At 48.0% G+C, this 68,933-nt stretch overlaps 5 protein-coding genes across 9 annotated transcripts in view; 4 read left to right on the top strand and 1 right to left on the bottom strand.

The window, feature by feature from the left end:
- nots (nothepsin) overlaps positions 1-3,184 on the top strand; it is a 6,655-nt gene extending 3,471 nt beyond the window's left edge. Inside the window, exons 5-9 of the mRNA XM_035401824.1 lie at positions 472-671; positions 865-990; positions 1,214-1,358; positions 1,622-1,720; positions 2,748-3,184. Coding sequence (XP_035257715.1) covers positions 472-671; positions 865-990; positions 1,214-1,358; positions 1,622-1,720; positions 2,748-2,951 — 774 coding nt within the window. The 3' untranslated portion in view covers positions 2,952-3,184. The remainder of the gene's footprint in view (positions 1-471; positions 672-864; positions 991-1,213; positions 1,359-1,621; positions 1,721-2,747) is intronic.
- Positions 3,176-11,772, bottom strand: LOC118219027 (bestrophin-3-like). The gene is made up of 10 exons (XM_035401822.1): positions 11,537-11,772; positions 11,129-11,289; positions 10,029-10,123; positions 9,350-9,583; positions 7,958-8,112; positions 7,244-7,321; positions 6,207-6,359; positions 4,934-5,014; positions 4,592-4,743; positions 3,176-4,437 (listed from the first exon to the last, which is right to left on the bottom strand). The coding sequence occupies exons 2-10, from the start codon at positions 11,278-11,280 to the stop codon at positions 3,636-3,638; spliced, it is 1,902 nt and encodes a 633-aa protein (XP_035257713.1). The 5' UTR covers positions 11,281-11,289; positions 11,537-11,772; the 3' UTR covers positions 3,176-3,635.
- Positions 11,773-12,946: 1,174 nt separating this feature from the next.
- On the top strand, positions 12,947-37,924 carry rab3ip (RAB3A interacting protein (rabin3)). 3 transcript variants are annotated; one of them, XM_035402504.1, is made up of 13 exons: positions 12,949-13,239; positions 24,180-24,286; positions 25,026-25,289; positions 25,698-25,911; positions 29,945-30,040; positions 31,039-31,116; positions 31,329-31,532; positions 31,683-31,811; positions 33,128-33,240; positions 33,986-34,009; positions 34,944-35,043; positions 35,958-36,027; positions 37,126-37,924. In XM_035402504.1, the coding sequence occupies exons 3-13, from the start codon at positions 25,051-25,053 to the stop codon at positions 37,206-37,208; spliced, it is 1,350 nt and encodes a 449-aa protein (XP_035258395.1). In that variant the 5' UTR covers positions 12,949-13,239; positions 24,180-24,286; positions 25,026-25,050; the 3' UTR covers positions 37,209-37,924. The 3 variants fall into 3 exon arrangements, with proteins under 3 accessions (XP_035258397.1, XP_035258395.1, XP_035258396.1); XM_035402506.1 differs by lacking the exon at positions 29,945-30,040 and having other exon boundaries at positions 12,947-13,239; XM_035402505.1 differs by lacking the exon at positions 33,986-34,009 and having other exon boundaries at positions 12,955-13,239.
- Positions 37,925-38,505: 581 nt separating this feature from the next.
- Positions 38,506-53,312, top strand: LOC118218762 (myelin regulatory factor-like protein). 2 transcript variants are annotated; one of them, XM_035401417.1, is made up of 26 exons: positions 38,506-38,764; positions 40,212-40,313; positions 41,613-41,703; positions 42,343-42,404; positions 42,499-43,213; positions 43,694-43,797; positions 44,094-44,250; positions 44,703-44,898; positions 45,154-45,230; positions 45,690-45,800; positions 46,147-46,237; positions 46,702-46,902; positions 47,027-47,135; positions 47,225-47,334; positions 47,600-47,751; positions 48,278-48,341; positions 48,448-48,536; positions 48,653-48,721; positions 49,118-49,176; positions 49,480-49,638; positions 49,756-49,803; positions 49,919-50,003; positions 50,719-50,793; positions 50,999-51,107; positions 51,231-51,305; positions 52,189-53,312. In XM_035401417.1, exons 2-26 carry the CDS (start codon positions 40,268-40,270, stop codon positions 52,273-52,275), a joined length of 3,141 nt encoding a protein of 1,046 aa, XP_035257308.1. In that variant the 5' UTR covers positions 38,506-38,764; positions 40,212-40,267; the 3' UTR covers positions 52,276-53,312. The 2 variants fall into 2 exon arrangements, with proteins under 2 accessions (XP_035257308.1, XP_035257309.1); XM_035401418.1 differs by lacking the exon at positions 49,756-49,803.
- Positions 53,313-64,518: 11,206 nt separating this feature from the next.
- Positions 64,519-68,933, top strand: part of LOC118219384 (CCR4-NOT transcription complex subunit 2-like) — a 26,137-nt gene continuing 21,722 nt past the window's right edge. The window contains exon 1 of one of the 2 annotated variants that reach the window (XM_035402525.1): positions 64,519-64,772. The gene's annotated coding sequence lies outside the window, so the exon portion shown is untranslated. The remainder of the gene's footprint in view (positions 64,773-68,933) is intronic. The other variant, XM_035402526.1, reaches the window with a different exon arrangement.

Genomic DNA, 68,933 nt, shown 5'->3' on the forward strand with positions numbered 1-68,933 from the left:
TGTGAACGAGACAGTTTAGAAAAGTATGTATTTATAGTAAAATGTTCCCAAGAGTTAACCTCTTATAACGATCCTTAGTCTTGCAACAAATGAACAGAAACAGAAAGAACCTGAAACAATCATTAATATTAGAACTCTGCTTGTATTAGCATTAATTTTATTTTTGTATTATTTAGTTCATAGCCTTCCAGTGCAACATTGGTTGCACTATACACGTGCTTAATTCACACAGTGTTATAAGTTCACATACAGTACTTTTGTGGAAAATTGCGATGGAAATGGAAACCTTACCCGGTAATCAAAGTGTCTAATACACTGGGTGAAACAGGGCTCCTACACCATTAGTTCTGAGTGTGATAAAAAGTTTTTCACGTGCTAAAGGTCTTAGTAAATCAGGCCCTGGGTGTAGAGGTGACTGAACACTGAACACTGAACACCGATGGGTGTCTGTCGTCTCCCTCCCGTGTTCAGGTCGGGAACGTGTCACTGGCGAATCAGGAGTTTGGGGAGTCGGTGTACGAGCCGGGCTTCGTCTTCGTCATCGTGCGGTTCGACGGGGTCCTGGGCCTGGGGTACCCCTCCCTGTCCGAGGCGGCGGAAACCCCCGTTTTCGACAACCTGATGGCCCAGATGCTGGTGGAGCAGCCCGTGTTCTCCTTCTACCTCAGCAGGTGGGCGGGGCCACTAGGCATTGCCCTTTTATGGTAACGTAACAGGGTCACATAATCATGCTATCTGACATATCATTCAGTCATAGCTTTTTGTTCATTACCCTCAAATGAGCCAATCAGAGTGGCCCAGTTGTTAACCGTATCACAGGGCTATGACTCTGAATCTTGGTGATAATGGGCTGATTCTCCCCAGGAAGAAGAACACCGCCGAGCCGGAAGGGGAGCTCTTGCTGGGGGGGTTGGATGAGGCCCTGTACAGCGGCCCCCTCACCTGGGTGCCTGTCACTCAGAAGGGCTACTGGCAGATCATGATGGACAAGTAAGACTGTAAACGCACAACCTCTCTGTAACGGCAGTGCTAAACTCATGTCCTCTCTATAAGGGCAGTGCTAAACTCATGTCCTCTCTATAAGGGCAGTGCTAAACTCACGTCCTCTCTGTAAGGGCAGTGCTAAACTCACATCCTCTCTGTAACGGCAGTGTTAAACTCACATCCTCTCTGTAAGGGCAGTGTTAAACTCACATCTTTTCTATAACGGCAGCGTTAAGGTCCAGGGCACAGTGGCCTTCTGTCCCCAGGGCTGCCAGGCCATCGTGGACACGGGCACCTCGGTCATCAGTGGCCCGTCCAGCGACATCCTGGTCCTGCAGCAGCTCATCGGAGCCACGCCCACCTCCATTGGAGAAGTGAGAACACCTGCGCAGCTGTGCACAGCCGTCTGCGCAGATACGCTTTTCTGCTCTACCTGTGCTAAACTTAGGGTCTGTGCAGATCTCTCTTCTGTTCTACCTGTGCTGAACTTACCACCTGTGCAGATATATTTTTCTGTTCTACCTGTGCTGAACTTACCACCTGTGCAGATATACTGTCCTGTTCTTCCTGTGCTTAATAGCTCTGTAGTTTTTGATAGGTGTGCCTGTGTGCGTTGACTCTCTCTCTCGCCTGTCAGTACCTGATTGACTGCGCCAGGCTCTCCAGCCTGCCCCAGGTGGCCTTCACGATTGGCGGGGTGGAGTTCGCGCTCTCTGCCGAGTCCTACGTTCGGAAGGTTGGTTCCCTCAGCACCCCTGGTCTTATTTTCTTTTTTTTTTTATTGGAGTTGTAGTGCATTTTTGTGTTTTTAACTGTAGGTGGCAGCATTTACCAATAAATGCCCTAAAACCTACCACCACAAGGCTTCCCTCTTATAGTTTAGGGCAGGGTTGCCAAACCCTGTTCCTGGAGATCTATTGTCCTGTAAGTTTTCACTCTGACCCTAATAAAGCTCCACCTTATTCAACATCTCGTTGAGTTGCTAATGAGCAGAATCAGGTGTGCCAAATAAGAGTTGAAATGAAAACCTACATGACATTTTAGATCTCCAGGAATAGAACTGGGCAGACCTGGCCTTAGACCATAGAAATGCACAGTAAGCATGAGGTAATTACTTATTATTGGTTTTAGAAAAGTGGTAGGTAAACTGTCTGATGTAATGGTTGTAATTTTACATTTGTTTGCTTCTGTTAATTCATTTTTAAATATAACCGTAGGAAAAAAAAGTTTGCCAGAGCTATACTATACCTCCAGATGACTGACAGTCCAATATATCTGAATTAAAAGATACAGCTGATTTAGAATTATGAGTGGCTGGGGCCAAAATCCAAGCAAGATTTAATGAATTGGGTTGAGCAACATTCTTTGGTTTTATCACCGGATAAATAAACCAGAGGGACCATTCATAAAATATCATGGACTACCTTGCAGTAGCATATGCTTATAATCATTATTCGAATGTCAATGAGAATTTGAAAATAACTTTAGTGAAAGACTTTAGTTTTAGGACAGGCCAAGTCAATGGCAATTTGATGGCTGATGAGGACATTTTGTTCGCTACACACAAAATGGAACCAAACACTTCCCATGAGTCTCTCCTTCTGTGTATTCATGGCTGATTCATAGCATGAGTGAGCTTGCGGTCTGATTGGCTGAGCGTGCTATGACTGATATGTGTTATGACCGAGGTGTCACTCAGTTTGATTGATTGATTGATTGACGCGAGAGTGAGCGCCTCCTCCTCTTCCTCTTCCTCGGGGCAGGAGACGGTGGGCAGCCGCGAGGTCTGCTTCAGCGGGTTCCAGGCCGTGGACGTCCCCTCCCCCGTCGGGCCCTTCTGGATCCTGGGAGACGTCTTCCTCGCCGAGTTCTACACAGTCTTCGACCGCGGCCAGGACCGGGTGGGCCTCGCGCAGGCCCGACAGGCACCCCCCCCAAAACGGCCTTTAACCCCAAAAATAATTTAAACCCAAAAATGGTTCAGCGAGCGGAACTGAGGCTCATTGTGAACGTTCATCGAGACACAGCTTAGCCTAACTGTTTTGTACAACCTCTCCTAAATTGTAAAATTAATATGCTGTTTACGGCCTTTGAAGATGTTGTGTGAAACATGTGACATGTTGTCCCGTTGCCCCCACTCCCCCCTGCCCACAATACTCAAGAAAAAAACAATAAAACAGTGTCTCCAAAGTGGTTGTAATTGCTGGACAGTGTCTATCCTTTTCTTGTTCAGCAAGACTTTATTAATGATTGTTTTTTTAAAAAAAAAAACAGTTCGACATTTAACATTTGAGCTAATAAGCAATCATTTGTGGCAGAGTAATTTTGTCACTTGGCTGTTTTAGTGAATTATCTTACAGTATTACTGCAATGAGTTCTTACTAAAAGAGACTGGGATGTTGTGAAACTGTATTTTATTATCGCACATCTTACAAGTGGGACATCCGTAAGATGTGCGCATCCTATAAACATAGCAGTCGGAACAAGGGTAAGATTAGGGCTGAGAGATACAGTAAGGCTGGAATAGAGAGTGAAAAATAGAACAGTGAAAAAATATACAATAAAAAAAAAATGACAGGTCGCTTTTTTCTTAAATAGTTGAAAACGAGTCTACTTCTACATGGTCGGGGCTGGCAGCGTTAGCATTAAGGCTAGGAGGTCTGGGAGGGCTCCTCTTTGGCCAGGTGGTTGCCGAGCGACTCCAGGATGTCGGTCTCCGGGAGCCCCGCCGGCTGGTCCTCTGCGTGGGGCGCCCCGTCAGGAAAGCGGGAGGCTGCGGCGAGGCCTCTCTTCCGCACCAGGCCCTTGGGGCTGTGGAGGCCCTGCAGCGAGCCGCAGGACGGCTGCCAGGAGAAGTGGCGGCGCGGCAGCTTGCCCCGGTCGCCGGGGACGGTCCAGCGGAACTTGCGGGGCCCGGTCTGGGTCGGGCTGAGGCTCGGCGGGGCGGTCTGCCCCCGGACGCCGCGGTCCAGCGGTTCAGGGGACGCCTCTCTGCTCCGGTCCCGGGCGGGCTCTGGGGCGGGCTCAGGGGCTGGGACTGGAGCTGGAGCGGGTTTGGCGGCAGTGCCGGGGTCGAGCTTGTGCCCGTTGGGGGCCTGTTGCGGGGGGGTGACCACGACCTCGGGGACCCCGGCGACGGCGGGCGAGTCGGGCTGGACGTCCGAGGTGGAGGGGGTGACGCTCACCTCCCGCACGGGGGCCAGGGTGTCCAGCGGGGCGTGGGAGGGGTGGAGGAGGTGGGGCCTGGGGTGGATGTGGTCCTCGGGGCAGTAGGGGAAGAAGACGCTGGAGACGTCGCTGCTGTGGCGCTTGAAGTTGGGCCGGGTGGAGCGGGCCAGGTCCGGCACTTCCTGCACGCTCAGGAGCCGCCGCACCCGGCCCAGAACCGACTCCTGCCGCCGGTGCCGGAAGTCATGTGACTCCACATCCTCGTTGTGCAGGACCTCCGAGAGCCTGGAGCAGAACAGGGCAGAACAGGGAGGCTCTGATATAGCACAGCTGGTTCAGTGTGTGTGCGTGCGTGTGTTTATGTGTGTGTGTGTGTGTGTGTATGTTTATGTGTGTGTGTGTGTGTGTAATTTGTGTGCGTGTGTGTGTGTCTCCTCACCCCATGTCGGTGGTAGAGCCCAGGAAAGAGGGGATGCAGTAGTCGGCTGCTGCCAGGGTGTACGGGGGCCGCAGGTCGGAGTCGTTCCAGTAGATGTCCTTGGTCATGCGCGGAATGTTCATGTGCATCTCGTCCACCGCCATCAGGGACACCTGACCCAGAGGGGGCGGGGTTGCAACCATACACCACTCAAATGCGACTCCACATATTGTAACCCATGCGCTCAGAAGAGACCTTTAGCCACCACGCTAACACGCTAACATTTAATGCTCTATCTGGGCAGGGCTAGGATTAGCATTGGCACACAGTGGCTGTAGTCGGCACTCCGTTCTGTTCACAAACCTGCAGATTTCTGTCAATGCACCAGTTGGCCTCAAAGTCATCGTCGTCCTCTCCAAAGGGGTTAATAAGCTGCTCTGCCACCTGACAGGAGCACAGATGCAAGGCATTGTTGGAAATGTATTTCTGTGTGACATACTTTTCCTGATGTATCATTCTATTGCATGTTCCCTGTGCCCTTTTGACCTGCAGGTGAAGGTGATGTGGGGAATGGACCCACCTGGCTGGTTGGTTGCATGGGTATCTATAAATATATGTGCTCATATTGTGAGACGACACCCTGAAGAAGGCCAACTCTTTTTTTTATTGCAAAAATATTAATTTGTGCAGTCCTTTCAGATATAATATAACCACTATTTTAAGGTGGTTGTAAGTGAACTGATTGGAAATGATAAATTTCTGTAACAATCTATACACAATGTAGGATAGCTAATGTATGATGTAATCCAGGGCAACATCCCAGTGCATGTAACTGTAGCTTTGGCGACGCTGGCCGGTTTTGCATGTGAAGTTCATTTGTTTCGACAGCTTCGCGACATGCCCGGTTGTTGATAAGCACACACCTACTTACTGGAGTGAGCCTGGTTATTACAGGCCTGGTGTGTGTATAATTTGTGCGGGTGGTTGTTTCTGCGACTGCTTGTGTCCCTGTGGGTGGGGTTTTTCTGTCTGGTTCTCATCTGCCTCCAGACTCTGGACAGAGGGTCTCATTATCCCGCTCCAGGTCATGTTTATACGCTGCAGTTTGGCACGGCGTTGCAGCTGTTTGCGTCTGATTCAGTACTGGGTGTGTCACGGTCATAATCGCGCGTGTGTGCGTGCGTACGTGTGTGTGTGCGCACGTGTGTGGTAAGTGTGGTTATATTTAAACATATGAGGCTCCTGCTGATGATAGTGGTTGCTAAGGTCACTCAGTAGCAGGACTGTGTTGGGTCTCCAGGGGGCCCTGTGCTAATGCTAAATGTATTACCAAGATGTTGCAACGCCTCACAGCAAATGCTGAGCAGGGCTGCCACCTGTCTTCACACTGCCCATACCGTAATACAGCGCTACCCAGCCCTGCTCCTGGAGCTCTATCCTGCAGGTTTTCACTCCAACCCTGATTAGGCACATCTGATTCAACAGCTGGAGATCTCACTGAGTTGCTAATTGGTAAGAATCAGGTGTGCCGAATTAGGAGAGAACAAAAACCTACCGAGAAGTTGATCCCCAGGAACAGAGCTGGTCGGCCCTGCCATAGTACATTCAAATTAAATAAACATTAAAAAAAAAAAACCTTCAGCCAGCCGGAGTAGAAGAAGAACTGCAGCAGGGTGAAGACGGGCACGTACAGGTCCAGGTCGTGACCCGGGTAGCCCAGCTTGGGGTCCAGGAACTGGCGCCCGATTATGCAGGCGAAGAAGAAGGTGTAGACGGCCAGAGTCACCACCTGGGGAGACGGATGCAGCGCACGCAGATGAGAGGGTTAAAGCATCTGATCTCAAACAGGGGGACCCCTGTGCATGCTGGGGTTCCCTTCCAACCACAGTTGCAATCCCACAATTTTAACAAGCTTTCTTTTTTATTAATTACACTCGTCATGTTTTGAGGGATTATGTACCCTTTTAAGTGACACTGTGTCAGAAATAGTTATGCATGTCATAAAGAATAAGTCCCACATATGCACTGTGCTATATTTCATTACATAAAAAAAGGCAAAAAAATTTTTTTTATCTGGTCAAATTAAAGACCGAGGTGAATTTCTTTGCGAATGATAACGAGCCAAACCCTCATTGTGCTAATTTAACACTATGCAGGCTTGGCTCGTCATTACCCTTTCTCCAGGCCAAGCCCCACCCCCCAAGACCAGGCCCCGCCCCCTCTCCAGTCTGCAGCATACAGTATCTGCGTACATTCTACCCTTGAAGTCAGCCATGTTGTTTTTTTTCACCCTCATGTTTACCCCAGACTGTAGCTGTGTCTCTGTGACCCTTACAGTCATAGTGTTCCTGTGTATGAACGGCCATGGATCTGCTGTACTGGCCTTCCCTGTGGTCAGATAGTTGGCATGTCTGGCGATGTAAATAGCAGGTGAATGCCAGGTATGAGGTGCGTAACGCAGGCTATATGCAGCTGGCTGGCACTGAGCGCGCTCCGTAAAAGGGGGAAAGGCACTGTCTGTTAGAACACCGTGAATCAGACACGGCAGTCCATCTGGCTTTGTGATGCCACTCATTTTTAATGGCTCCTGATTGGTCCTTGTTCTTGGTGTGCTCTTGACCTTTGGCGGTGGGGACTAGAACTGAATGAGACATATGCAGGCTGCATTCTTACCTGCGTGTAGACCAGCGGTATCCCCACCCAGTCATAGCCAAACAGAGTGGAGCACCACGTCCTGAAATGGTTCATTTCCTGAATCATCATAAAACAAAATGTAAGACACAACTAGAGTTGACCTTGCTGTTGTCATAAGTAAAATGAGAACATGCATGATCTTGGTCCCACCATTTCAAAACCAGACTCCACTATCTGTTTGTCAGTTTCTCTTTTCTACCTTACTCTCACTTCCTCTGAACATGATAATTATTGTCAGAGACCGAAACGTGACAAGTTCTGCTTCAAGTGAACATACAGAGTGTCACCCCACTTACTTTAGCTCTCTGGGTCAACTGCAGCATATTTAGCTGGAGTTTAAACCTTGGGCTTAAACCCTAAGACCACAGAACTGCGGAATAACTGGAACAGCTGTCCAAATAGGTTATTACCTGGATTAGCTGTTCCAGTTGTCATGCAGCTCTGTGGTCTAGGGACGCAAACATGAGGCATGCTGCAGTTTAACACTGATCAGGGCCGCACAGTGCTGCTGTCAGTCTAAAATAGTGAAAGACGGACCCCATTGTGACTGGCTGTGCTGCAGCTGAAGGTGATTGGTTAGGCTGCAGCTGAAGGTGATTGGCTGTGCTGCAGGTGAAGGTGATTGGCTAGGCTGCAGCTGAAGGTGATTGGCTGTGCTGCAGGTGAAGGTGATTGGCTGTTTTGCAGACTCACATTGAGGATGGTCTGCAGATCCACACTGTCCTGGATGCGACCCTCCTTCCTGGCTTTGGAGGCCAGGTTAGTGAACCACACCACAGGCACCCAGTACTTGAGGTGAGGGGACTTGAGGTTTTCAAAGGTCTTCCTCTCCTCTGCAGTCATGAAGCCTGTGAGGGCGTGAGAGCGAGACACGTTTCTATGGGGCCTGTCAATCACAGAGCTGTTTCCATGGAGAGCATTCTGTTGTGCTACTCATCAAAGCTCCTGCTTCACAGTACGATGGTTCACATTTTGGACTGTTGCCCAGTCCAGGACAAATTTTTCGCCCTCCAGTACAGTTCCAACATTCAACACCATTTCACTTATCCCCAAAATTCACAGTTTGGAATGCTTGAATGTGTTGATAGGACTGTCCTATCAACCTAGCGCCCCCTGTCAATTTGGAAGAGCCTCCTGCACACAGTAAAATGTTCATTGTCAATTCAACTCTTACAGAGTACATACATCCTCTATTGGACTCATATGTACGCTGTTATAGTTGAAATAACAGAACATTTTCCTATGCAGCGTGCGTCACCAGTCACCTTTGACCAATCATTTCTAATGGACAGAACCTGGTGTCCACTGCATTTAAAATGGGAAAGGGAAGAATCTGCCATGAAGAAAGAAAAAAGAACTGTGTAGCTCAAGCTGGCTATTTAGCAACAAAGCTAAATTCTGGTGCACATAACGTTAACACAAATCAGGTTGTATTGATTCAGTAGGTGCTGGTTACATTGTCCATTGTCCTGTTCCAGCAAACCGAGGAAAACAAATAAATCAAACCGTGGAGGAAGACAGGGACCCAGTCCCCACGGCTATACTTGATACCGGTTGCCACGGACGACTGGATACCCATTAAACACTGGTGAGCTGGAAATAATGATGCCACCTGCATGTCCTGGGCGCTGACGGATTAGCCCGCGTTCGGTCATTTACCCAAGACGATATTTATAGTTAATCCTGCTGTGGGGTAGGCGAGCGTGACACATGACTGGGACGGCGTAACCGAGACGACCCAGAGCCCCCTGCCAGCGAACTAGCCCCCCCCCCCCCCCCACGTGAGGGCTGAAGAGGAACCGGGCAGTGGCCGATTCATAACAGAGTGCTCGCTTGGCCGTAAGGGATTAAGGACCGGCTCCCCAAAGGGGGACAGGAAGTGATCTCGAATTAGCGTCGCATGGTAGAAGAGTTTCCTCTCTGCCACTGATTTCCCTGGCTGTGTCAGATTTGAAAGCAGAAGAAGTTTTCTAACCTGATATATAGTTACACCCTAAGCTTCCCCACCTATGGGCCACCATCCCAAACCCACGCTCCACTGCTGGTTTTCAGCCTTTCCCTGTCCCCCCCCCCCCTCGGCCCTACCTGCCTCCACCACGTGGTCCATGGTGGGGAAGCGCTTGCAGACGGCGGTGCTGACGGAGCGGAAGATGAGCAGGGAGGTGAGGTTGACGTAGCGCATGAGCGTCCGCCGCAGCAGGCGGCCCTGCTCGTCGCGCCCGTGCACGCAGCTGGAGATGAGGTACATCAGCCGGTCCGGCCACGGCAGGTTCACAAACTGGTTCCACCAGCGGTTCACCACCAGCGTCACATAGAAGCCTGCGGAAGGAAGGAGACCATGGAGGGGAGGGGGGGCAAGGGGAGGGCGGGGGGGGCTCAGCTTTTTTTGGTTGCGGCCAGAGGCGGGAAGTCCACGGGTCACAAATTATTGGCTGTAGCAAAACCCAGCATGCACAAGCGCCCCCAGGACCAAGATTGAGAACCAGTGCCTTATCGAATGAGCCACCCAGCAGCCCTGCTGAAAACACTTGGGCTTGCTGAACCCCAACCACTGTCCTCACAAGCACAGGCCACGCAAAAGGAGGATTCAGACTGGAAAGCAAAAACCAGAGAACAGCTGTAGGAAATCCTGCTTGGACAGACACTAAAGCAGCCTCGTGCGCCCACCAGCACAGTTACAGGCGCACAGCGTCATCGAGCTTGGTCGGCTCAGCCCTCAGGCGGAAGTTTCGGCGAGCCTCGGCCTGCGAGACGGTCAACTTACCCAGAACGAACGTCACCGGGATTTGCTCCGCATATCTATCACAATATAGCGACAACTTTTCAAAGTATCGTTTTTGCGCGTCTGAAAGAACGAGCCTTTGGGGAAGAGAGATAGAGGGATGCGGTTAACTTATTTTCTCGTGTGTGTGATGTATGCTGCTTATTATCAAAACAGCATACAAACACAGTGGAGTAAACAAATAAACAAACAAAAAATTAAGTTTGTCCTAATTTCAGTAAATTTTACCCCAACTTAAACATGCATATTATAGAACATGAATATGAAGGTTTCCATTATTAACACAACAATGTATAGTTTATAAATTTCAAACCCAGATTGACAAGTAGGCTGTAACATAAATTGGTATATGCTGAGGCCCTTGAAGTACAGTATATGATTTTACTGCGAAGTTACAAATCCCCTATAATTACAATTGCCAGTAAGTCCACCAGGAAATGTACCGTTACATAGCCTACATCTGACCCTGCACAGGTTATGACAATATTTAAACCATGAACCGCAAGGGAATGCATGTAAGCAAAATAATGTTATATTTTGAATTCAATAACAAAACCGATGATGGAAATACTGTAAATGAATTATTTCCATCTGAACTCAAGTTTGTTAAACTCAAGTAGCCTAGTATTTGTATATTGAAGAGCCAACAAATACTACATTCAAATTATTCATTGGCAATTGATTTTCACATCCCATATTAATAATTCATTTCATATCTCTGAAGACATAAACATAATTGGGTTTTTTTTGTTGTTGTTGTTGATGATGCAGTTTTTAATGACACTGAAATTAACTATGGAATACTTTTCAGCGGCAAAATAAAGTAGGCCTGCATGCAAAACTGGTTATCACAGAGACCTCAAATAGATACAAATTTAAACACGTTATCACAAATAAAATGTTTTGTACATTACAGCATTAGAAAGTCTTGAGCTTGTACGGGCCATTGTAATGAACATGCGTCTTTTGTAAAATAGGTATGATCATTCCCCGACAAACATCAGCCTCTTGTTATTACACCCGAAACAGTCAGAGCCCAAATGCAAAACACAGACATACAGGTAAGATAAATTGTCCGCTACCTGTAGACGATGCTTAGCAGACTGTACAAAACAGCGAAAACGATAAACTCTCGGTAGAGAAGTTTGTAGATACTGCCTTTCCAACGGAGCAATAATCTATGGAAACCGAAGAAGGTAGCATTGGCAACCTTACTGGAGTAAGTCACCGTCATCTTCAGTTACTGTAAAAAATAAAGCCATTAGGTTTGAATTATTTGAACGCAGTCATAAATAATCAAATAGTGATAATAGAGTAGGCTGTCGGATCTCAACTCAATCCGTTTTTATAGTGCCGTTGTTCTGGCTGAGGATCAATAGTTGATATTGCAACACAGGATAGCCTATTTGATTTATTTTTATCATACAAATTTTATCATTAAAATGTGTTATGTATATTATATGTATTTTAAAAAATATATTCCCCCTTACCTGAACACCCTACATCACAAAGCGCGCGCTGTTGTATTTCCAAGGTGATGAGTCAAGTGTGAACCCTCAGGAGTGACGGCTTAGGCTGCTGGATTTAGCGTTCTGTTATTGCCAACATTACGAGCACGAAGAGATGTGTGCCCGTGCCATGGAACGAACGCACAAAACATTTGCTGAGATTGCTCTTGCTAAATTTACTTGCAACTACTTGTTGACCTTGGGCACACGACTGTAAACTGCAAGGTCCTCCAGTGGACTCGCCAGACCATACCGTGCATGTACAGAATTACTTCTAGTCGCAGAAAATCCCCAAAACTAAGAGAACCCCAGCTTTTGAACAATGATCACCGAGACAAAGTGTGTGTGTGTGTGTGTGTGTGAGAGAGAGAGAGAGAGAAAGAGAGAGAGAGAGAGAGAGAGAGAGAGAGAATAAATAGGTCTCAGTTCAAATGTAATCATTAGATCTATCAACTGAAGACATCTTGAACATTAATGTCAAAGAAATCCAATAGCAAAAAGTACTTTACTAAATGTACTGTTTAATGTCTTATTCGTTGTTTCAGTAATATGACCAATCACTTCTACATTGGAAATCACATGAAAATGTTGGTCCAAAGGAACAAGTTGGTTCTGAAAAAAATGTATTATCATTCAGTTGTGATTTTTTTAAAGCCTTACTTGCATGACACCAATTATATAATTTAAATACACAGAAATTAATTTATCCGAGATGGCATTTGCCCTGGTATGGCTGAGGGGAACATTATTTTCTTGCCACAGCACCGCATGTATTACATAGAACAACATTTCAGAATTCATGAACTGAAAAAGAATATGCCTCGTCCTTTACATAGCTTCTGCTGCACACTGCACACTGAAAGTATTTTAAAAATCGCATTTGTTACATATGTGGGATGCATTTCGATTTATTTTAATCATTTTCACGCACCAGACGCACTCTCCCGGAAAAAGTGCGCTCATATCGTACACGTATTGTCCTGTAGTCGGCGCTATAATGCAAACAATGTGTATCAATGTAACATCATTGAATAATGCATGTATTGAAAAAAGCCTCTTAGTATACAAAAATTCATGCTATCCCTGTCGGGAACTAGTAACATTATATAATGCCTACTTATCCTCTGTAGCCTATACCTTAACACTTTGATTAGACATGTTTTGACAGTAGACAAATGAGTAATGTTCGTCTTATAAGTCTGACCTACTACTAATTCTGAGAACTGGTACAAATACAATTGCAAGAGCAAAATTCTCAGTGCTGTGTAGCTGCGGGGTGCTGACTGCCCGTTAATTTGTAAAATTGGGGTAACACTACACACCCGCTAGTCCGATTTAGCATGAAATAAACGGTTGGCGTTGACGTGAGGTTAAAGGACGTATGTGCGCATGCGTGAGTAAACCGGTGTCCCTCTGGATCTATCTTATTACACAGCTAGCAGCGGATACAGGGGAAACGCAGGTGTAGCGTAGTGGACAGGCGCTTCTTTCATTCTGAAGTGGTGGAGTTAGCTGAGCTCATAGAGCTCACTAGAAGCCGTAGGTACAAACCCTTCCATTCACGGCTAGCCAGGAAGGAGAGCCGGTGGTTACACTGAATATCATTTGGAAGATTTTTTTTGCATGTGATTTCTCGTACTTCCAAGAGGCTGTGGTGTAATTTAATACATCCTGGCCCATAATCGGTGAGTTAACACGCTTCATTTTTAGCTACAGCTAAATAACAAGCAAGCTTGTTTGCAATATAATCCAGAAATGTGATTAAGGACATGGAGAGAAAATTAATGCTTAGGTTTTTTGAAAATACAAGTTAACTAGCTGCATATAGCAGTTTGTCAGTTGGTGATCATTTCAATACATACCCGTATATTAGCCGAATGTGGTATTGCGTTAACTGGAGTACTAAAGACCCCAAACAGGTAGTCAAATAACATTTATATAGGCTATAGTGAAGTGTAACGAGCTACCTATCTTTACGTAGCGCAAGTCAGAGGTAGCTATCAGGCTCGCTAACGTTAGGAAGCTACTTTTATAATGCTACTGATTTACCAGTAAAAACCAAAGTGATTGCTTTTGAGATGGCTACAAATGTTATCTCTGTAAATTGAGATTCCAACAATACATCCGATGACGTCTCCTCGTGTTCATGAATTAAACTGGGCTAGTAAAGGATTAGCTAGCTAGCTGCCTAATTCTTTAATGTGACATTGAATAGCCTCTAGCTGACCGGTTATCTTTATGTCAGAGTTGTGTTACCAGACTACGTTCTACAAGATCATCACTATAGTACGAATATAAGTCCAAATGTGGGCACTGCCACTGACCTAGAGCATGTCCGTGGTACATACAAATACAAGGTAAATAAACCTAGGTATGACATGCGAAGGCGTGGCAGCTCTTTAAATACCCAATGAGTCGTGCTATTGTACAGGAAAGCTGAGAACGCAGGGGATTGAGTGGGGCCAGCGAAAGGGTCGTGTCGACCTGCTGCAAACGCATGCAGCATATATTTATCGCCATTTATATTATTAAATTCAATGCGTGTATCATCTGTTTTAATTTGAGATGCATTTTAAAATTTGAACCGAATTAGCTGAACGTTTGACACGCTTGACCCATTATTGAGAGTAATGGCAGCAGTAGCTACTGTGGACATTTCATTGGTTACCAGTGCCAATTCATGCACAGCTTTTGTATTGTCACTGTAACCCTCTTCATGCACAGCATTTCACGTTTTGGTACATATATTTTTGCATGCATTAAAGTGCACAAATGTACTTCTGTTGAAATTGTCGTGTCATATTGCATGCTTAATTTGCTAGTTCTTTTTGAATTAGACCCTAGCTAATGTATGGATGGCGTGCACTTAATCTTGTGCATGAACAATGCAGTGGTCTGTGTGGTCTAAAAAAGAAAAAAAACCTCTAATACCTCACCATCATCAGGCAAAGCCTGGCCAATATTTAACCAAATTGGGTTCAGCTTTTGTGCGTTTCATTGAACTGCAAAATTTAATGAATGACTTGTTCCATTTAAGCCTCCACTGTCACTGCATGAGTGCATCAGAATCATGGGGCTGACCATTAGAAATTGATAATAGCCCCTGCGTCCCAAGACGTTGTGTTAAAGTTCATGCTCGGGGGCGTTTTCGGAGCCCGGGACGCAATGGGGCCTGCGGTTTTCGGGATCTTGGGTGTTCCGTGGCTTGTACCCCCTTCCTCCCCCCTCGGTGTTAAATGAAGAGCCGGTGATGGGACGGATAATCGTACCGGGGGACAGCAGTGAAATGCGAGAGCGGCCCTATTACGACTGGGACCGGAGCGACAGGGCTGAGTGAGGGAGCCTCTGTGTGTGTGCTCCTCGCAAAGGGTGCCTGTTACATCATCAGCTTCATGATGGGGGGGGGGGGGGGGTTCGGAGTTGGAGATGGAGGGGGGTTAGAAGGGGGACATGTTGGTGGAGAAGGGAGAGTAGAGGAGGAGGAGGAGGAGGGGGTGGAGGTGGAGGAAGGGTTGTTGGAAATGGAGGGGGGTACAGGGGGGAGGTGTTGAAGGGGGAGTAGAGTATAGAGTAGGAGAGGGGGCTGTAGGGGGGTGGAGGTGGAGGAAGTGTGGTTGGAGGTAGAGTTGGTGGATGTGTGAGGGTGGAGGAGAAGGGGTAGTAGAGGAGGAGAGGGGTGTGTGTGTGTGTGTGTGTGTGTGTGTGTGCTCATGTGTAATTGCATGTAAACCCCAGGCTCCAAAATTGTGTGAATTCCATAGCAGATCCATTGTTTTAACAGCGTTTTCCCTCTCTGTCTCTGTGTCCGCGTCTCTGCCCCGGAGTGGAGTGCAGTCAGTCAGACGTGTGATAATTCTGTATGCTCTGTCTGACTGGCGTTTTCATGCGGGGCGGACGCGCTCGCTGAGAGCCGACTAACCGGATCAGCCTTCATCGCATCGTTCTCGCGATTTCCGCCCGGTCGCGTTATCGAATTTGCTCCCGGGGAGAATGTTTGGCATCCGGTCCGACCAACCGACCGAGTGCAAACCGTCCAGACTCCTGGGCCTGTTGTGAGCAGCGATTTTTTTTAAATGCGAGCTGACTCTGCCATCGGTGACAGTGCCTAATAACAGGCTGCTCAATTTAGACGGTGTTACGCAATCTCTGTGCGAGGCTTGGGCGTGCTCCTAGCCGGTGTGCGGAGTGAACTCCTCATTGTTTGTAACTGGCATTTTTAACATTCTTTCTCTCTGACGTTTTGTGAGATTGCAAGTCAACGTAGGTCCACTGCATTTTATAAGAACGCTGCGACCTGTTCTCTTAGCAGAAATCCACAGTTTATCTTGCAAGTGTAACATCCCATGTAAAAAAAATAGCATGCTGAATTATACTTTTCTGTACTTAAAGTATAATTCAGGTTTATGTAATTATACTATAAGAATGCTGACGTATACTGTTTTTTTTCCACATAGGATGTGACCTTGGCTGGAGCTTGAAATGAATTTATATTTATTAGAAAATATAAAGAAACAAATGTTGAGAGGGGAAGGTGTTTGTCTGAGAGCACCATCAGTCCAGTATGCCGTGGAAACAGCAGCATTTCTAATGCAAACTCAGCACATAATTGATCAGCAGTCGCCCTCTCTGTTAACTGGCCTCACCTGGCTTACTCGTTAACTCACCTCTCCAGTTGAACTGGTTGCTAAGAGACGCAGAAAAAAAAAAACTGCAGACCCTGCAGCCCACCAGAACTGGGAGCCAAAAGGCCACCAGAACTTAAGGCCAAAATGCACCTTCCCCCCTCAGTGCACAGAGGTGCTTTTAGCAGTACCCGGAGTGGCTCAGACTGCTAAGGAATGGGAGTTAGTTTCATTCCTGCAGTAGTACATAATTTTTGCTCCAGGATTTCATTTTTTGCGAAGGGGAAATCCCAACAAAAATGTTTTCCCCAAAAAATAAAAAATAAAAAAGCAGAGTTACTCGCATACTGTACTGGGCTAGCACAGGTCTAGCACAGGGCTAATGCAGGTCTAGTGCAGAGCTAATGCAGGGCTAGCACAGGGCTAGTGCAGGGCTAATGCAGGATATTGCAGAGCTAGCACAAGGCTAACATTATTTTTCGTTGAATGGTATGGCCTGTTGCAGCCTGTGTTAGTGGCCCCCACTGAATGTGTCCCTGCCCTGTGATGTGTGTCAGTGGAGGGGGCTCCGGCTCTGCAGCGTTATTTTCGGGCTTCTCTTGAAGGCCCGGGGCCGAGCGCTCTCCTGGGCTTTCTGGCCTGAGCTGCGCCGCCTGATTTGAATGCGTTGTTGTTTCCACCTCACGCGGTCACGCGCGCTGGGGCCGGCTCCGGCTCACACACACACATTTATAAATGAATTATAAACGGGCAGCGTGTTTCTGTTCGACCGCCTCGACGCCACTGCAAGTTAAGGCCGTACGGACAGGGCGCCCTTACCCCAGCTGCCCCCAGTAGGGTAGCTGTGCACTGCATAAACAGGGTTTAGTGAGGGGCTGTGTAGCAGCATTCAGTAAGGAGCTCTGTCTCCTTACCGTGAGTCATGTGACCCTCCCAGAACAGTCCACCACTGTCTGGGTCCTAATCTTCTTACCCTGACCTTGCCAAACACGCCAAGTGCTTTTTCAAACGTTACCTTCCGGCCTGGTATACTTGAACGGTTCTCTCATTGCGCACCGTATCGTCCTGAGTTTACAGTATACAGCTGTTTACCCTGACAACACAAAAAAACGGAAACTGGTTCGGTCGCTCCAGCTCTGATAACTGATGCAGACGGGGTCAAAACCGACGGTTGAACCTGAACTTGGTGTAGAAAGCGGAGGTCCTCCCCGAACGGACAGCTTGTTTTTTTTTTAAGTAGTCTCAGGCAGCCAAGGGTGGGCGGTATATTCTCTGCACCTGATTGGCCGGTGTAATATGGTTTCAAGGATCCTGTGCTTGTTTTTTTTTTTGTATGGTCTGGTCTGGTCTGGTCAGACATGAAATGCAGGCTGCATTAGAGTTCATGCGCAGGAGCCATTCTTGCTGCACTAAACGCGTGTGCTGTTGCCTGCTGTTGCTGCCTGATCAGTTTTGCTTGGTGCTGTTTTTGCACCAACTTGTGCATTGGAGCACACACATGCGCACACAGTTCAAATGAACTGTAATGTGTCTTCAAAAAAATAGCTTTGTTCGCTGCGATCATCTGAAGAGATTAGACGCGCTGTATCGTGAAAATATTTCGTAGCGTGCGTCACTCGCTCCTGCTCCGAATTGTTTGGAGATTACGCGGAACCGACTTGCCGTGGGCGTTACCGTTACCGATTTTGGTGCGAAGCTTTTAAAAAAAAAAAAAACGACGATCTTTCCTTCTCGGAAGAATCACGGCGGCGTTTCGGGAATGCAGCACTGCGGGTGTGGCCGTTGGGCCGCCCTTCGTAAGACCTCTTCGGTCAAGCGGACTTTAATTTATCGCCGTCTCTCAGCTCGGCGCTGGGTTAAATCACGTTCGCTGACACTTCAGATGGAGGGCAATGGGCTGGGTTGGGCGTGTGCGTAAGGGACAGACTGATAAAATATGGCTAATCGATAGCGTATAATTTCCTATTGATTCTCCATGGATTTTTTGGCAGATCCATTATCAGCACCATCCCCCCCCATCCCGTAGAGCCTTTAATCTGGAGGGGAGGCCTTTCTGCTCTTGGGTTTCTGGGATAGTGGAGGTCAGGTAGCCATTATCATCCATCATCAGAAAGTGTGTTCCTTAATCTTGTGGTCAAGGAAATGGGAATTGAATAAACAGTCGCATGCATTCGTACTTTGATTTGTGGTGGTGGTGGTGATGAGGATGAAGATGGTGAAATGGTAGGGATTTTGGGCGCAGTGCTGCTGGGAGACTGTGATTGGCCGCAGTGCTGCTGGGAGGCTGTGATTGGCCGCAGTAGCTGCTGGGAGACTGTTGGTTCGAGGAGCAGCGGCTGCGCATGGGGAGCAGTGACTGCGTCGCTGGGCCGGTGGGCTGCAGGGTGTAATGGACCAGCGCTTAGCTGAGCGTGCTTCAGAGCATTGGCGGTGCTCCCCCCTCCTGCAGCAAAAGAGAGAGAGAGAGAGAGAGCTTCCCCTCCGGCAGGGAGAGAGAGAGAGAGAGAGAGAGAGTGCTGCAGCCCTGGCACCGCTCTCCAAATCAGAGAACAAACATAAAATGAGAATAGAGCTGCTTAAACGAAACAAAAACAAGATCAGCCGTGCGTCCGAGAGAGCGTGTTCGTGCGTAGCGCTATCGCGCCGTTCTGCGCTTTTTGTTTTTTAAGGATAGGGATCTACAGTGGGCCGGTGATGCAGAGATAAGACCGATTGCCGGTGTCATATGACGCATTTGGACAGCTGGTGCCGTAGCGTTGCCAAAGAGGGCTGGAGTCACGTGCACTGAAGAAGATGTAGTACTGTTATTCTCACTATATGCGGTGGAGGGAGCGTAGAGGGTACTGTTAACCTGTTAGCCTAGCTCTGTGGCATGCAGTGAATGAAGAGGGTACTGTTAGCCTGGCCCTGTGGAGTGAGTGTAAAAGGTAGTGTTAGCCTATTAGCTTGGCTCTGTGCTGTGGAGTGAGTGTAGAAGGTAGTGTTAGCCTGTTAGCTTGGCTCTGTGCTGTGGAGTGAGTGTAAAAGGTGGTGTTAGCCTGTTAGCCGTGCTCTGTGCTGTGGAGTGAGTGTAGAAGGTAGTGTTAGCCTGTTAGCTTGGCTCTGTGCTGTGGAGTGAGTGTAAAAGGTGGTGTTAGCCTGTTAGCCGTGTTCTGTGGCGTGGAGTGAGCGTATCGCTGGGGTTTCTGATTTGGCATGTATGCTCAATGGATAGCGCCTGACCATGCTTGAAAAATTTGCATTGCCCAGCCACACGGTGTTTGTTCCCAAGGGTGAGGAGATGGAAAGAGTGCTTGAGCCGGAGGTCAAACTGGTGTTCAGAGGAGGATTAGAATTACATATAAACGGACACAGAAAAACAGTAAATTAGCTTTGTTACAGCACTGCTTGAACAGCCACCATTTATCATTGTGTTTCGCCCCAAATGACTTTCTGTTACCGCTAGGAAATTACAAATAGATGGATGTTGGTGCGCCGGGTAGGCCCTGCTGTGCATGACTTGGAAAATGGATTCCCTGCTTTAGGGAGATGCACGAGCCCCATTCCGCGGCACTACAAGTATCCAATTTTCGAGATTAGCTTCTGAAGGCCATTTACAAGGTAATAACAAGCGGCTAATGTTAGCGCAACAGCATCCTTGGCCAAATTCGCCTCTTCGAATGGCCGTTCAGCGGCAGAGTTTCCCCGGGGGGGGAGTGGGGGGGGCCGGTTGGAGAGTGCAGCAGCGGGGGTCGGGGACGGCGGGCGGAAGCTCGGCAGCGGCGCACCGCGGTGCCCTTTGCGGTCGGTGAGCGCAATTCGCCGCGGCGTGCCGTGAGATGGCGGGCGACGTGGCGGGGGGTGGGGCTGGCCGCCAGCTGGGCGACAGAGCCCGTTTCCGTCAGGCTCAGATTGATGCCCCCCCCCCTCCCCCGGCGGCCTTGGCGTCCAGCTGGAAAGCGCCGTTGACACCGCGTCCCGCAGGGAAACGTCGGAACGGTGAGCACATGGAGGAGCACATGAGGCAAAGTCAGCAGGCCCCCGACCGGAGAGTAGACCCCTCCCGCTGTTCCATCCGTTGGCCTTTTTTCCAGTCTGACTGAACACGTCCAGCGAGCCGTACGAGCGCACCTGCCTATTTCAGCACACGAGAGCGAGCGCTGTGGAGAAGGAGGGATGAAAAAGAGCGAGAGAGAGAGAGAGGGTGAAGTGAGGGGGGACTGGTGAAAGGTGTTGTGGGCCCATCGCATCTGCCACTGGCCCGTGTCACTGTAAACAGTGGAAAAGACCTGCGTCAATGAACGTACACACTTCCTGGAATTTCTCGAGTAATTCTTAAAAATAACTGCCAAATTCAAAATCAGGGTGACGCTGCTACACTGGCAGAATTACAGCAGGGCTTGTGTCCTCAAAGCTAGAGGCAGCCAAGTGTGTTTGAGCACCGTGGATATGAATTCTTTAGGAATCTCTGGAAATGGCTTTCGGGGGGCTGAGAGAAGTGTGTGTTTGGCGGTTGTGCGTCATGTGACTGGGGATAATCCTCGGATTATTGAAGCCGCCGGCGCTTGTGACTGCCAGCTCTGTTTCCCCGAGCATGTGACGGATCAATAGCGATCGCGACCCGGAGCGCGGCTCGCGTTTCCAATCTCCCGGAATTTCTCCCCTCTCCTTTCACGTTCACTTCTCTCTTTCGAGCTTCTGCGATTTAAAAACCGCTAGCTGTTTGCCCTGCATGAAGGGGTACTTTGCTGGTACCCCAAGATGCGTTTCTATTGCCAGAAAGAAGTGCCGTTAATGTCAATTGCCTGGGATCTGTGGGCGCTGAAATGAAAGGGTCGTCTGCTTTTCGCTACGCCAGCACTTTGATGGTCTGTGAAATTGTATAGGAGGTATGGAGAATTGTGGAGCTGCAACCATTTGCATGGGAGAGCGAAAGAGAGAGAGGGAGGGAGAAAGGCACAGAGAGAGAGAGAGAGAGAGGCTCAGAGAGGGAGAGAGAGAGTGAGAGACAGGGGGTGGGGCTTGTGTGCGAAGCTGAATGAAGTCACTGTGTTACTGAAGTGCAGGACCAGCTGTCGATCGCGGAGGACTCAATATTTAATGAGATACGAGACTCCCCTGTATCGAGTGTCCAGTGAACTCGCAGAAGCCAAAGCACAGTGTGTAGCCGCGTGGAGCGGCAGGGGACAGACCGTTATCACTGTCCTGACCATGTGACCGCATAGCACACAAGCGTAACAGACGCGTGTAACGTGTCCGAACGTCGCCACAGAACAGCGACCGGCCGCTGTAAGAAGTTGAAAGGTCGGCCAGGCTTGGCGGGTCGTCGCTCTGAGAATTTAGAGAATTAGGACACGCGGGCCGTCCGCGGGGGCGCCGCGCCGTAACTGACCCCCACTGCCCGCGCGGAGAAGGTATCCGGTCGCTCCGTGTGTGGGGAAGGGACCGGCGTTGCCATGGACACCGGGGCTCGTTCCCAAGGGAACCGAGGAGCCCGGTTTCATCAGAGGCTCCGCAGGTGCTGTGCACAGGTGTACCTTTCAGCCTGTCCGCTCTCGTCAGGCGACAGACTGCAGTCTGGAACTGACATACGCCAGAAGCACTTATGCAATAGAATCCCCTCTTGCCCATAGCAAGCCTTAGCTGTGTTTTACTGTCCATAATAAGCTTCAGCTGTGTTTTACTGCCCATAGTGACCCTTAGCTGTGATTTACTATCGTTCACATTGTTTTACAGGTTAATAAAAACTGGTAAAATGGCTTCCCTCTTGGGGCAGGTGTTGCCTGGGTGGTGAATAAGCCATCACTGTCCACCGCCCTGATTTAGTTAGCATCAGCTACTGGGCTCAAGTGCTGCTGTTTTACATCTTGTGGTTTTCCCGCTTTTTCCGCAATGGCTTTCCGGAAAAACACCTGGAACCATGGCTTCACGGGCCTTCCCGTTTGTTACTGTGGAAAGTGGACGAGGTTTTTACGGCGAGTGAGCAGTGTGAGTACAGTCTGTATAAAATACGGTTTATAATGTTTACTTTGGCTCAAGCGTCGTCCACTGCACACCCTTACAGCCTTTTACAACAGGGTGCTTTGGGGGGGCGGGGAGCGGGTGGGGGGGGGGGAGTTCTTTTAGCACTTTAACTCTAACACCCTCCCGGTGGCTGCAGCTTGGCGCGGGGGGGGCTCTAATCTGTCTTCCCCTGGCAGATCGATGTGCGTTGTTCCCCCCCCCTTCCCGCCGGCCAGCCACCTAGCTCAGCATTCTGGGACTGATGGGGCTAGCTGCCCTAAAACATACACACACACCCCCCCACCCCCCCTCCCCCCCTCCAGCTTGTGGAATGTCTGCGCAGATTTAAAAAGTAACTGTAGCCACGTCCTCCCACCCCCCCCCCCCCCCCCCCGTACCCGCGGTCCCGCCATCCCGCTGCGCTCAGCCGCCGTTTCCACGGCGTTCGGCGGCGTGGCACGGTGGTGTGAGGAGGGCGCGGACGTCCTCGTGCTCCCCCGCGACATTGGGAAGGGCGTGAGGAATCTGTCGCCCCCCTGTGCACTGGAGGACTGGCTGTTTAATGCTGACGCGGCAGGGGGCTGGAGTTTGTGTTGAGTCACGCTGGACTGAGACTCTGACACTCTTTTATTAAAATATAAGAGTCCGCTGTATCATGATGGTTTCACTCGGTGCATTATGCTGGCTTGGCAGTTGTACAGCTGTGTGAAATGCTGCTTTATTCAGTCGTGCTCAGTTGTGCTGTGTTACAGGTTGGGTTTAGCTGTGTTTAATTAGGCTAGTTTTCTGTGCAGGGAAGTCTTGTGTAGAATAAGGAAAGGAAACTCAGACTCCTCCTCCTCCTGGACTGTAAATCCTGATAAGCCCGGTTGCCAGGTTGGCACCTGCGAGAGGGGTTCTGAAAATGAAGTGGTGCGTTTCAGGCTGCTGCAGGGCCTCCTGCTGTAAATCCTGATAAGCCCGGTTGCCAGGTTGGCTGCAGTGAAAGTCAAGGAAGCGGTGCGTTTCGGTTGATGGCTGCCTGCGGCGCCTCCTCCTGGGCTTTCGAAATCCGTGCCGCCACCTGGCCGTCGCCGTGGCATCCGTCCTGATGGACGCACCTGGCGGTGTGCAGTCAGTCTCGGCTGCGCCTCTGCTCAACCTTTGGAATGCGAGAGAGGGCGTGTTCTCTTACGAGTGGCAGCGCTGGAACACCGGTGTGTCTCCATGGCCACCAGGGCCTCTCGGTCGTCATACGTTGCATGCCAATCCTGTGAGGAGGTCATAGTAGAACGCGGTCGAACCGTGCTTTGGTGAGTTTTTTTTGCCAGTTCTCAGAGTGGTGGTGAGTTCTGAACATCAAACAGGCCCTGTGGGTCTGAGCCTTCCCTTCCCTGCCTGATGTGCCTCAGTGTTTTGCATTACTTTTTGCATGACTTTGCGCAGTCTCTGTCTCCGTCTATCTCTCAGTCTCTTTGTCTCTCTCTCTGTGTATCTCCTGGTTTTGTCGTTGGCAGTCCCAGAATCCCTCTCTCTCTGCGTGCTTTTGAAGCAGGTCTGGCTCGTTCCTTCGTGAGCCGATAGAAACGCAGTGTGCGGATCTTACCCTGCTGTCAGAGACTCGCCTTAAAAGTGTCTCTTATCTTATCATTCTGCAGTGGTGGGGGTGGGTGGGGGGGGGGGGGGGGGGGGGGGGGGGCGGGGGGGCAGGCCTGTAGGATTTTCACACTCTCTGAATACAGGCAGCAGGCTGTTGCCTTGTCCTTTCCAGTAGAGGCAAAGTGCATTACGTGTCGTTGGTGTTCCCCCAGCACAGGGACAGTGCAGCTCAACTGGTAGGTGGGCTGAGCTGATAAGTGGGGCATAGATTGTGGGCGGGGCTAAGCTGGCGCATGCAACTCCATGAAGAGAGCGGCACCATGTGTTGGAGGATGATGCAGAGATGCGTCCAGTTCATCAACACGACTGGATGTTCAAGACTGGGCGGGGAGGGAGAAATTCAAATTCTAAGGAACGCTTCCTAATCTTTGTCTTTCCCACAGGAGGAACAGGAAGGCCACACGAACCGTCTTCTGAGCGGAAGAGGCTCCAGGTGCTTTTTCGCTGGCGTTGAAAGTTTGGACTTCACACAAACACGTCGATCAGAATGGTACGTTTTCCGCAGTTTGCTGTTATGCAGAATAATCCCCAGATAAGCAGTGTCATGGCTGCTCAGAGAGGGACGCATGTTGTGTACAAAGCGTTTTACTGAGCTATTTGTAGACTAGCTTAGGGGGGAAAGAGCTCTTTTCTTTTCAGCAACACAAACACGGCTCTGTCTTTTGAGCTTTCAAAGGTCCGGCTAACCCCATCTGTCATCCGCCTCTTCTGCTTCACGCTTGAGTTATTGGGTCATGTGACATGGGGGGGGGGGGGGGGCAGGGGGGGAAGCCGAATTACACAATTTGTGGTGAAGCCTAAATTTGTTGTATCCCAGTTTTAAAACTGAACTGGCCAATGCATGGGTTAAACCAACTACACTACATGGCCAAAAGTGCACCTGATGTCCAACATCTCAACCAGAATTATGTGCATTAATATGGACATGGTCAACCCTTTGCAGCTAAAACAACCTTCTGGGAAGGCTTTATGCTAGACGTTGGAGCACTGCTGCAGGGATTTGCTTCCATTCAGCCAGATGAGCATTGGCAAAAGTGTTGGATGAGGTCGAGCTCAGGGCTCTGTGCAGGCCAGTCGAGTTCTTCCACACCGTTCTCGACAAAACCATTCCTGGCACACCTTGCCGGTTTAATTTCGTTGAAGTTTGTCGATGTGGCACCGGCCCCTGGATCTGACCCCGCCTATTTGTGACTCCCGCCCCTCTGTGTGACTCCGCCCCCTCTGCGCAGAGATGTGTATGATGACTCCGGGGCTATGGCCAGCGAACCCCTCGAAGGCTTCCATGAAGTGAACCTGGCGTCGCCCACCACCCCTGACCTCCACGGCCTCGCGGACCAACGCGCGCCCAAACACGCCGCCCTGCTCGGCGCCCGGTACCGCGCCCACAGTGGCGGCGCCTGCCCCCCCAACACCCTCCGGGCCGACCAGCTCCCCACACAGCCCGTCTACTCCACTCCCGGTCACCTGGGAAACAAGGAACCTCACAATGGCAGGTAGGACCCCAATGTAGCACTAGGTCCTACATGAGGGCCCCCTAAAATTCCCACTCTCTGACCCAGTCATTATAAAAATTGGTTCCCTTTTAACACCTTTATCCAACACTGTCTGAATTGCAGTAGCTAGAGATTTGTAGAGCTGGCCAGTAAGCTGCAGTTTTTTCAGTCGTCATGACGATCAACCTTCTGCTTTCTGAACAGTACTTTACATAATCAATGCTAGTTGTTGCGGTGGTTTCCTGGGGCAAGGCAGTGGAAGGCAATGAGTCATGTTTTGTTTTCTTCCACGAGCACGAGTACATCCTTACCTCTGCTGACCAATGCACTTTTCAAACTCTTAGCCTTGTCGTGCGCTCATGATGAAGACTGTAATGTTGGCTTGCTTGTCTATTGCCTCCTTCACAGTGTCCCGGGGCTGGACGTCCAGGCTTCATCCTCCGGCTCCGCCCCCTCGGCAGCCTCCGCCCAGCCGGAGGCGGAGTCGGGGGAGGGCGGGGCAATGAGCACCGGGGAGGGGGAGGAGCCTGTGGGCCTGTCCCGCCTCCGGAGCCCCTCTGTGATGGAAGTAAGAGAAAAAGGTTATGAGAGGTTGAAGGAAGAGCTTGCCAAAGCGCAGAGGGTAAGGGCTTCATAAGGGCGTCATAAGGGCTTTATAAGGGCTTCATAATGGCTTTATGTCATCTGACGGTCACCTGCTTTGGTCCACAGCTGTTTAAAGCAGATGTTTCCAACAGAACAGATTCAATTGCTGTGAATGCTTGATTTGAAGTTCAAGATTTCATTTTGTTTTGTTCTTAATGTGCAATTTCTTTTCAGGACCATGTTTTTTTTTATTTTTTTTTATTTTGAAGAATATTTCCCGACTTATTTGTAAAATAAAACTCTGGGAAGGTGTTTGCTTGGATGGTGCAGCATTTAAGTTGATTGAAATATTAGCTGGATAGATATGTTGAATGACAGTCAAGCTGTTCATCATTTTTCGATTGTTCTGCGATGGTTGGTATACATTCGGTGGGCTTGTTTAGCATTTTAAATGCAGGAGCCAAATGCTTGTTTTTCACTGCTGGTAGTTGCTCATCTCCCACGGGTTTATTTTTAACCTGATTTTGCAACTTCCTGCATGGATGAGTGAGAATTCTCTAAGTGCCTTTTTTGAGCCAGAATGGCTCTGTTTCAGTCCAGATTCCTTTCTTAACATTGATTGCTATAGCATGGTTTTCCATTTCAGCTGCTCCAGTCAAGGTCTGCACACCTTGGGCAGAATGTGTTTAGGGAATTGATCCAGCGGACATGGAAAAGAGCTGTCCTTCATTTAGGTCACTAGGTTAATTGTGTAGCCGTCCTCACGGATTGCCTGAACGGAATTCCCTGTGGCAGAAGGGTAGGAAATTACGGACAGGCATCAATCAGGGACCTACTGCGGGGGTCCTTATTTCTCTCAGGCACTGCATACGCTGTGGTACCAGCCTCTCTGTCTGAAAGAGGCTCTGTTTCTCCCAAGGGGACCGTCACAAACCCACCCACTGGAAAAGCTGTGAGCTTTTACAAGGCTCTGGATAATCCCTCATAAATCTAGACTGATCCTATCTGTAGAGGAACCCCCCACCCCCGAATGTCCTCACGTCAGACAGGCAATCTCAGACAGGTTTCGAAACCAAAGGCTTCCTACTGTTTTTGCCCACTGGTTCTACTCAGAGGACGTATGTACCTCACTGTGTGTGTATTCATGTGGTGTGTGATCCCATTTCTTGTCAGTGGCGGTGTGTGTGTGTGTGTGTGTGTGTGTGTGTGTGTGTGTGTTGTGTGTGTGTGTGTGTGTGTGTGTGTGTGTGTGTGTGTGTGTGTGTGTGTTTGTGTGAGTGGTGGGCTTTTCTGTGTGTTTGTGGATGGCCAAGTGCACAGAAGGAATGTAGGTTAATCCTCAGTTCAGAGCGGCAGTCCTGTGTGTGTGTGTGTGTGTGTGTGCGCGCGTGTGTGTCTGTGTGTGCGTGTATGGGTGGGTGGGGTTTGCCGACAAGATTGACGGGCGTACATTCCTCTTCAAGCCTGGAATGTGACAGTACAGCCGCCACCCACTTAACACGCAGATTTCGAGTAACAATGAAATACCAGCGACGTCATCAAGCTGAAACAACGTATAGAAAACAGGACGACATAATGTCTGACCCAGGCTCCTCCCTGGAATGTACTCTGACACCATTATGAGCATCGGAGTCGCCTGCCCTGATCGCATCTTTCCCCAGGCAGTTTCGGCTCTTTAGTTCAGACGGGCGCACTTAACCGCATTCGATCCTGTACGTCTTCACTGAAGCAACCCGACGTGCCCTAATCGATTTGAAACAAAATGGCCGCCGTGGCGCTGCCTTATCGACTCGCGCCCTGCCTTTCCCGGGCGTCTGGCGTGAGAAGGAGGAAAAGAGAGAGAGCGTTCCGCTGATGTTTATTCCTGTGCTCACAAGCAGCTCGAGCTGCAGAACCAGAACGCTCCAATTAGAGGGTGGAAGAGGGTCATGTGACCAGCGCTGTGTGAAACGCTCACTCAGAGAGGGAGAGAGCGATGGAAACAGAGAGGAGGGAGGAATGCGAGATATAAACATGAATAGATGGTAGCATGGTCAGAGAGAAGGAAGGAAGGAGTAGGTGGAGGCCGTGGCACGGGAAGGAAGGAAGGCACAGACTTGAGAGAGAGGACACGAGTGCAATGTCTGTTAATCCCTACTGTACACAGTCAGGGTGTCAGTGAAGCAACAAACACAGATTTTCAGGTCAGACAATACAGCTGACCCCCCCCCACCCCCCACCCCCTACCCCCTGACACGGACACAGACTGCGTGTGCCACATGACCCCCTCCCCCCGCCCCCCTCCCCTACCCTCCCCGTGACTTATCACTGAGGCGTTTCACCCCCGCCTAACCTCGGCAGGAAGTGAGCATCCGTTGCCACGCCGATGACCCTGAGCGAGCGGGGACGTGCGAGTGCGCTAATGAGCCCCTGCTTGTCCGCACGCTGCTCGCCCCAGAGGTTTGCCCCCCCCCCCCCCCCCCCCCCCCCGTGGCCTGTGAAATTAATAACTGTGTACCGACAAATATCCAAAATGGCCTTTCAGTGTGACTCATTCAAGGGCCTGGAGATGATCTGTGACAGGCCGAAGGGAGATGGGTGGACCTGTGTGTGTGTGTGGGTGCATGTGTGTGCTTTGTGTGTCTGCGTGTGTGTGCGTGTGTGTGTGTACGTGCATGCGTTCGTGTGTGTGTGTGTGTGTGTGTGTGTGTACGTGCATGCGTTCGTGTGTGTGTGCGTGTGCGTGAATGCGTGTGTGTGTGTGTGTGTGTGTGTGTGTGTGTGCGTGCGTGCGTTCGTGTGTGTGTGCGTACACCGGGCTGCAGAAGAACAGTGCTCCGCTCCTTCTGAAATGCAGGTCGGCAGCACAGGCTTCCTGATGATTATGTGTTGTGTCAGGAGGGCGTGGCTAACAATCAGAAAAGTACACAGACAAGGGCTGCCATGGAAACGGCTATTGTATTGTGTCACTATGGACTCTGGCAGGAACACACTCAGCAGAACAAAACCGAGAAAGAAGTGTAAAAAAAAAAAAAGAGAAATGCAATGAAGAAACAAACTCTAAAAAACCCATTGAGGGTGAAAACAACAGTCGCCTGAATTCATGTTCTACCCACAAAAAAAAGTCTGTTTTCTCCTTTATTTGCGTTGGTTAGCTTCTGTTACCGATAGCAGCACTTACCTTAATTGAGATTCACCCCCCAAGACCCTTGTGTTCCGTGTCTCCTGATTGGCCAGGTTAGGCGCGACCTTTGTGCATGATGTCACTGCTGTACACGTCCACATTCACAGGGAAACGGTCTAAACCCTCATTTGGAAAAAGGGGGCAGCCAATGAGCACAGCCCAGCTCCCCCCCCCCCCAGTCCATAACGAGATGCAGTGGTGTGTAACCTTATTATGGATGCATATGGTACTGCTGCCGCACGGCGCTTTGTCATGCCGGGAAATTGAATTTCGAGCTCAAATTGGATTTTGGCGGTTGGAAGCGGAGCGCAGCCGGGCTGTTTAACGTGTAAACGTTCGCTCAGCGGCTCTCCCCCCGGATCACGCCGGGGCGACGGCGACGTCAAAAAGTCCGGCCGGCAATTATTATCGTGGAATAACGCGGCCGCAAATGCATTTGTGTTTGCGAGGCGGATGTCTTTTATCGACGCGTTATGTTAGCCGTTATGTAACGAGCGTTTTGTTCGCAACCTGTTATCGTGCGCGGCGTTCGTTCGTCACGGAAAATGCGAACGTGGCATTGTTCGTTCGGTCGGGCGAAGCTGCTGAACAGAGCGCCTCGACAGCCTGGGGGGGGGGGGGGGGGGGGGGGGCTACAGACCTCTGCATAGAGGGTGTTTGCAGCTGAACGTTAGTGTGAAGATCCACAACAACCTCTGAGATACCTGTGTGTTTCTGAGAAGAGTGACCCCGTTTCAGCCTTCCCCCCCCCCCTCAAAAAAACATTCCCTTTTAACACTCAGTGGCCATGTTTACACACCTCCTTTAAGTTTTGTTTCACCTTTTACCTCTTTTTTTATTTTTCATCAAGAGAAATAAGGCGGCCTTTTTTTTCATTTTTTGTTTCACTTTATTTCACTTTTCGAAGGAACTTAAGTTAAAAGACGAAGAATGTGAAAGGCTCTCTAAAGTCAGAGACCAGCTCGGGCAAGAACTGGAGGAGCTCACTGCTAGCCTGTTTGAGGTTTGTTTGGATTCTTCATCAACCCGAGCCCCAAAGAGTTGTCTGTACTTGAGCACTTTAGAACCTGGACTTCTTTCAGAAGGCATAGAGCTACCCGGCCCGTTTAGCATGCCGCGCTGCCATTGGACGGTGACGACTCCGAATCCAAAGTGTTTGGACATGACGAGCTCCATCCAGCTCGTTCAGTCAAAAGGTCATAAAATGGCCACGACATAAAGCTGGAAAAAACAACAGGTCTACGCACCGCATTATTGTTATGTCAGACAAATTTCTTTAAATAGAAATTCTGCCAATAGACAATAAATGTGGTGGGATGCACAGAAAATGTAAATTACTGTGCAGCCCCACTCGTGTTAAGCGGCTGAGGCACAATTTTGTTCTTTCTTCCTGGAGTTTTATTTGTCCGGAAATCGACGATTGTTTGTCCAGGAATAGTTTTTTCAGTCGCTCTACTTTGTGGAATGTCTGGCTTTGAAATCAGCACAGGATTCTGATTGACTGACACAGATAAACGTTTAAAAATAGATGTGGACAAAAATCCCCGCACGCGACCAAGTTTTGCTGAATCGGTCAGCTAGCTCTATGCCTTTCACTTCCTCAGTTTTGTTTCTCCCCCCGTGATTGAAAATGTTTGGCTTTTTTCCCCTCCTCCTCCTAGCTTAACATTTATCCTTTCTCCTATTCTCTCTCCCTCTCCCTGCTCTTTCTCTCCCTCCCTCCCTCTCTCTCCTTCTCCCTCCCTCAACCTGTCCTCTCTCTCTTTCTCCATCTCCATCTCCCTATCCCTCTCCCTGTCCTCTCTCCCTCTCCCTCCATCTGTCCTGTTGTTCTTAAAGCCCCTGACTAACCGGCTTCTCTTAGGGGTGTGCTGTGTACGCAGGCTTGCCTTTGTGCTGGGGTATTGATGTTGAGCTTGGTGGTGCATTCTGGGTAACGTGGTTTTTTGGGGGCGTGAGAGAGAGTGAACGTCGGTGGGTCTGAACCATGCCGCCCCGCAGGAGGCCCACAAGATGGTGCGCGAGGCCAACGTCAAGCAGGCCACGGCGGAGAAGCAGCTGAAGGAAGCCCTGGGGAAGGTAAGCACCACCATAGATACAGAAATACTAGATCTGTTCGTTAAACTCGGTCCATGTGAATGTGGATGTAGGTCAGGCTCGTGCCTGTCTAGTCCCAAAGTTGTTTCTATCCGACTAACGTTAGAATTTCACCCGGCTAATGGCTGTCTTTACGGGCCAGATTGGTAGATATGCAGTCATGAGTGTAACGGTGAGAGACGTTGTGTCTCCAGATCGACGTGCTTCAGGCAGAGGTGGCGGCCCTGAAGACGCTGGTGCTGTCCACGTCCCCCACCTCCCCGTCCAAGGAGCTGTCCCTGGGGCCCAAGGCCCCCTTCAAGAAGGGCCACGCCCGAAACAAGAGCACCAGCAGCGCCATCCTGGGCAGCCAGCAGGAGCTGAGCATCACCCAGCCCATCGTCCGCGACTGCAAGGAGGTACGAGCCCGACCCTAACCCTTAGACTGATGGGCCATGTCTTTAGTCAGGGATTTCTACAGGGATGTGGATCATGTAGATCTGTGTACATACAGTGTGTGTGTGTGTGTGTGTGTGTGTGTGTGTCAGTAACGGTGTGTGCTCCTGCAGGTGGACACGCTGCTCTTTGGAGAGTTTAAGACCTGGAAGGAGGAGCCCACGCTGGAGAGGAGCTGTTCCTTCCTGGACAGGGTCTACAAGGAGGACATCTACCCCTGCCTCACCTTCTCCAAGTGCGAGGTGTGATGTCACACAGGCGTGACCCCCCACTGTCTCACCACCCAGCCCAGCCGCGTGATCACGGGCCTGGCTCCGCCCCCAGTACTGAAGCCCACTGTCCCATTCGCTCACACCAGTGCTGTAGAAGCAGGTCGTTGGCCGTTATTAGACAAACAAATACATATGAGTAATGAGACACCTAGAGTGTACGCTGTAGGAGGGGCTTTACATGGGTAGTTATTCTCATAGTTATACTCAAGTCAGTTCTTTTTTTTTTGCTCATCCATTTTAAGTTATTTTTTTGTGTCAGGAAGTAGAACATTGTAGCCCCAAGTAATCCCCAGTATGTCCTTAAGTCGCTATTCAAAATATTATAAGCTGTCCTTTGATTCAGTGCCCTGTGTGCTTGAAGGTTTGTTTGATCTCTGTGCTGCTTGTATGGTCTGTGCCAGTGGAGGCCCAGGCTTGTAAGGGGAATTCAGAGTTATTTTCATGCCCTGTAAATAACTGACTTGGTCCATGTCTTAATATTTGATGACGTGAAAACATGTATAATTCAGAGTAAAATCGTTGCTGACTAGCGAGCTGACTCATAATTATTTTAAGGCCCTAAAATACATAACCGAGGAGTAAAGGGTTTGACCCTGCATTTTCCAAGCACCAGATTATTCGATAAACAGGACGACAACAGAATGCTAATCGATTACAGCTAAAAACCGCTAGTGTAGGTCCGTGTACATCGTCTAGGCCAGTGGCTTGTGTTACGCAGTTTGAAACCTCCCTTAGCTTTATTATTAAATAGAGGCATCTTCCATCTGCCTGGTCCTCGACGTTCTTCCAACACGACGGCGACCTTGAAACTGAGCGCAAAAGGTGCACCTGGAAGTTTGACGCTTATTTATTGTCTTGTATACTTTCCACGTTAATGTTGTATTTTTAGTTTATGAGACGTTTTCTTCGTCCCAGGGAATCGGGTGATGTTTCACCGACGTTAGCAAAAGGTGCACCTGCCGGTGCCGCTGACCTCATTCCTGTTCTACTTGCCGCACGTTGTCTCAGAATCCGTCCGTCTGGGTGCTTTGAAGCGACTCCCCCTCTGCTGGCTGGCTGTGTGTACTGCAACCGCCATTCAACAGTGAATGGGCAGTAAACCCTGTGATAGATCTGTGCTGCTTCTGTCATTTCCTCTGATTCAAACTCTTATTTCTCTCTCTCTCTCTCTCTCTCTCTCTCTCTCTCTCTCTCTCTCTCTCTGTCTCTCTGTGTCTCTCTCTCTCTCTCCTCTCCTCTCCTCTCTTTCTGTCCTCTCTCCCCCCTTCTCGCTGTGTCTCTCTCAGCTGGCGTCGGCCATCTTGGAGGCGGTGGAGAGGAACACCCTGAGCGTGGAGCCGGTGGGGTTCCAGCCGCTGCCCGTGGTCAAAGCCTCGGCCGTCGAGTGCGGGGGACCAAAGTGAGTAGCGCCGCGGAACGTTACAAGTGCATTGTGGGAACTCTGCGACTGCGAAAACCACACCGTGGCCAGGCCGGTCGCGAGCGGAGAGAGATACAGTTACGTCCGTCCCTCTCTCTCTCTCGCCTGCAGGGATGGACAACCCGCCATAAACGAGAACCCTTTTCTTTTGCTGTTATTTACTGTTATGGTTTTCGACTTGATAGCGGTTTCATTTTTGAATGTCAAATATACTGTCTCGTCTATTTTGGTCTGCGTGTGTCGTCTGTTGAGCTCATTTCATTAGGTTCTTCTTGAAAATGAAGTGTGTTTACACTCGGTTTAAATTAAAGTCAAACTTGTCTCATCTTGGTTTAATGCTAATTGGAACTAAATTGTCTTGATGACATTAACATTCCATGCAGTCATGTGCCTTCGCTCACAGAGCCTGGGTTCGAATATTTAACCTTATTTAGAGGATGTTAATTGATTCAAACCTGTGCTACAAACAGGAAATTCTGCTTCACTTCTGGGTTCCCCTGGGGGGGGGGGGCGGGGGGGAATAGTACGCAAAATAAAATCCATGTTCTTACTCGAACGGCCCCTCGCTTTTGCACACAGTGCTCTCCATCTTCTCACCACCTCACCCTTTTTTTTGTTTGTTTTTTTTTGTTCCAGCTCTCATCAGTGTATGCTTGGCTGCCTCCTTTTCATCATTTCTCCATTTCTCTTTTCTTTCTTTTGTCTTCCTGTCTGGGTCCCTTAGTGGCCGAAGGTCTGAGATAGTCACGTAAGTGAGCCTGAGCGCTCTCTCCCTCTCTCACTCTCTCTCTCCCCCCACCCCTCTATCTCTCTCTCTCTCTGCGCCTTTGGTCTCTCCGCAGCCTCGCCTCTCCCATCCGCTATGCCCAGGTCCCGCTCTGTTTATTCCTCTATGTCCCTTTCAGGCTTATTGCTAATGAGGATGGTTCATAATGTCTCATAGGGGTTCATAAGGATTCATAAGGGCTCATAAGGGTTCATAGGCCCTTCATAAGCATTCATAAGGGCTCCTATGTGTCCATAAGGGCTTATATGGGTTCATAAGGGCTTGAACTGCAGTTCTGCACAGCTGCTGCGTTAAGGCTGAAGTGTAGTCCGCTTGCTTCTTTCCAGCAATTCTGCTTGAAATAGTGCTTTTCAGTCATGTGAACGTCTTCAGATCTTTGCAGCTTATCTGAAGATGCCATGGCAAGCAAGTAACCGTTTCCAAAGTCCTGATCAAAGGACAGATTGGCCACCTGAACCAGTCAGGTTGTGTGGATATGGGATTCTGTCCCCCCGCTTTGTCAGGTTTAACCAGCTCCTGTAAAATATGGCAGTGCGTAAGAGGACCGCGTCCTGTGCACATCTTAGAGGACGTGACTGGGATGGGTTAAACCTGAGCGATGTCTGTCCGAGGGGTGGACAGGCGATTTCCTTCACGCTTGACCTGACCACTTTTCTCTGTCTCAATGTCTTCCCTCTCGCTAACCCTTAACCGATGTCCATCTCTCCCCCTCTCTTTCTCTCACTCTACTTATTGCACTCTGTTGCATATGCAATCTGACTTCATCTCTGTCTTTCTCTCTTTCTCCCTCCCTCCTTCCCTCTCTCTCCCTCCTTCTCTCCCTACCTCTCCGCCTCTTTCTCTCTCTCTCTCTCCCTCCCTCCTTCCCTCTCTCTCTCTCTCTCTCTCTCCACAGAAAGTGCGCTCTCAGCGGTCAGACCAAAACCTGCAAGCACAGAATCAAGTTTGGCGACTCCAGCAACTACTACTACGTCTCCCCGTTCTGCCGTTACCGGGTGAGCGTCCGGCCCGGATTCCCCGCCTCTCCAGGATCCCTCCAATCGGAGCGCACGTCGTCCCTGATCAGCCCAGATGCAGACGTCTTGTTATTAGCAGTCGGTGACGGCTGATTGCCGAACCCCTTGTCCTCTTTGTTAGTGTTAGCCGCCAACGCGCGCCAGAAAACACCCTTACTCCACAGAGCGGGCTTGACTAGCTATCGAACATTATTAAAATACAACTCCAGTGAAACACACCGCCATATTCATCTCCGTTCCACGATATATAAAAACCAGGCTGCTGTGTTAAAAGTCTTGGTACAGTTTGACCTTTGACTATTGACCTTGAACCAAAAGCTCTGAAATTAGCCTAGCTGACATTGTAGTTCTATTGTTTGTCATTGGCCAAAAATGAATGAGAAAAGCTGAAGTAAATACACGAGGAAGGACAGGGTGTTCTATGACAGCAGGCTCTACTGCGTGGGCAGCTGCATGCTGATTACCAGACACAAAATGAAGGCTTGTTAGCGTAGCCCTGCGTGTTCTGTCACACAGCCCCCGTGGTTTGATGCTGCGTTTCCGTGGCGAACGACAGCACTGTGAACTGTAAATCTGAATTTGGAAATGATTACTGGTATCAGATGAGCTGGGATCCACGGTTTGACAGGGTTTCATTTAGCTGCTGGTTCTATGCTCGGTGCACTGTTTGTTTTCTCTGTATTTTGTGCCAGCTACACCGTTAGCATCGCTACACCGCTAGCATTACTACATTGTTGGCATTACTACATTGTTGGCATTGCTACACCGTTAGCATTGCTACATGCTGCTTGCTGCTTACTGTGTACAGAGGCTGCGCTGTTGCTAACGTGCTGTGAGCGCTGCCGTTTGCCGTTGTGTGACCCGGGCCCCTCCCCTCTCTGCCTGCTCCCCAGATCACCTCCGTCTGCAACTTCTTCACGTACATCCGCTACATCCACCAAGGCCTGGTCAAGCAGCAGGACGGTGAGCTGGCGCCGCACCCGCGTTCCCCGCAACCTCCCCGCAACATTCCCGCAACGTTCACCCCCTAACGCTGCTAGAGCATCAGCAAAACAGCCTCCACGTGGAAAGATTATCTGTTAGATGGACTCGGAGGTGCTCGAGCCTTTAGCTTTTTCGTCTGTACGTGTTTTTTAGGAGCTAGCGAGAGAGGGCGACTTCAACTGAACAGTTTGTATTACACTAAGATCACTCCCCGGGGCAGTATTCAGTTAATCTGGAGGTAGTTACAGGCAGTGCGCTTGACTAACAGCCAGTAGGGTTGCAGGTTCCAACCTCAGGTCAGCTGTGGCACAGCGCTTGTCTTTCATACGTAATCCAGTTGAGCAGGCGGGCCATTTCCTCCAGCATAGTTTGTGTAGCTGTGACCGCAGCTGACACAGCCCAGTGGCGGAATATTTCTGAATAGAAATGTGAAGAAATGTTACACTGCTAGCGCTAAGCCATTAGCGCTGAGCCAGCACTTTCCTGCCCAGCGGATGAAGGGTAGCCGTTCATTTGCTCACAGTGCACCCACTTTGACTGGCAGCGGCAGGTGATGCTCCGCCCACATTTGGAGATGTTCCACCCCGATCAATGATTTATACTCGCTTGGCAAAGTCAGTGTTACTAAAGACCAGGACGAGTATGTGAAAAACACTGCATCGCTCTTACGTAAACGCTGTGTTGACGGCTTCAGCCTTTTTTTAATTTTAAGACTGCCGTCATGCACTTGGTTGAGCTTGAAGGTTCTATTGTAACCTTGGTTCCGCTAGCCAATTGGTTCTCTGGCTTCTGCTTTGTCCCGGCCAACCGCCAATAATCTCTCTGAAACACCAATCTATCTCCAGAGACCAGCTGTATCTGTGTGCCCTGCCACAAAAAAATGTTTGAGAAAATTGTCTCGTGTTTTAAAAGCACGCAAAATGAGGAAGCAGAAGTTTCAGAAATGCTCTCCCACGTGTTTTCGGTCGTCCTTGAGTGGGGTGAGGGCTGGCTCGCCGGCCCAGATGCATGCTGGTCCGACGCAGAGCCCTGAGGTTGTGACGCGGCTGTTCCTCTTCTCTTCCCGGGCTCTTCCAGCTGAGCAGATGTTCTGGGAGGTGATGCAGCTCAGGAAGGAGATGTCATTCGCCAAGCTGGGGTTCTACAGGGAGGAGGTGTGACCATGGAAACAGGCCGGAGGCGTGTCTTCAATCCTGTTTTGGAACGAGGAGCCCAGAGAGACGGGGCAGCCTTGATGCACAGACAGGCTAAGCCCCGCCCCCCCACCCCACCCCACAAGATGAAGGCTGTGCCCTCCAAGCTCCTCCTCCATTGTGCAGAACACGCCCACCCTTGGTCTGGATGTGTTGTGACTTGCTGTCAATCTGGACTGCACACTGGGCTGTTTCCAGGGTTACACGATATACATTTCCAGTGATATTTAAAAAAAGAAGACGAAGAAATTATGAACTTGCTGCTGAAGTTGTTTTTTTGATTTAATTTTGTTTAAAAGCGGGCGAATGAATTCTTAAAAAAAAAAAAAAAAAAAAACAGCAATGAATGAAATAAAATGTTTGATCCTGTTCGCATTTGTATTGTCTTTGAGGAGATCTGTCATGAAATTTGAAGACAAGTATCATTTGAAGGAAAAGTAAAAGATCTTTGTGATTACACATCATATCAACGTGTCCCCAGCTTTTTAGTTCTTAACTTTAACAGTAGTTAGCAGTACGTGGCAGTGAAGTTGTGTGCGTACGTATGATATGTCCTGTATGTACGTTTGATTTCTATGGTTTTTTTTTTCCTGCACTACAATCTGATAAAAAAAACTTCCCTCACTTTATTTTAGTGCCTTTCTGGAAGAATGCTGAATAAAACTGTATACCTCTGGAAAGTGTGTGAGAGTTCTGCCCCGGTGCCTATTTCACAAAGTGTGTGTGCGTGTGTGTGTGTGTGTGTGTGTGTGTGTGTGTCTATATGTGTCTGCGTATATCTGTGTGTGTCTTTGTCTTTGTGTGTGTGTATGTCTGTGTGTCTTTGTCTTTGTGTCTGTGTGTGTGTGTGTCTGTGTTTGTGTGTGTGTGTGTGTGTCTTTGTCTCTGTGTGTGTGTGTGTGTGTGTGTGTGTGTGTGTGTGTGTCTGCTCTGGCTTCCGTGCTCTGTGGGAGAGTTCTTGCTTGTAAACGGTGGGGCGGAGATAAGAGCAGAGGCCCTTTTTCTCGGTGCTCCAGTTTAGCTCGCTGCGCTTCCTCCCTATCTGTGTGTGCACCGTGTGAAGAAAGCTTCCTTTATGGCCCAGTCCAAGGACACAGACACACGCACACACACACAGACACACGCACACACACACACACACACACACATGCACACACACACACACATGCACACGCACACACACACACACACACACGCACGAGGGGCGTATACCTACGTGAGGAGTCTGAAGGCTTGTTACTCCTGAAGCCAAAGTGCACAAAAGGCTCGGAGACACATCTGCCGATACGCTCGTGGGAGAAAAGGGAAAAAAAAATCTATATTTGAGATTTTTGTCTTTAGAATAAGAGGCTGGGGAACTAGACACTCCATGGAGAAGTAAGCACGCTGGGACTAATCACCTTCTCAGGGATTTGTCCGCTCTTATTTTTCCGCAAATGGATTGCACCTGACCCCGTTACCCGCTGCTGTTGAGGGAACGTTCGAAGGACCCCCCCCCCACCTGACTGCTCCCTGGTGAAAAGGTATAGTGTGCCTCCTGTAGACCCCCCCCCCCCCCTCCTTAATTACAGAAACAACAGACGGGGGAGCACTGTGGGACCACCCCCACCCCCACCACCACCACCTCAATCCTCACTGCAGTTTCTTAATTAATTCTGTACCTAGCTTGCAAATGCTTCTGTTGCTGAGGTTCGTTTTTTTGGCACCATGTTTACTGAACGGAGTTAAAATGGAGGTTTGGCCAGGAGCAGCGATTTATTTAACGGGGAATGAATTTGGAGATTTACATTCAGAGTTCATATGTTCATCGGGTCAATTGCAATTTCATCGGGACCTAGACCACTAGGCAATTCAATTCTCTTAAGAGTTAAATCTTTACAAATTAAATGATAGATTATTCATTCTTCAGAAGTTGGAGCTGTTATTCCACTGGTATGGCACAGATCAGACTGATTTTATAGTGCTTGGCATTTAGCCAGTCATAAATAATTTTCATTTATTAAAAACTGTTATTTACAGCCAAAATTTGCCGCATTTCATTTTGTGTAATAAAAGTTAAGAACAAAGTCTGGGTTTTGTTGGTAATGACAAAAAGCAATGTCACATTGTTACACATTGTTTTTTTCATTACTATCTACAAAATGGTTATTTTCATTTATGCTTTAACTCACATTGCAGTAAATTGATTTGATCATTCACTTAGAGTATACGCTACAGCCATGAGATTTTTCTAGCATAATGAAAGTGGCTGCCATCTTGTTTTTCTTTTCTCTGAAACATTTTCTGTTTCTGTTTTGTGGTTTCTGGACATAAATTGTTAGAATGCTGATTAAGTTATCCCAATTTGTCAATGATCTCATCAGTCACACGTGTATTTTATTAGATTTCTTTAACCTTGGAATAGACTCGTTTGAAAGTATTGAAGATAGTTTTCCATTCATTCACAGTGAACTAGAACTTGTACTCATTGCTCATGGCAATCGATTGTAAATTCTGGAATGTTTGCCTGGGTGTGAAGTGTGACTTTGCCCATGGAGGTACAGGATGTTTTTTTTTTTTTCTTTGAACAGACTAAAACCATTTAGCTTGTGAAGGTTAATTAAATGTTCAGTCTGGACACTTATGAATGTTGAGTCAGTCTGCAGATGATAAATTAGAAATAAGAGTCATTAGGCATGTGCCCTGTGCCATGGTGGCACATCAGGTCTGGGAGCCATGGCATGAATTAGTCAGAGCAATGCTCAGGAATCAAAGTGTGACACACAAAGCGGTTTGCTTTTGGGATACTTCCCCTTCATTAGTGACACTGACTCTCCTGTTCTCAGAGCTGTGAGTCAGCTTCCATTTAAGATTAGCAGACCCAGTGTAGAATCCCACTAAAGTAGTCGAAGGAGGCACACTCATTTCAATACTGCCTGAAGTGGGCCTACAGGTTACTGGCTTTGCCTAATGCTTCGTGCCCGTTAACAGGTGTGTGTTGTAGGCTATAAGACAGCGTGGAGCCCTTCGGCCCTGGAACTGGGACAATGGATGTGCTGGGGGAGAACGAAGCTCTGCGGCAATTTTTCGAGGGTAAGAGACTGAGCACCAAATATACTTTTCTCTTTGGAAGACCCTAACATGCTAACCTGCTGAACATCTCCTCTGTAGTCCACGGGATACTTTCTGGTATTTTAGCTCAGACTAGTGCAGTGCGTTTAGCATGATGCGAAAAATGACCTGTTCATGCCTCTATGGAATATTCCATTAACAGCCATTATGGCCAAGCGATAGAGCAAGGGAAATGTGTTCTCCCCCCCAGGAGGAGAGACATTATTCTGCCACATTAAACACAAGGACGCTGTCGGTTGAACCGCACGGGGAAAACCGGCGGAAAGTTCTGGAGCCGATAGTGCAGAGGTGCTCGATAAACACCGAGCGGCGAAGGCTCGCCCACCTCTGACCCTCCCCCCCTGGTCGAGTGCGCTTGTCGAAAATTTTACGACTGTTGTTGCCGTGCGAAGGTGTTACGCGTGTGTTACCGCCGGTGTGCTGTCAAAGTGAGCCATACGCTCTTCGGCCATGTTGTAGTTTTATGAGCCTCAACAAAAAAAATAAACCATCAAGATTTATTGTGATCGGTCCAGACGTCTGTTGCCCCAAATTTAAACAAATGGTACAGACAGTGACGGATGTGGGGGTTGAAATATTAATGGCTGTTTTAATTTGGCTTTGTGCGTGAAAGTTTTCGCCGATCCTCCACTGAAACAATGATTGCTAATGTCTTTCATTGGAACATGAGCATAAACTATTTTGATTAATGTTGTGTTGCCGTGCGATTAGGTCCGTCTGAATTTAAATTCCATTTCGCAGTAAATTGCTTAATTGCTTTGAGAACTGATGGAGTTCGTGCATATCATTTTAATGAGGTTAATTAAGTCATTAAAAGTAAGCCAGGTGGACAGTGTACATCTTTTTAGTACTGTAGACATCTTCTTAAATCAGGCTCCTTAAGCATATCTCATGTTCAAGTAAGCTCATGTAGCCTACTGTCTGTAGTTATATGGCTCTGAACACATCGAACCCTCTAGATCTTTCTGTCCGTGTGTCATAAATGCATCCCCTGCACTGTCAAGAGGAAGCATCAACATTCATCTAAAATAGGGCCGTCAACAGGAGAATATTTCTCCATTAAAAGCCAGCTCAGGAGGATGTATGGGGCCATAAACTCCATCTTAGTGGCTAAGCTAACAGACAGTTTCCATGAAAACAAACCAGCCCGCAGCCACGCGGGAGCCAGGTCATTTAATATTATGTCCCTGGAAACAGGCCCCTGTCACATGACCAGAAATTTATAGCCCTAAGTGATGGCTGCTTTCTTCTCGGTTTCAGGCCAGGATGTCAGGGGCGTGCTGGAGAGTGAGGTGGTGGACACAAGCATACTGGAACAGTACCTCAGCAACGACATGGACCCCAGTACCTTGTGAGTGAGGACCACTGTTCCAGTACAGCCCCCCCGTCCACTGCACAGGAAAAACCCACTGATGTGACTCTGGCCCCTCCCCAAGGCTGACAACATATACGAAAATAAAACTGTTATAATGAAGCAAAACCAAGAGAGATAATTTGAAACGAACTCATTACTGCTCTCCTCCTGTTTTCAGAAAATATAATTTTCATGCCATGAAGTATTTTTTCCCTGTCCCCATTTTAATTGAATTATTTGCTCCAGTAGTTTAATGAATGATCATTTGCAGTCAACAGGCTGGTGGTTTATAGTAAATCTAAACTCTTAACATGCTGGTAGAGTCCACATCCGTTTACATCTGTCCGGATCAATAAAGCAGGTCAGAGATTGGAGCTCATAGTACATATAGCTTAATATTTAATAACTATTGTGAAAGACCACAGTAACCTAAGATTATATATGCATGTATGTGTGTGTGTGTGTGTGTGTGTGTGTCTGTGGGTGTGTGTGTGTGCCTGTGTGTGTGCCTGCGTGTGTGTGGATCTGTGTGTGTTTGCGTGTGCGTGTGTATTTGTACATGTACATATGTGTGTGTGTGTGTGTGTGTGGTTTGCAGTGGTTCACAATGATGTAGTATCTCTTATCTTTTCCCAGCATGTTACCTGAGTCACCCCCAGATTCTGGATCAGAACCCTGTTCCCCCCCACGAATACGAGGTGAGACCCAGTCTGTCCCAGCACCAGAGGGGTGTATGTTTTCTGTACTTATGTTGCCTTGTCTTTTAAATGTTGTCCTGCTGTTTTCACCCAGATGTGCCGCATGACCGCTCATGTTCAGCCGCACAGGCAGGCACAGGCCCCTCTTGTTGCCTTGGAGACAGGGGGCCGGGACCGTCTCCTTGCCTGACTCCGCACCAACGCTTCTTGGGTCTGGAGAGCGCCTGCCCCGCCCCCCTGACCCCACCAGGTCTCAATTCTCCCTGTCACCCCCAGTATCTGAGCACAGCATGCCAAAACATCCAGGCCCACACTGCCCCTACACACCCAGGTCTACACCACTCTCAGAACCTGCAGCGTGTGGGAACTGCTAACAGCTACATCCAGGCTAACACTCCCCCAACACCCCCTAATCTACACCACTCCCAGAACCTGCAGCGTGTGGGCACTGCTAACGGCTACATCCAGGCTAACACTCCCCCCACAGCCCCTGATCTCCACCACTCCCAGAACCTGCAGTGTGTCGGTCCTGCTAACAGCTACACCCAGGCTAACACTCCCCCTACACCCCCTAATCTACACCACTCTCAGAACCTGCAGCGTGTGGCTCCTGCTAACGGCTACATCCAGGCTAACACACATCCCACACCCCCGGTCAATGGTCCCCCTGGGGCTCCACACTGTATGAACCCTGCCAGCAGCTACGTGAATGCCAGCCCACCCCCGGCTCCGCCCGGCCTTCAGCGAGTCTCACCTGGACACCTGGAGCCAGGGTACCTGCGTCCTCCACTCAGCCAGCAGCAGACAGGGTGAGAGTCAACTGAGAGCATCTGCACCAGGGGTGCCCTGTTCCTGGAGATCTACCATCCAGCAGCTAGGGATGAGCTGCTAATGAATAGAATCCAGTGTGGCTTTGTTAGGGTTGGAGTGAAAACCTAGAGGGTGGTAGATCTGACGCGGGAATCGAACCTGCGACCTTTCAGTTACAAGCCCAGTTCCTTACCCACTGTGCTACACTCCGTCCTTACCCTGGCTAAAATGAGCTAACTGGCTGTATACACCAATATTGGGTCACTCATAGATTAGATCACAGTCGAAGTTTAATATCAGGGCGCATGAAATCTTTTTGGCTGTCATTCATACACTTATCAAGAAATGTAGCTAAAACAACATGAGGTGTAAATGTTGATGATTACGTCGTTGCAGCCAGAAGTTGGCGTGAAAATGAGAAACCGATATGGGTGCCATTAACCACCTCTGCCTGAGAATGCTCCCGTTTTGCTCTCCAGACCCGCGCTGCCCGACACCAAGAAGAGGCGCCGGTCCGAATCTTTCGAGGGGCCGGGGGACCCCCGTCTGTGGCCTGACCCCTCCCAAGCGAGGGGCCCGTTCAGTAAGGGCGTGCTTCTTTGAACCTCTTTCCCTTCGACTCGGCAGAACAATCAACTCTTGCTTTCACAGTCGGACAAACACCCGCTTCCAAATGACCGTAATTGAAAGTCTAAATTGGTCGCTTATTCAATGGCAGCTGTAAAAAAAAGCAGAGTGATTCAGACCCCTTGCTCTCAGGCTGTCTGTTCTCTCTATTGTGTGTGGAAGTCTGCCTTGCGAACGGAGGAATGCGATTGGCTGGGAGAGAAACGTCCTGCAGCGTGTGACTCTGTTAATTGGGGCCTGCCTGTGTCACAGTGCCCCCGGAGTGCGCCAGCGTCGCCGGTGACATCACCAACTGTGACAGCGACAGCCAGGGCGGGACCGCCGGACAGGGGACCTATCAGGTCCTGGCGTGGGAGGGGTACCAGCCCAACCAGTGGAGCCCACTGTACGACAGCGGCTACCAGAACCTGTGAGTTCCTGCCCGAAAAAAAAAGACCCTCTTCACTTTCCACTGTGTGTCATTCTCTCAGTGGTCTCTTATCGCCAATGCATCATTTCCTCTGCTTGTCCAGAGCTCTTATGCTTTGTGCATTGCACTATTGTGCTTATGTACACATTGGATTTACTAGAACAATTCAGGTTAAGCACCTGGCTCAAAGTTTCAAAGCTTTATCAGTTCTCTGTCTGGGGAATGTGACTTTGGCCACCTTACCAAATTGGCAGGCACTGACATTTATAGCAGATTTATACCTCAGTAAATTCCCTTCACCGATTTGCGGAACAAATATATTACCAGGAAGCGCTGTCTTTCGTAGTTGTGTTATGCTGTAAATATTCCCCGTGCTTTTGTTTTTATGGTTTTCATTTAATAGCAGTGTGATCTAATGGCGTGATAAGAAGCCTTTTTTTCCTCTCTCTTAGCCCATCCCCTGGGTATCACGTTGACACGGACAAGGGCTTCAGCTACTCCTCCACAGACGAGGCCTTCGTGTGCCAAAAAAAGAACCACTTCCAGGTCACAGTTCACATAGGGATGGCCGGGACGCCCAAATATGTCAAGACGCCATCGGGGCCCAAACCCATAGAGAGCTTTTATGTGAAGGTTTTTGGTGTTAAGGTAAGTTATTTTCTATCCAGTCCCTGTGCTTACATCTGTATAATAGCCTCCAGCTTTGTGAATATAATTTATATGTGGACCAGGTTCATGTTATCTTAGAAGTCTAAAATATATTATTTATGACAAATGGAAGACAAACAATTCTTAAAGGGGAGCGCCTGTTACTCCTATGCGGACCCTGCTTTGGGACCTCCCAGCATGCACCACGCTATATGATGCTCTGTCTCGGTCTGAGTCTTGGTGCTTTGTTTGTAGTTTGAGGCGCAGTCCCACCAGATCACCATTGAGCAGTCACAGTCCGACCGCACCAAGAAGCCTTTTCCACCCGTCCAGTGAGTGTCCTCCCAATGCCTGTCATTTACAGCAGTGCTTCCGCCTTCTATGTATCACACTGTCGAGCTGGTAAAGGCACTGTACTGTTGTGTTTTGGGTTAATATTTAAAATAAATTTTCACATTACTCCCCGTTCTCCAAATTTGGAATGCCCGATTACATTCATAAGGCGGTGTCGTTGTTTCATGAACCTTTGAGGAATCGAAGCCAAGCAAATGCTAAAACAGGAGTAATGCTCCTCACATGCAGCTTGTTCATGCAGACTGCAGGCGTCCAATCACAATGGATTATACGGCCAATCACACACTGTCTTGTTAGGCTGCAGGCTTCAGTTACTACTGGTACAATCTGGGTTTGATAGCAGCTTGCAGGTCCCATCCGCACACACCAGAACAGCTTCCTAACAAGATGAACATAAGGTCCGCGCTGTGGTGCTTGACTGCCATTGTGCTCCTCAGGGTCAGTCTGCCCGGAGACAAGGTTACCAAGGTAACGCTGGGCCGTCTGCACTTCAGCGAGACCACGGCCAACAACATGAGGAAGAAAGGCAAGCCCAACCCAGACCAGAGGTGAGTGTCCCAGGACTCACCCCCAGGTCCTGACTCAAACACAGCCACCAACATGGCTACTCAAATCACATGATCTCAACTGAAAAAAATCATGCCATTCTACAGCAAAAGCAACAATAATGTATAATAATGTGTCTCAATGTCATTGTAATGTAGTTAGATATGAAGGAACATGCTCATTACATATTATAAGTTATAAATTACTTTAGATAAATTACTTTATATCAATGTTGAAAATAGGAATAACATAGAGAGTTTAGGATTGAAGGGTTTGACCAGCGAAATATCTTGATTTATTTTTCATATGAAATATAATGATGGTGAATGATGGTGTCGATGTCGGCAGGTACTTCATGCTGGTGGTGGGACTCTACGCGTCCGGGGAGGAGCAGAACTTCCTGCTTGCGGCACATGTATCAGAGAAGATAATCGTCAGGGTCAGTGGTGCTGTAGGGTTTATCCCCATCATGCATTGCAGTGTTGCATAATGTTGGAACTTTCCAGAGGCATTGTTCCAAGAGTGATATGGGCTTGGCGAGGTGTGTCTTTACATCATAAAACACAGGATGTGTTAGTAATTGCCAGCATTTGCCATTACTAATCCATGCATAGTGAATAAACAAGTAATGAGTTGACTTTGCAAGTTATCTGAGGTAAATAAGTTAATTTTGAATAATGTGAGCAGCTTGCTTGTCTGTCTGTGAAGTTGAAAGTTACAGCTCAATTCCATTGCTGAAAATTGGTTATAAAATTATAAAATTGAAATATTAATTATACTTCATTGTATCTGTCTGAACTGTAATTCCTCAAAAAGTGATGCAGCTTGGTGTTATATTACTGCATGTGTGAGTAGGTGGTGATCATGACAGAGACTGTACCCTATGTGTTTGTGCGTCCCCAGGCCTCGAACCCGGGGCAGTTTGAGAATGACAGCGAGCCGCTGTGGCAGCGGGGGCAGGCCCTTGACGCGGTGGTGTGCCAAGGGAGGGTGGGCATCAACACGGACGCGCCCGACGAGGCCTTGGTGGTCTGCGGCAACGCCAAGATCATGGGCACGGTCATGCACCCGTCCGACATGAGGGCCAAGCAGAACATTCAGGAGGTGAGCCGTCTCAATGCCCTCTCATCGTTACAGGCCTGGTCCTGTCCCTATCATAGAGCGTCTGCTGAAACACGCAGCTGGAAATGAGGGAGGAACGTAAGCTGATGTTGGTTTGACTCGACAGGTGGACTCGACGGAGCAGCTGAAGAGAATAGCGCAGATGAGGATCGTGGAGTACGACTACAGGCCCGAGTTCGCCGAGAAAATGGGGATCGATCAGGTCCATGAAACAGGTACCGGAGACAGCTGTGTTGTCCTGCAGAAGCTGTGCAAAAACCTGTGCGATGCGATTACATCATCTGCACCTGTCGTGCCTTCCCAGGTGTCATTGCACAGGAAGTGAAGGAGCTGTTACCTTCTGCCGTGAAGGAAGTGGGGGAGATCACCTGCGCGGATGGAGAAACGATAGACAACTTCCTCATGGTGGACAAAGTGAGGATCGCTGTGGATTACTGGATTATATTATAGTATCTTTCACAAACAGAAGGCTATATGTAGATTATTGACATTCTCCATTGTAAATACTTTAAAAATAGTAATTTTGCAAAGTACAAAGACATGCAGTAAGCATTAAGAATCAGCAAACACATGCAGGAAATGGAAGCAATAGCACTTAGAGCAGTGCAGGAAGTAAAGAGGAAGTAGAACAGCTCCCCAGCCCCCCCTCACCGTGTGTGTGTGTGCCTTTTTTTACCAGGAGCAGATCTTCATGGAGAACGTGGGTGCTGTGAAGCAGCTCTGCAAGCTGACGGACAGCCTGCAGGAGCGCATCCAGGAGCTGGAGGTGTGGAACACGCGGCTGGCCAAGCTGAAGAGCGTGACGGGCAGCCTGCGCTCCGGAGTGCACAGGTGCGCCGCGTTTCGCCACCAGGGGCCACAGCCCACAGCACGTTATATCAGGGCTGCCCAACCCTGTTCCTGGAGATCTACCGTCCTGTAGGTTTTGAACCCAAATTTGGCACACCTTATTCTACTAATTAACAGGTCAATGAGACCTCTAGCTGTTGAGTGAGGTGGGCTTTGTTAGGGTTGGAGTGGAAACCTACAGGACGGTAGAGCTCCAGGAACTAGGTTGTGTGTAACCCTGTGTTATAGCCATGGACCATCCTTTGGAGGAAGCTGATGGGTATTTCTAAATTATGGACACAATAAAAATAACGGGGAAAGAATAATGCACGTAACAATTTCCTCTGTCATCTGTGGGGGTGTAATGAGTAATTGTCGTTCATCTCTTTAAAATAATGTTTACTTTAATAGTACTGATATATAGCATCATTGCAATGGTAAAGTCTGAGAGTTGTGATGTCAGTAACTGGATTAAAGTTGCCTGGCTGCTGAACCTCTTTCTCCCGTCCGTTTATTTTTCATTCTCCAGGAAAGCTAGCAGAAATGACGGTGTCCCTCTCCCAAAGAAGCCAGCCCCCCTCCCGGCCTCTAAAGTAAGTGAAGTCGGGGGGGGGGGGGGGAGCCCATGCGTTTGAGCCAAGCCATGCCTTTGAACTTCACTTTGAAACATTGCCCCCCCCCGCTCCCCCTCCCTTGCAGGAGTACCAATCAAAGAAGCACAGCCACTGCTTGCAGCACAGAGTGTTCCAGGCCAGCGTCATCATGCTCGTGGTCACCATGGGGATCTGGTGAGTGTTCCGCCTCTCTCGCCTCTGAACGCCCCCGGAGGAAATGCCTTCCCATGATGCAGTTCTTCCTAAAGATTTGCTCCCCTCCTGACCTCGTCTCTGCTTCTCGCCGTCAGCGTCATCTCCATCACCGCCCTCTACATGCTCAATCTGAACGATGGCCCGGAGACCCCGCACTCCAACAGGTACGGAGCCGCCACCCTGCCGGTCGGGGAGCTGGGTCCGGAATGTTATAGGGTTGAGACCCAGAACGGGCAAGATTACAGATTTCTGCTTTAGGGTTTGGGAAAGCTCCCTTGCCGAAAAATGGGGTTTAGACAGGGAACAGAAATCGTTCTGCTTTTTAAATTAAGTCTGAAAAGTGATCTTTTTAGCGTCTGCTTTGAACACCTGTCACCTGTAAGCCAAACCTACACCCTATTAATTGTGTCATTAAACTATGGAAAGGTATACTTGTATAACTATCAATGTCTGTTGGAGTGTGCCAATTATGAATTGACATTATGAACAATTTAAAGCCAATAAATTCAGACTTTTCTTTGGTCCTAATTAACCAAAAAGGTGCCCGCATCTTGTTACAGCAACAACTCGATCCTGGATGACACTACGACAACCTGGCCCACAATCGGCAGCCCCTCAGGTGGGTCTTACCTGACAGGTATCCCCCCCCCTCCAAGATTAGTCTGTGGAAGGGGTGGGGTGAGGTAGGCCAGGGTTATCTGTTGATTGATTGTCTGTTCCTGTATTTTGGGAGTTGGATACAAGTGTAATGGTCATTAATGGGGCAATGAAAAGTCCCGTTTATCAATATTTCAGAGTGAAAGAGGAGGATTTGTTTATAGCAGTTTGCACAATGTGTGAAGCCAGGCACGGGAGGGCATCACCACAGGGCATCCCGGAGCTCATGGATAGACTGCCCCTGTGTCTGTGTCCTTTTCGGCAGTGACCCCCACCCTGTCCCCCGACCCCTGGCCCCCTGATGTGGATTTCTGTAACCTGCTGTACTGTGAGGAGGTGTACTGTTGCCCCCCCGACTCCGGCAACCACAGTATCCCGGCAACCACACCTGCACCAAGGCCTCCTACCAATGACTCACAAACAGGTAAGTAGCAAAACTGGCTGTTTCATGGTACTTTCATAACCTGTTCCTTCTCCAGAGGGTTGTGGAAATGGGACACCTGCCCTAGAAGTGTTATGTTTCTTGTTTTTGTCTCCATAGACTACACCAAGGAACAGCTGTTTGAAATATTTCTAAGTGCCAAAGACTGTAAGTCTTAACCTGCAGAGACTAGAAAGTAGAAACTGCAGAACTGACATTTTCTGTATTTATTGCGCTTCATTTAAATCTTTTTTCCCATTCACGCTTTGTTTTTTTTAAACAGGGACAAACACAACTGTCCAGTCCATTGTAATTAAGGAAAATCAACATGTCATCGACCAGAGATACTGTGTGCCAGGGAATTGTGGGTAAGCTGCCATTCAGACTGATGACACAACATTGATCCAGACCATCCCTGGACCAGTGCCTGGACCTGTAATTTCAATCAAATTACCTGGCACAAATTACCCACAATTAGCTGGTGTGGACATGGTCTCTTTAAAAACCAAATAATGTGAATTGTGAATATAGTTGTTAACCTGTGTAAACATATAAGAAGATAAATACATGTAAGAAGATAAATATAGTATTTGTTAACAGGATGATGCATTAAAAGCTAACGAGATGCCCAATATCCACGTTGAACCCTTTAGTACCCTATTTTAATGTAATTATCAAGAATGACCAGGAGGTGGCAGCAAAATGCAACTTTTGCAGTGTTTGGTCTCCTGACCACTGTGTTGCTTCACATTTTTTTAAAAAAAGTGGAGTGAACTTATGCGAAAATAAGTGCTATATTACCCTTCAGTCATGCACGGGAAATAATTTTCACTTTTATGGAATCACATCCTCTGGAAGTCGGCATCAGTGAATTTCATTCCGACTGGTGATTTGATGTGAGCTTCCTGCCCAGACTCTCTGAGGGGATTAGGAAACGTGGGGGTGCTGGTGCCCGCTGGAGCAGTTTGGGAAACGCGCTCATGTGCCGTGATGGACCGGGCCATAACCGGATCTTTCCGGGGGCCACCCCCCCCCCCCTTCATTTGTAATTGACCCCCTCCCCTCGCTCTGCGTTCCCTACAGGTCCGGAAACTACAGCTACGCCGTGCCTGTCAGCAAGTTTGTCCCCGTCAACATGCGGCTGACCATCCAGATGAAGTGAGCGAGCTGCGCTGGGTGACAAATAATTCAGCTGAATAATAATTCAGAAAACATAATATTTGAACTAAACTGTGATTCAAAGTTAAGGATGGATACAAACTGAATCGCAGGTGTTTGGTTGTACAGCCCCTTCTGTGAGTGACTGACTGCTCGCAGCTCACGGTTGTTCTCTTGTCTCACCGCCGGGTGTCGCTCTCCACAGTACCACCGAGCTGCTGGTGGTTCTGAGGTGCCAGGCGGAGGAATCCTCCGACTGCTCTGCCTTTATGGACTACACTGACGACAATGACTACACCATGAGCAACACGCAGGTACGGTGTCCACAGAGGGACAAAAGGAGAAAAAACGGGAGCTTCCAAATTGTGGGTGGGCCTGGCTCGCGTGGGGCGTGTTCCCTGTGGGCGTGGCCTGCTGATGACGGTGTGTGTTTCCAGGGTTACGTCCATGAGTGGCCCCTCCCGGTCACCCGGCTGTACCAGAGCTCCTACCACTTCCGCACCACTGTGGCGGTGAGAGACTCCTCCCCCCTCCCCCACCTCTGTGATGTCAGCACCCGGTCTCTGACATCACAGGGTCCTGTCCCCTACAGCTTACAGGTGTCAGTATGGGAGGCATTGTGACATGACACAGAACACACCTGTTACAGTGTATGACATATTATAAGCTGAATTTGTGTAGAATCCCTTTTAAAATGGAATATACTCTAATATAAACTGCTTTATATTTGTCTATATATTTTGAAGCACTGATAACATCTTGGCGATTTATGTAACTATAATGCAGCATATCAATAAGCGACATTGTAATATCTCTTGCATTTTGGATCCAAACACTTTGTTTCAAATATTATCAACAACCGTCTATATCAGTATCACATTTCAGTCTCTCCAGACTGCTGAAATGAATGATCTCTTCTGAAATAGAGTTATACAACTTACCTTTTAACCTAATGCATTATGGGCTTAGTGTCTGCGTGGGGTTGACAGAGAAGCTCATCAAAAGGCCTGGCGCAGGTGCCAAGCCTGCCAGCTGTATCAGGTTAGCCATTAGCCATTAGCAGGTGGGTCAAAGCCATCATTTAATCCTGTGCTTGGCTGGCGCACCGTCCCAAAACTGCCATCTGAGAGCGAGCCAATCGCTTTTGTGACCCCGCGGCACGTCAGGATTCGCCTTCTTTTTTTAAAAATTAAAAAAAACACATATGCACCAAGTGCCCTACTGTGTCCAGCAGCCTATGCACATGAGGGCTGTACACCAACCTTTCGACTGGCTGCAACAGTTTAAATACACCCCAATAAGGCCTTTCCTATTGTGGATGCAGGGCAGGAAGCTTGGCTCTTTGAAGACGTCTGTGGTGTGGTAATCAGATTTTCCCTGCTTTTCTCCCTACAGGGCAAGGCTGACTGCAGCACCGATCCCAATTTCTCAGGAGTCCTGTTCACAGACTACCACTTCCACTTCTACCGCCGGTGTGACTAAGCGCACGCTAGAGCTCCCCCTACAGGCTAGCCGGGGTCCAGCAACGTGTCTTTGTTTGTTGCACTCAAATGCAGGAAAAGATTTGAAATGAATGCACAGAGCACATTTATATTCACTTCACTGATTTACCACTAGAAGATTGCTGTATATACATCACTTGGGTCTTGCTAATACACTGTGGTAAAAAAAAAAGGTGTGTTTATAGCTTGGGCTTACTGGAGCTCAGGATGGTCTTTTGGAATTCATTCTGTGTGTGTGTGTGTATGTGAGATCATTTTTATTGATTTTCACACTGTACAAAAATTATCAGCACCAACCCCTACCTATAGAACCTTCCTCAAACCTTACCCTTCCCCTGCCCCCCTACCACCATCCCAACACAACAACAACCCCCTACATTGACCCAGACAATCCCCATCCACAGACCCCTCCAAAAACACCCCATGCCGCCTTTGTAACTTTTATACTATTTCAGTAGAACTTATTGTAATTGGATGGTACAGAGAGATATGGCTATAATAGTTAAGTAATATAACATCACATCTCTTGAACAGGAGAAGCCAGAATATGGCCAAATGTAATCAGGGGATTAATTTAAGGTGATCACGTTTCCTGCAGCAAAATGATACTCTTTACCCTTTAAAGGCGTGAGATCACAAATATGTGATTAGAATGTTCTGAACTGAACATGCTAATGCTGACGTAACAATCACTTCTGTTAATTGAAAGCAATGGAGTTCGAGGACCATGACTTGTACCATAGATTAAGCACCAACATATAACCTTTATGACACCTGTTTTTTTTTAGATATCTGTGATCATTTTTTAATGAAGTAATAATTTTTCTTCTTTGTACTACATTTCCTTGAATCTGAAAAACAATGCCCGTGGGATGTTACTGTTTTAATTTAACAAGGTGTTCTTTGAAATGGGACTTGATGTACAGTAGTAAATGTCACATTTCTTATTGTCTCCTGTCTGACAGTGGTATTTGGTATTAGTGTGATTAAATGTGTACTCACAGTGTTTAACTTCCAGAATGTGTTTCCTGTTTACTCATGATGGATACAGTGTGGAAATTGATATCATCAGTATGACAGTTGTTCCTGTTGTGTTGTATCTGAGTAACGCTTCTGAACTATCAACATTCCTTGCTCATCTTACTGTGGGGTGATAGAAACCTTGAAACTGTGTGCGTGCAAGAGTGTGAGTGTGTGCGTGTGTGCGTGTGTGTGTGTGTGTGTGTGTGTGCATATGTACGTGTATGTTTGTGTATGTGTGTGCATGTGTGTGCGTGCATGCGTGTGTGTGTACAGGGGAGTTGGGGTATGGCACGAGATCCAGACTCCACACAGGCAGATGCTATCAGTCAACAGGCCACCAAGAGAGGGGGGGCGGGGCTAAAGGAAACCATGCTCTGTCACTCAGGGGTCTCGTGTCCCTGGCTCCCCGGGGACTTCCTGTTTGCACCCTGTTCCCAATAACAAAGGGAAGGGGAATGAAAGACAAGGTGGCTGTAGCCTGCGCTCCTGTCTGCTGTCCTGTCCTGCTTTATATTTCCAGTCAGCTGTGTCTTGTCTTGGTGAAAATTTAATGTCCTGATACGTACCCGAGACTGTATAAAGTGTCGTCTGTGCTTCTGCGCGGGTAACACGATACACTGTTGGTACCCTCTTGGTTTTTCTCTGCTTACAAACAGTGTTAACGTGAGCTGTAATGTGAGTGTGTGGAGCTGTGGTTACTGCATTAAGACTAGAAGCGGGTAGGGTATTATTTGGACTATAATCATACAGTGTGTAATATGCACAAGCTATATAAGCCTGTTTAAAGATGCCTGCTCTTAAAGTACTGTGCATTAATGTGATGTAATGTTGTCAGATGAGAGTAAGAGGTTTTTGCAATGGCTATCTAAAAGACTTCCTGTTGACAAATGTCCGGTCTCCATGGGGACTGGAAAACTAATGTTAGGAAAGTCCTCTGTGTAAAAAATGTATGTCAATATTACTACTTATTCACACACACACACACACACACACACATTACTGAGCTGGATAACTGCACTGAATAAAACCCAGAACCCACCAAAATCTGGAACGTGGACTGAAGTAAAAAGAGCACAGTTATCCAGCTAACTCAGTAATCCTGCTTTGTGAAGTTCTACAAGGGTCACATCTAAGTCAAATGAAAACAAACAGGGTGCCATGTTGGCTCATGCCTCCCCCACCTCGTTTGTAGGGAGAGAGAGAGACGCAGCCATGGTGATGATTGGAAACACCTGGCTCCAGGGATGTCTGTGCCTACAGGCAAACAAGGCCCCCATTATGGTCCCTCAGCCCCCAAAATCACCATTTAATAGAGGGGTTTCCTGGATTTGGCCCACACACACGAGTGAGGGGCTTCTGTCTGCGGCCATGTTTAACGGCCCTGATTACGTCTGTCACAGAAACCACACACCGGCCGCAGGAAACGTGTTTTTGGCTGTGTGTGTGTATGTAATACTAACCCCCTCTGTGATCAAGCACAGTACTGAGACCCTGACTAAATCTGGGGCTGTCTCTGGCATATCCTTTCCAGGGGCACAGCTGTGTCTGTATGAGCTCTTGTACCTTGATATTGGATCATTCTGGATTTAAAGAAAAAACCGAAACGTGTTTCAGTTCCGCTCGAACTACTGCCAATGAACACATTGATCGATTCACTGAAAAGATAAAGCCTGATGTTTATAATGACCCACAGCCTTTCAAGCACACAAATGTATTTAATATCAAATCGCCGCGCGGTTATGTGACCTATCTGGGCTTTAAATATGGAATATCACGCTCAGACGGCCCAAAAGAAGATGTCATTCGACAGACGGGCGTCGCCCACACAAGGCAAACTCTGTGGAACGTGACACACTTAACCGCCATTCTTATAACTTATTCAGCCCGAGCCGGTCGTGCCTCGAAAAGAGGCTAATTAGGCGGAGGGCGGCGACAGGCACGACTGACAGGAAACAGGAAGGAGGGACGCGAGGAAGCTCCCGTCTGTCGTCTCCGACCGGGGCGGCGGGCGGGGAAACCGTAGAACGCTGCCGTGCTGCATTATTGAAGGAGGCGGCGGTGTGGCGTACGACCGGAGGGGACGGCGGCCGGCGACAGTGCACGCGAAGGCTGGCGTCCCGGCAACAGCGGCACACCCGCGCACAAGGCTCACGGCTGGGGAAGGGACCCCAGGAACGCACGCACACACTCACACACACTCACACAGACACACACACGCACACACTCACACACACACACACACACACGCCGGAGATGGACCCCAAAGACAGGGTGAGTTGCCCAGAGACTGCTGCTTGTACTGTGTCTAAGTGATGGTCATTTCTTAATGAGAGAATGTGATGAGAAAAAAGACATTAAAAAATAGAATAAAAAAGAAATGTACTGTGATGACGATGCCACTTTGTTTATAATTTGTCCCATTATTGATCTTTTGCATTCGGGACATGACATGAATTTCCAGGCCGTTTACATACTTACTGTTTAACCAGTTAATGTACTGCAGTAAGACCAGTTTGTATGACCGACTGGCCTGTCATAGACGTTGTAATAAACTAAAATGTGTTATTTTCAGTACCTGTCCTGTATCATACTTTCTGTGGTGTTTTGTATCATAAGTTCAGCAGCCTCCAGTCCTATGCCACTGTTCCCAGAAACATTGCACCTGAGCAGACCTAAAAGTAACAAATTTGGGGTTTTGAATCTGCAGAGTAATTATATTTTAGTTCCGAAACCGAATATAAGAAAAAATGGCTTTATGTTTCCTCTTGTGTACAACGGTTGCCTGACTTGCTGTATAATTTTTCCTAGACTTGAGCAGGCGCAAAGCTCTCTCTCGTAGAAGTCGTTCCGCATGTACGTCGGTGCTTGCCGACGGCGTCGCCGCACACCGATGCCGTCGCTAGTGTAAATAACCTCAAACCAGCTGCGGTCGGCCCGGTGTCCGGTGTCCTGGCGACAGCGCTCCTGTTCCCCGGGCATATTTGATTACCGCTGACAATGGCCGACGGGGACGTTCGCCCGCCGCCGCTGGGGGCGTGTGCTGCCTCCCCTTTTCGAGAGGTCCGCGGGGACGTTCGAGACGCCCCGGGGACATCGCCTCTATATATACTGCGTGTAATCCCACACTTATGATGTGTCAGATTAATATAGTCCCGGAGTGGAAACTGACACTTGGTGCTGCGGATGGGCCTCCCGGTCCTGTTCTGTGACACGGTAACTGTGGCATGCCTATCTGTGGCGTACGTGGTGCAGGCGGCAGTGTAGTATAATGGGTAAGGAGCTGGTCTTGTAAAGTTCACAGGTTTTATTCCCAGGTAGGATACTGCCGTTGTACCCTTGAGCAAGGTACTTAACCTGCATTGCTTCTGTATATATCCAGCTGTATAAATGCAATGTAAAAAGATGTGTAAGTTGCTCTGGATAAAAGCCATTCACGAGCATTGCTTTATCATTGGCAGACTGTCCGTCATTCAGCGACAACACTCCAGTCTGCAGGTCTAAACTCTGTTCTGTGGCACATGACATTGGTAGTTGTAGATGCGTAGAATTAAACAGCGTTTCCGGGGACGGTGCAAACTCTTTGTGCCCGCGATGCCATTGGCCAGGCCTCAGCGCACGCGTGTTTGACCTTTGACCTTCCCGGGTTTCCTCAGGAGCCGCTGGACAGGAGCTCGCCTTCGACCTCGCCTCCGGTCCAGGACCGGGTGAGGGAGGAGCCGGGGCAGAAGCAGGCCAGGTAAGGCTCAGGTGTCTCAGTTACGCCTCTCCTTTTGCTGGAACCTTCCGGAGTCTCCTCCCTCTCGCCGTATCTGCGCACACAGCGACCGCCCCCCACGCCCAGGATTAGGGTGGCGGGACAATGAGCCGCCCTGAAACCCTGCTCTTTTCGGGATTAAGGAGACGGCTCACCGTCCCGGAGGAGGGCTCGTATGACCGCGGGCTTTGTTTCGGGAAGCCAAATAAGCCGATTTAGTCACACGCCCTACCAGGGCGGGAGGAGCCCAGCGTCAGCGGTGTAGAGAGCAGAGGAGACCAGAGTGACCAGCAGCTCACTGGTCTGGTCACCGGCCTGCTCCCTTAGTGCGCTGCCATTTATTTAAATCACGTAGCGGAGAGGTAAAATGGCGCTTCAGGCCCCAGCGCTGGGAGCTGAGGGCGTTCATAGGGCCCCTTGCCCGTCATTCAACCTCCTGGAACCAACCGTGTTTTCCCACTGGAGAATTTAGCCCCGCCTCCTCACCCACCAGCACCACCACCTGTCCAGTAAGAGGAGCAGTTTCGGGCCGTGAGCGGACACTAATTAGGCACGTCTCACCGCAGACCCTCCGCCTCTTCTCCACGGGGCCATTTAGCCGTGCCGGTTGTTTGGCGCTAATCGGCCTCTGCTCCGAGAGCTAATTGCTTTCCGCGGGCCTCGTTCCGCCCCGACGAGGCCGAATCACCTCGTTCCCTGCCGCGGATGAAAGAGCAGGAAGGGGCGGCGCTCGGCGTGGGGTTCGCTCGCGGACTCAAAGCCGCTTTCTCGCTGCGGTTAAGGGCTGGAACTCGGCTGGCGGAGCTGAGGAGACTTTGTCTTTGTTGTGCAGCTCCCCAGAGAAAGGAGGTTTAGAAAGTTTAGATTTATCAAATTTATCAGTCAGGTTTTTTTTTTCACTCAAGGCTAATTATCGGCGGACGTTTGTGAACTCGGCCGTCTTGCCTGTTAACGAGGCGTGTTACTACTTTGACAAATGTTTGCCTGCTTTCTGCTCAGGTGAGACTAGTTCCCTTTCAGGCTTATCATTTCCTTCTGCAGTTCTTTCATGCTATTTTTGATTAGGCCTTGAAGTTTATTGTGCACCTAAAGCTCATTCACCTGTGACAGTACAGAATGCATTTCCAAATTAAAACTGGAAATTGAAATGTCTTGAAAAACATTGTTGCGATTTTAACCATGGCATTTTTATTTATTTATTTATTTACTTACTTACTGAAACACACCAGGTATTTCTGTGCACAGCATGCCCAACCACAATTCAATTTCTGGGTTTCAAGTACAGACTTGCTTCCAGAAAATATTGGGTTTTTTGAAGACAAGACCCGACTGGAAATTCATGTTAAACTTATGAATGTACAAGTATGGATCGAGTACACCAGGTAAAATGATGAATAAAGATATCTTTATCCTGCCAGAGATTCAAAACAACGACCCCATGATCCCCACGCAACATTTTCACAACGTTATGGCAACGTAATGCAGCGTCTCAGCAATGTCATTCAGGTGTTGCGTGTTAGCCGCCAGTCAGCATATGTCTTTGGGAGCTTGTAACCCAACCCCATGGGAGCGCTGGGTTTGTTTGTAAGAACAGCTCACCCAAGCATTCTCCTGGAACCAGACTGCACGCTCAGGTGTTCTGCTCCACAAGTGCGGCTCGAGCAGGTAAAAGGTAGGACCCTGACCGGTGATATTAGCAAAGTAGAATACCCACAATTCCCTGCCGCCTAATTCCTTGCAGCTACAAATACTGCTGGGTGAGCACTAAAAAATAAAGATAGAAAAGGTACATGAAGGGTTAAAAAGACTTCCATGGCCCCCAGTTTCAACCATGTAAAGAATCCCATGACATGCATAGCTTCAGGCCAAATCAATCAAACCCAAAACATTCATGAAGCATGACATAAAATGGAAAGGCCTCTATGCCTGATGTTTTTTTTTTTTTGACATATGCTTTTCTTTCTTTTTCGTTACATATCAGACATGCATTGCCCTCAGTTTATAAAAAATGAAACACAAATGAAATGCATAGAAATGAAAGCCAAGTTGCTGTATTCACTCATTTGGGTCAAACCATGCCGGGGGCTGGCTTGATTGTAATGTCCTAGTATATCTTTCCCTGTCTCCTGTCTCTGTGGCAGGTATATGAAGCGCAGTTGAAAATCAAATAAGTACATGGTTTAATTCCCCGTAGGCCTTGCCTTTTTCCACCAATCAATGCACCTCAGAAGCAGGGGAAAGAAAGAGTGGAACCAGGCGAAATTACCCACTTTGAAGAGAGGAGAAAACTGGAAGAAAAGTATTTCCTGGCAGAGGTAAGATACACACACATACACACACACACACACACACACAGACTACACAAAGACGTGTTTCATTTTGTCAAGCAAACCCATGAAAATGAGACTCTGCCCTGGGGTCTTATGGGAATTGCAGTCTTCCTGTGAGTGCGCTGATCTGACCTGCCCCCCAGGCAGTGCATGGGGAGGCTCAAATTGAACACTGCGCAGCTGACGGATGTGTGAGATGAGGTGCTCAGCTGGCTTCTGGGTAAACACTTCACAGCTATTAGTCTGAAGGAGTGTGAGGAGGCGGAGCCTGGGATCGAGGTGACAGGCAGAACCACCGGTCCTTATTTGGCATTTTCAGCCTTTTAAAAAAAATAAAAACATTGGTACCTTTCAATAGAGCAGCTATAATTAAAGAAGTACATCCACTGTTGTTCAGCTGAACAGCTGACTGGGCAGTGGACACACAGACGTTGGGTGGGCGTGGCTGGACGCAGTGATTGACGCGTCTGTCTCATCTGCGCAGCTGGCTCGCATCGAGCAGGAGCTGCGTGAAAAACTGCACAGGGAGCAGGAGAGGCAGGAGGCTCTGGACCGGGCGCGACAGGAGGAGAACCGGGAGCGCTGGAGGAGCCTGTGCTTCATGAGCCTCAACCAGCGTGTCAACAAGTACGTGCTGCCCCCTGCAGTACTGGAGGCCTTTCTACGGTCTCCACTTTCAAATCGTTTCATTAATGCCGATGCTGCCAGTGCACCTTAATTAATACAAGGCCACCGTGTGAAAAGCCTGTTTATTTTTCTTCTCTTACGTCTGCGCAGGCCTTGGGTATTCAGCTTCTACCGGAACTTTCCCATGCACATCTACTGCCTCCCCATCCAGGCCGCCTCCCACAGGAACAAGAAGAAGAAAAACTTTAGAAGATGAGTGATGTGGTTGCGGGGGGGCGGGGCCTTGTCTTAGGGGCCGGTGCACAGAGGCACGTGGTCCCGCCTTCTTCCCTGCATTGACTCTGGTTAAGGAGAAATGTTGCAGTGGTCCGGGATGGCTAAAAGAAAGCCAGTGAAAGGGCTTGTCAGTTGCACAGTTCGGTGCTGATGTTTTTTTTTTTTAACACTAATTCATTATTAGTATGATAATAGCAATAAACTTTGAGTCACACATACCTCTAACATTAAATATTGCAGATTCCATGAAAAATACAAACGTTTGTCCTCAAGGAATAAAAGTCCTGTCATATCCTGTCATGAGCAGATGTGGGTGGTTCTTGTCACCAGCATCAAAGCCATGACATCATATCCTGCATAAGCAATCCAATAAAAATTTAGACTCAACGAGACTATAAAGCTATAATAATTAACATTGTTATAATAAACATTTTAATCAGCGATTAATCAACTAATGTATTTGTCGATAGAAACAATTTAAGTGGATCTTAAGGATTCTAGAAGTCCTTTGAAAGTACAAACCAGGGTAACCCAGAAACCCCTGCTTTGAAACCTCACTGACCTGAAATAGCATTGATTTTCCTTACTCACAGAACACTGCTTTGTGTTTCATCTTTGTTTTCAAAGTTCCTTGGATTAGAGGATGCCGTGCTCCTCCATCGGTTTCTGTGAAGACCGCTCGAGAGATTTGTTACAGAAGACAACGCAAGTAACACAGAGTTCAAAGACAACGGGAGTTCAATAATCAACACGGGTTTTCGTTTTTCAGATCCGACAGGCCTCGCGGTGCCAGGGCCGCTGTCAGCGTTATGCATAACGTATGAATTAATAAACGCGTCTCCATTGTGGCTCGGAGAATGAGGCCATTAACGGTTTCTGGCTCGCTGCTTCTCAGCCGCTCGGGGTGCAGTCTAACAGCTGCCCGCTCACCGTGGTAATTCAGCGAGGTACTTCCCCATTCATGTTCCTGTCAGAGGCGCTACACGCACTGAAAGGGTAAGAGGCATCCTGCGTACCTGCGAGAGGGTCATCTTTCACCTGGTCCTTTGTGTCTCTGTGGAGTGCATACATGGGTCCTCCGCGGGGGAAGCCAAATTAATTTGGAGCCGTGCGGCCAGGAGCATTTGAGACAAATAGGACTGGTGAAATAGGCCAGTGGCCATCCTCACGTCCTCTGTGGGGGACTTGATAGTACATTCTCAAAAACAGGAACATGAAAACATGTCGTGACTGAAGGTAAATGGCAGAGACACTACAGGCATTTAGCAGACGCTCTTATCCAGGGCGGCTTACACAACTATTTTACACAGAATTTACACTGCATCCATTTATACAGCTGGATTCATACAGAAGCAATGCAGTTTAAGTACCTTGCTCAAGGGTACAACGGCAGTGTCCTACCTGAGAATCAAACCTGTGACCCTTAGGTTACAAGACCAGTTGCTTGGCCATTATACTACACTGCTGCCTAAACTGAGGCCTCCAGCACAGAACAAAGAGCAGGACTGTGGAGAGACAGTCTGTGCAGTAACAGTGTCCCTGTAGAACTGCACCCTTTGCTAATAGGACTGATAAAGGCGACAAGCAAAAACTGGGCTCAGCTGTGGATGCCTGACAGTGAGGATCGCTGCTGTCCGTGGTGCTGAAGGGCTCCCAGGAAAGCTGGCTGGAGGAGGAGCCACAGCCACACCCCTCCTGGCAACAGCCACTAAAAATCACCCGCGCCCTTCCTGGATGGCTGTGTACAATGTGGCGGAGGAGTCGGGGAAGGCAAAGTACTACTGCCGCATAGTTCGCTCGCATTTTCCAAAATCATGTGGCATCACTAATTCACTAGTTCGGAGTTCCTTTTTCCAGGGTGGGTTTCGTTTCGTATTTTGACTGCCAAAACCTCTGGCAGTCGGCCGGGAATTAACCTGATATGCAACTCGTGGGCTATTTATAGACGTATTAGCAAGGAAGATGTACTTTGGTTTGAACTGGATTAAGGAAGGGTGCGGTAAAAAAAAAAAAACATTGTTCTGGATGAAAGCACATAAACATGTGAACATGAAGCTTCAAGCGTGCTAATTAGGTGACTGAGGGGATTAAAAATCTGCAACTGGATGATTATTTAATAAGAAGCTTCAGAAGAGACTATAGCAACCTTTTATCTTGGCAACGGAAATGCCTCTAAGCAGTTCAGGGCAACAAGATGCCCCTTTAACCCTCTGAAGAGTAGGTTTTTTGAAATATTTTTGGAAGGCCTGACTGGATAGTCCATGGGCTGTGCTTCAGTATTAGTAAATAAGTATAGTTACATGCACATCACCATAGGTGCAGGGCTATAGGAATCAGCAATGACAAAATACAGCCCGAACACCAAAACTCCATTTTGTACCTTTTTAAGACAATGTTTGGATCCAACTCCAAATGTATTTTATATTTGTCTTTTTTTATTCATTTAGCAAGCACCCATAAGCAGAGAAACTTCCAGAAGAGTGCTTATGTTTAAGCTGGGTGAGCTAGAGTACAGATGCAGAATTTGTGTAGCACAATAAAAACTAAGGGATGCCATATTAGGCATCACCATAACAAACACTGCTACAATAGCTCAGTGGAACGGTAATCAGATCTGACTGAAACTCGATGGATCGTAAACAGCGGGAGCACCGAACTGTGGGAGCCAAGATGCAGTTGGAAAAAGGTGCGTTCAGCCTGAAAGATGGGCAGTGAATCTGTCACAATGACAGATACAGGTAGTTTCTGTTTTTTTTTCCCCCCCCACCGCTACAGAAGAATGAATGAAAAACAGCCTGACCAGGATGTGCGTCACTGAAGGAGAACAGCCCACTGGGGAGCTCTGCAAGCTCCAGAGGCCTGGCGGATGTGTAGGGTTTGCTTACTGCCTGAAAATAAGGGGGGGGGGGGGGGTTGGTAGCGTCTGTTTCGACAACCGGTGGGCTGGGAGCAGTAGTGAATCTAATGTGACCTATATGACTCATGTCTTCGCTGATAAACAATTTTTCTTACCTTTTTTTTTTGGAAGTCTATGACGGTGTGACTCATTTTGTATGAGATTTTTTTTTTTTGTATGTTGCATTGCTCTCTCGTCCTGATTTGATCGGTCGAAAAACCGACACATCTTGAAAGAGGGGTGGCTCCGTATTAGCCTTAGCCTCCCCTGCTCTAGGGCGGGAGGCAGTGCGATAAACATTTAACAGAGAGGAAGCTGTCGGGGAAAAAGAGAAACCTCGAGATTACAGAGCGCTGTGACTGCTTTGAAGAGCTTCATCTCCTCCTGTGAGGTCTGATTCTGGAGTGTGTAATACGGAGTACAGTATGAAGAGACGTGATCCAAATACAGACATTTAGCCCTGCATCTCCAAACATGTCCAATGTATGGCCATCTACATAATAGAGCACATTTGTGCCCTCATATTAATCGTGGAAGCTAAACCCTCTGGCCACATGGTAGGTGTGGTTGAATCAATTCATTCGAAGGGATAAATAAATACAAATTAGATTATTTTTGTTAGTTCCAAAATTTATAAAGGTAATTAAAAATCTGTTTACTTCTAATCCAAACTTTGAAACTGAAAAAAAAATTCTCCATTTTGGCAATCTATTAGTTTGCATTAGTTTCTTATCAATGTGTATGTAATAACATTCACAATTATACACCTTACAGCTAAACATTAAAAATGTTGGATATGTTTTGCAATTATTGTAGTAATTGAAGGATAACAGTTAAGTTTCAAAATAAAAATACACGTGAACCCCAATGGATGTCAAAATATGTCAAACATAAATTATTCAAGTATGTAGCGAAGTAGGCTACCTTTACAGAGCAAAAATAAAGGCATGCCACGAGGAGATACACGCAAAATGTATGGCCAACAAGCTGACAAAGACTAAAGCAATTGCAATCCTGAACAGTATGTATTGAGGTAGGGTTTTTCTTGACCAGGTTTGGAAATGAAATTTGCTGACAGAATCACTGACAGTTGTGCCGGTTGCAGCATCAAAACATCCTCCCAATACATTTGATCCACTGAATAAATGTATACATATAGAAAGAAAATATGTGCTAAAATAACATTAAACCGCACAAAATACTTGCGATGTTTTTCAATGTTGTCAGAACTGAATCGAAAGCACAAGATTCTGTCTGTCCCACTTTCGGTTTCGCTGTTCAAGTAACAGAATACTCTACGCTGCTCATTCAAGCGGAAAGCACTCTGAATTCCAGAAGTCTATACATTTGCAAGCCGTCCCTTTTACCCTAGTACCACAGACTGTCTTTACTGTGCAATTTCCCATCCCGTCTCCAGCGGTACAGAACCGGACCATCCTGTGCTGGAGGTGGGTTTGGGTTCGGACTCAGGTGGCAGGGAGGTCAGAGGCTAAAGGCTGCTTTTACCCATAATTCCCGTTTGTAGAACACGCAGCCATCTTGGATCTACGAGGAGAAGAGAAATTAATGCGGTGAGTATTTTTCTCAGTTATTTTCCAGCATATATCCTGCTCGGTCGACCACGGAACAGTTGTATTTTGACCCAGAATCCTTTCGGAACACGGCAATGCCGTTTCGAGGGGATTTGGGTCGGTCAACGGGGCTCAGTCCGCACGGTTTCTTTATCGCTTGTGGTTTTTGTCTGGGGCTCTAAACCGAGGGGACGGACTGAGGAGAGGAGGAGGCTGAGCAGGCCCGATATACACAGAACCAGCTCCCATCCCTTCTCTGCTCCCCTCTCTCACAGCAGCCCGTCAGCTAACGCTGTCTGCTACACACTATTAACTTGCAAAGTCCGGAGCTGAAATAATTTTAGCTAATGTTGTCTTGCTTGATAGAAGCAGACAAAAATATAACTTGCACTTGTTTGCTAGCTCGCTAGCTTGAACAGTTGGCTATCTCTAACGTTAGCAAGATGCATAGCGCGCTAGCCAACGTTATATGTGAACCATCCCATGATTTAAGATGGCTAGCAAGCTATTAATTTTCCAACATGGTATACCGTTCAGGCTCTTGTGCTGTGTTTATGAAGCCAGTCTGTTAGCATTGTTGTTATGATGTTATGGTATCTGCATGTAGATAGCTAATCTGGGTTACTTGTGTAATGTGAAATTGCGCTAGCTAAATAGTTTTGGAATCATTAGCTAGCTAACTATATGGTTTTTATTGTTGTGCAAAGTTTAGCTTGCTGTGTGGTGATCAGTAATTAATAACTAAAACGTTTGTTCTTGCATTGCATCGCCAGAAGTGTAGTCTATAGATTTAGTTCGCCCGCTAGCGAACGTTGGCTAATCCGCATATTAGAACTGGCCGTATGTCGAAATAGATTGTGGAGGATAACTTGCCCAAAGTTGATTTGCAGTTTTAAAGCTAGCTAACATCTGTATAGTTTATCAAGAGGTGCATAACGTTAACTATTTAGTTATTCGACCGCTTACGCATGATAGTTGTTTCTGCATCGTATTAACTTTTATCCCTTGTTTTAGACTGCTGTGCATGCAAGGTCTTCGGCATTAACGATGACGAGCCACATATTAACGTAACGTTATGTGTATAATAAACATCAAGGCACTATTTATTGTATGCATAATGGTATATCGGCGAATATCTCACTCTCTCGGCATATGATTAAGATGCGTTCATTGGCCGTACTTTCGATAGCTGTTGTGCTATCTTAGCTTGGTAGTGCTGGCTCAGTAAGGGACAGTGCGATTGTAAATAAACAAAGGTCCACGGCATGACGGCTTTCAGGATGCAGTACAGTAGCTGGAGTTTTAATACTGAAATGATTAATTCAGTTGTGCAAAAAAGAATTCTGTATCTAATTTATAGATTATTTTAAATCTGCAGTTGTTCCGTAGATAATTTAGGTGATAATTCATGATGCCAAGTTTGACAGCCTCAAATTTACCTGGTGAAGTTTGTTTTAAGCATATTCTTTATAAGGAACAATTGACTTAGGATACACTAATGTGCTGGCTACCGTTTGGATTAGTTAAGGTTAAAGCATTGCGACATTTTGCATTATGCATATTTTTAGTTTTTAAGGAGATATTCATATCAAGAGAAAGAGACCCGTTTAATGCACTTTTTGAATTATCCCGTTGTAATACATTTTTTCATGTGCCACCTCCTTCCATCAGAGCCCATGGTTTTTAGTAGAGGTAGGGATTGAATCAGTATCAAGTGCATCCGCGGAGATGGTTCAGTTCTCAGATTAACGGTTCAGATAAGGGAACGTTGAGGATTTCAAACAGCTCTTTCTTTCTGAAGCGAGACGGCTCATTCCCAGCGTGCTAGAATAATTTCACGTCAGCAGACGTCCCGCTGTCATCTTTTTCATAGCCTTGATCAGGCTCAGAAGCTGCACTGGGATTTGTGCGCTGCTTGACGTAACTTTATTGATAGCACATTCTGAGATACGTGAAGTGCTGGTACAATGAATAATTGTGGAAGATGCTGTGCACGCGCATTTGGCGATTGAGAGCCCCGACGGTGCGTTTATAAGTAAAAGGCAGCATTGTAGAAATTGATTGTAGCACTGCCTTAGTTGGAATATGATGGCAACAACCATAAATGTTTAATTTTCTGCTTTGGTCCTTTTTCCATTTAACATGGTGAGTTGATGGTTCATTTTCTTGACGAGGTTAATATTTATTTGAACACTTATTTTGAAAAAACATAGCTCATGCAAAGCTGGAGAAAGAAAGTGACACCGTATTGCATTTTGTTGGGTTGAATTAGAAGGTTGAACTGTTATTCTGGTCTTTCAAATGTGGTGCATTCATTTAAAAATGTAAAAGAAATTAAGAATATGAATATGTGGGTTATCTTGCCGTTGTCTTAATCTGGGAGAACACCCTGGTTTCCATTCAGCTCTTGAACAGCGAGGATTTTCTGCATACGGTACAGCTCCAGAGAAAGCACTTGCTAAGTCCGTTGTTTGAAGTTATAGCCCTTCCGCAACTGAGAGAAATGGACACTGGCCTCCTTTTGTCTTGACGGCGTTTCACAAGTGTTGTTGAAGCATTGCACGACCGTGCAGTTGTGACTGAGCTGGGATCTCACTGCGGAACGATGGGAGGTGTGAGAGACAGAGCAGCTGAGTGAGAGTGTGTGTGCGCGTGTGTGTGTGTGTGTGTGTGTGTGTGTGTGTGTGCAACTCGCGGTCTGGCAGTGAACCCTGACGCTGGCCGGCTGGTGCTGAAGATGGCGTAGCCGGCCGTACCGTCGCCACACCCATGCGCCCTTACGATCATTATCGCCATTTAGCAGGCACTGTTACCCACAGTGACTTACACTTCCACATTTTTCACATGGTGTCCTTTCAGCTGTTATGGTTAAGGTGCTAAAATTGAAGTGTCCTACCTGGAAATCGAACCTGAAACCCTATAGGTTATAAGCCCAGTTCCTTAGACATTATACTACACCGCTGCCTCTCAGCCGGTGTACTGGGGTGGGGGGGGGGGGGGGGGGGGGGGGGGGGGGGGGCTGGGGAGGCTGGGGACTACCGCCTTCCTGACCTGACCGGATGATGCACTCATGCTGTTGACTAATGGTATGCTAAAAAAAGTAGCATCAAACTGTCTCAACATCCTGCTCAGTTTTGGCCAAGGATCAACTTAATTCAAATAACTATCAAACTTTTAAGCAAGTAGAACAACAGTATTTGGTTTGGCAGGTGATTTAGCTGCATCCTTATTGTCTCATAAGGCTTCTGTGCTCGCATTTCCACCGCAGCCAGAGACAGTCATCTCCGTAGCTCTCCTTTATGTGCCCATACGATCCGAGTCCAAACTCTTTGTTCGGCTCTGTGGTCTTTGGGTATTGTCTCTCCCAGCTTAGCCCGTTAGCGTTAGCGATCTTCAGCCTTTTGTTCCCAAAAAAAGCGTATAGATCTCCCTCAGCTGAGCTTACGGTGCCCTCGTGCCCTTTGACCTCCCTTTTATTTGATGCTTTTGTGTTCCGGGCTTTTGATCATCTTGGCTTTGATACGTGCATGTTCAGCCCTATCCCAGTCTCCAGCCAGAAAAGTAGGTTCCTGCGATGCTTATTACGTTGTTATGCATTATTTTTCTCAGCAGGGTCAAGATTGAGAGCATGTACATTGCTGTAGTGTTGTTATTACGTTGTTATACATTTTTTAACGACAGGAGTTTGATTGAGAACACTCATAGCACTGTTATTACATTGTTATACCTTATTGTGCTCAGCATGGTTTGGATTGATAGCGCTGTTATTACATTGTTATTGTTCTTCTCAACAGGGTTTAGATTGTGGGTACTTGTATTGTAGCATTATTATTAATTAGTTAAACCATATTATGTCCAGCAGGATTCAGATTGATAGCTTTTATATTATTGTCACATTGTTATTACATCTTTGTAGCTAGGTGTTTGATCTTATTTTCTGCCTGCAGTCATTTCCTGTGTGCCAGAAATTCTAGTTTTTTGGAAGATGCACCTGTGTCTCTGTCCCTGGTAAATACTGACACTTTGAAGTGGCCTAATCCTTGATTCCTTCCCTCAGTCTCTTTTAGCTGTGACCTTTATGAGCCCCGTAAATAGGACCCTGGCCTTTTATTTCTCATTAGTGTTCACATGCATTTATGCATTTGTGTATACAGATTACTC

The sequence above is a fragment of the Anguilla anguilla genome, chromosome 19, assembly GCF_013347855.1.
Source record: "Anguilla anguilla isolate fAngAng1 chromosome 19, fAngAng1.pri, whole genome shotgun sequence".
Lineage (NCBI taxonomy): Eukaryota > Metazoa > Chordata > Actinopteri > Anguilliformes > Anguillidae > Anguilla > Anguilla anguilla.

What these genes read in the sequence shown, in the direction of transcription:
- LOC118219027 (XM_035401822.1), bottom strand. Translation starts at nt 11,280, where the DNA reads ATGACGGTGACTTACTCCAGTAAGGTTGCCAATGCTACCTTCTTCGGT. An exon ending in GGACCACGTGGTGGAGGCAG is followed by an intron (nt 8,113 to 9,349) that starts GTAGGGCCGAGG and finishes ACGCCCTCACAG; the next exon opens with GCTTCATGACTGCAGAGGAG. An exon ending in TACCGCTGGTCTACACGCAG is followed by an intron (nt 6,360 to 7,243) that starts GTAAGAATGCAG and finishes CCGTCTCCCCAG; the next exon opens with GTGGTGACTCTGGCCGTCTA.
- rab3ip (XM_035402504.1), top strand. Translation starts at nt 25,051, where the DNA reads ATGGCCAGCGAACCCCTCGAAGGCTTCCATGAAGTGAACCTGGCGTCG. An exon ending in TGAAGGAAGCCCTGGGGAAG is followed by an intron (nt 31,117 to 31,328) that starts GTAAGCACCACC and finishes TTGTGTCTCCAG; the next exon opens with ATCGACGTGCTTCAGGCAGA. An exon ending in TCACCTTCTCCAAGTGCGAG is followed by an intron (nt 31,812 to 33,127) that starts GTGTGATGTCAC and finishes TGTCTCTCTCAG; the next exon opens with CTGGCGTCGGCCATCTTGGA.
- LOC118218762 (XM_035401417.1), top strand. Translation starts at nt 40,268, where the DNA reads ATGGATGTGCTGGGGGAGAACGAAGCTCTGCGGCAATTTTTCGAGG. An exon ending in CTCAGCCAGCAGCAGACAGG is followed by an intron (nt 43,214 to 43,693) that starts GTGAGAGTCAAC and finishes TTTGCTCTCCAG; the next exon opens with ACCCGCGCTGCCCGACACCA. An exon ending in TGTGTGCCAGGGAATTGTGG is followed by an intron (nt 50,004 to 50,718) that starts GTAAGCTGCCAT and finishes CGTTCCCTACAG; the next exon opens with GTCCGGAAACTACAGCTACG.